Source organism: Taudactylus pleione, unplaced genomic scaffold (genome assembly GCF_031769625.1).
Source record: "Taudactylus pleione unplaced genomic scaffold, aTauple2 ptg002274l, whole genome shotgun sequence".
Classification (NCBI taxonomy): Eukaryota; Metazoa; Chordata; class Amphibia; order Anura; family Myobatrachidae; genus Taudactylus; species Taudactylus pleione.
This window is the reverse complement of record NW_028286665.1, coordinates 1-72,089: the sequence shown is the minus strand read 5'-3', so window position 1 is coordinate 72,089 and position 72,089 is coordinate 1. Positions and strand designations below refer to the sequence as shown.

Sequence of the window (72,089 nt, the reverse complement as noted above, 5' to 3'; positions counted from 1 at the left end):
ATCAGACCGGACAAATGTTAGATGGAGATGGCAGAGGCGTTGTATCTCGGGCACAGGGTTGGTGGAGACCAGATTCGTCCAGAGCCAGCCAAAATTGAGGCCATCTTGATGTGGCCTCACCCCACTAACCAAAAACAGGTACGTGCATTCTTTGGGACGGCAGGGTACTATCGTAAGTTTGTGCCCCAGTACAGCACCATTTCCAAGCCATTAACTGACCTGATGACCAAAAAGTACACCCGATAAATTGACTGGACCCCTGAGTGTGAACGGGCTTTTTCCCAGCTTAAGGAAATTTTGTCCCAGTCCCCAGTATTAGCAACCCCCGACTTTCGCAAGCGGTTCATTGTGCAAACCGATGCCTCAGGTTATGGAATAGGAGCTGTGTTGAGCCAAGTAGGGGAAGATGGATGTGAACACCCAGTGGTCTTTCTCTTGTGGAAGCTTATTGACCGTGAGGTAGCCTACGCCACTATTGAAGAGGAGTTTCTGGCTATAGTCTTGTCCCCATAAGAAGCTGCAGCCATATGTGTATGGGCGCGAGTTCTCGGTGGTCACAGATCGTAACCACCTTAGTTTGCTACAACGTACCGCAGGAGACAATGGACGCTTGCTAAGATGGAGTTTGGCCCTGCAACTGTACAACTTCTCTATTTCCCACAAAAAAAGTAAAGAGATCACAGAAACACGGATGGCTTGTCCTGTCGGCAGGAACCAGACCCAGTTCTACGCAACACAGGAAAACCCATCACCGCCTCGCCCAGTCAGTAATGGTTCCGAATCCGCCCTGGGACAAGGCCTAAAAAGTGAGGGAGGAATGTAAGGACATGAGATATGTGTTAAAAATGTATTTGCAGCATCTCAGCCCCTGCAGCGATTAATGAACTTTTTTAGCCCTTTGTGTTCCCCTAACCGTCTGCTAGTGTATGTACAGAACAAAAGACCTTATGTTTAGCCTTGTCCATATGTCTGTTTTATTCATAACCAGTAGAGCAATGTAACACCTCACAGAACAAAAGACCTCATGAGTTAATTTCCACCTCCACAGGGGTCACTTCGGACGTACACCTCCTTCCATTTGCCTGCCTTTTGTGCCTCACTGGAGTCTGGCAGACAACATGGAGCAAACCCAGCAGGTGTTAGTCAGGGAAGTAATATCTGGTGGAGGTAGGAGATAAGAGACCCACCCCAATCAGGGACCGGTGCAACTCCCCTGAGTGGTCACAAGGACCATGGGAAATTGTAAGCTTTTAAAAGAGGTCACTGAAGGCAGCTCCGGATGTTAAGACCATCGGGCTTGTGACGAGACCCTTGTGGTCTCGTTCATCGCAAGCCCCAGAGAGCTTGGTTAAGGCTTATAGTGCTCTATATCCTACCATTCCTTTGTGTTTGTGTAGTTGATCTACAGTCGATTGTAATTATATTACATATGCATTGTATGTGACTGTAATTATATTACATATGCATTGTATGTGACTAATTATATTACATATGCATTGTACGTGACAGTAATTATATTACATATGCATTGTACGTGACTGTAATTATAATACATATGCATTGTATGTGACTGTAATTATATTACATATGCGTTGTATGTGACTGTAATTATATTACATATGCATTGTATGTGACTGTAATTATATTACATATGCAGTGTATATGACTGTAATTATATTACATATGCAGTGTATGTGACTGTAATTATATTACATATGCATTGTATGTGACTAATTATATTACATATGCATTGTACGTGACAGTAATTATATTACATATGCATTGTATGTGACTGTAATTATATTACATATGCATTGTATGTGACTGTAATTATATTACATATGCGTTGTATGTGACTGTAATTATATTACATATGCGTTGTATGTGACTGTAATTATATTACATATGCATTGTATGTGACTGTTTTCTAGCTGCTGTTTGAGTTTTATTTCTGTCTCTCAATTATAACTATCACCATTTTTCTCTGACTACTTGACATTTATTAAGATTGTGTGAAGGCTGTCACATAACATTGCGATTATTACCTTTATTGAACATGTCAAAAAGATAAAGGGAAACAGGAGGAGGGGCCGTCTGTGCTGGTTCCATGTAAGTCATGTATGACCTGTGTGTCCACGCAGGATGTAACGGATGGTTTGTGTGTTGTCTAATTTAAAGAGCCACCTTACCAGTCCGCTTTACCTGTATCTGGACAAGAACCATTTTGGGTCTCTCTTTTTTTTTTTTTTGTCCCAGGTAATGAAGCAGGTTGTGGATCCATATGGCTGCTCCTATGATGCCTCCTTGGATGGGGTGTACACAGTATGCTATGTTTGCACCTCCTATGCATCCTTCCTGGAAGGATGTTTATGGCCATTCTAGTCAGAGTATGGCCCCATCTAAGGTTTTTAACAGACTGGTAGTTACTAAGGCGCAAGTTATCTTTTTATCAGTTTGCCCAACATATGGATTCAGACGCATCATCAGAGGAATCGGATGATGCACAGGGTTCCTCTCCAGGGTCTACCTCGGGGGAGGAGGATTATTTGTCTACAGTGGATGTTCCTTCTTTGGTGAGAGCAGTTAAATCAATCCTAGATATTCAGGATGATGAACCTGCTCATAGTAAGAAGGCTCCAATGTTTAGTCACCACCGAAAGGTGTCCAAAACAGAGTTTTCTGTATCTGGACAGCTCACCGAGCTTATGGATATGGCATGGGATAACCCGGACAAACTATTTTATGTGAATAAAAGAATAACATCGTTGTACCCTTTTCCTGCTTCTGTATTTACTGAAAGTGAGAGCTACCTCCTACTGTGAATGCTCATGTAACGCATTTAATCAGAAATGCTACATTGCCTATTCTGTCGGCATCTTCCCTGAAGGATTCCACACAGAGAAAAATTGAAGCCTGTTTTAAGGGAATATTTTCATCATCTGGAGCTGTTACTCGTCCAGCTATGGCTGGAGCCTGGGTAGTCAAAACTGTTGAAGAATGGAAGGGGGCATTGGAAGACTCTCTACCAAATGCTACCAGAGAACAGATGATGTATATCTACCACATACAGTAAACCGCTTCCTATCCTGGAGGTGGTGCAGTAGATGCTGGAATCTTAAGGTGCCCACACACATACCGATGTGCTCACAATCCGATTTCTTGCCCAATTTCCTCATGAACTTTCATGGGAGCTCCCTTGCCGTCGTGATCACGATTTTGCCAAAAAATCACCCAATCTGTTTTACGATCTATCGGATCGTACCCATCGTGAGATTGGCCATAACAAATTGTGAGTTAAAAAAAAACAACAAAAAAACAGGCTCTTGACTATTGGTGGGAAATTGAAATAGTCATAACAATGGGAGGGGCTATCTAGGGAGTATAAAACAGGCACCCTAAACTCTGTGTACATTCTGCTCTGCTACTAGATGAGGCTAGGTGTATTCCTGCTGAATCCTGTACATTGTACTGTGCTCTGCTACTAGATGAGGCTAGGTGTATTCCTGCTGCTACTAGATGAGGCTAGGTGTATTCCTGCTGCTACTAGATGAGGCTAGGTGTATTCCTGCTGCTACTAGATGAGGCTAGGTGTATTCCTGCTGCTACTAGATGAGGCTAGGTGTATTCCTGCTGCTACTAGATGAGGCTAGGTGTATTCCTGCTGCTACTAGATGAGGCTAGGTGTATTCCTGCTGCTACTAGATGAGGCTAGGTGTATTCCTGCTGCTACTAGATGAGGCTAGGTGTATTCCTGCTGCTACTAGATGAGGCTAGGTGTATTCCTGCTGCTACTAGATGAGGCTAGGTGTATTCCTGCTGCTACTAGATGAGGCTAGGTGTATTCCTGCTGCTACTAGATGAGGCTAGGTGTATTCCTGCTGAATCCTGTACATTGCTACTGTGGTCTGCTACTAGATGAGGCTAGGTGTATTCCTGCTGCTACTAGATGAGGCTAGGTGTATTCCTGCTGCTACTAGATGAGGCTAGGTGTATTCCTGCTGAATCCTGTACATTGCTATTGTGCTCTTTGTATTTGGCTTGCCTTATACAAAGTTTATTCTACCTGCAAGTGTGTGCTACCTACCTGCATTCTATCCTGTTCCTGAATTCTGTACTGATGCGTCCCTATCCGTATAGAGTGTTGGTCGCTGAAGCTGGGGTCCGGGAGATTAGGAAGAGGGCCCAGCAAAGAAGGAGGAGAGCATGCTGGACTAAGGAGTGTCTTCTACAAAGGGATACCCGCTCTCATGTCCCTGCTGATGGAGATCAAGGAGAACAACCCGGACGACTATCGTAACTACCTGCGCATGGATGATGCCACCTTTCAGGAATTGCTGCATCTGGTGACCCCCCACATCCAGAGACAGGACATAAGGTGGCGGAGGGCAATCCCTGCTGAAGACAGACTGGTGGCTACCCTGAGGTATCTGGCTACAGGAAGGTCACATGAAGACCTGAAGTTTGGGGCCCTCATCTCACCTCAGTGCTTGGGCGTCATCATTCCGGAGACCTGCAAGGCCATCGTTAATGTGCTGCAGTAACAGTATTGCAAGGTAAGAAAAAAACACCACACATTGGTTCCTTGTTTAAAGAAAAAAAAAAATATGTTTTTCTCAAATAGTGTTTTAATTTGAGTTTTTAACTGTGCCAATAAGGCAGAAAACAGTCCTGTATAGCAGCCATTTTGTTTAAACAACACTACATAGTAGTAATGTTTTTTTAAACATTCGAACCATACACAGCCACTGTGGCAAAAAACCACTTGCACACTATGAGAGGTATTCAATATGGGAGCGAAAAGTACGTGCTGGACTTTTCGCTCCACATCGGAGATTTTTCTGGGATAAAATATCGGGCGCGCGCCCGCTTTATCCCCGTATTCAAAATAAAATCTACGAAAACGGGACCTGGCGAAGTGGAATTTGCAATAAACTACGCAATTTTCCTGGAAAAAATTGTAGGACCCCCCTAAAGCTGTAAAAACATGGGGGATCACTATGGGTACCCCCCGTTTTAGCCTTCAAATGAAAGTCGGGGATTTAAATAGCTGTGCCAGGTGCTTTTTTCCCGACATTGAAGAAGTGATGCAGAAGAGCACTAGCTTATTTTTATGTCCCTAAAGTTATTTTTTTTAAATTCTGCAACTGTGCACCTGCCGCTAATAATCTATTCTAGAATACACCTGCTGCTAATAATATATTCTAGAATACACCTGCCGCTAATAATCTATTCTAGAATACACCTGCCGCTAATAATCTATTCTAGAATACACCTGCCGCTAATAATCTATTCTAGAATACACCTGCCGCTAATAATCTATTCTAGAATACACCTGCCGCTAATAATCTATTCTAGAATACACCTGCCGCTAATAATCTATTCTAGAATACACCTGCCGCTAATAATCTATTCTAGAATACACCTGCCGCTAATAATCTATTCTAGAATACACCTGCCGCTAATAATCTATTCTAGAATACACCTGCCGCTAATAATCTATTCTAGAATACACCTGCCGCTATAAATCTATTCTAGAATACATCTGCCGCTATAAATCTATTCTAGAATACACCTGCCGCTAATAATCTATTCTAGAATACACCTGCCGCTAATAATCTATTCTAGAATACACCTGCCGCTAATAATCTATTCTAGAATACACCTGCCGCTATAAATCTATTCTAGAATACACCTGCCGCTATAAATCTATTCTAGAATACACCTGCCGCTATAAATCTATTCTAGAATACACCTGCCGCTAATAATCTATTCTAGAATACACCTGCCGCTAATAATCTATTCTAGAATACACCTGCCGCTATAAATCTATTCTAGAATACACCTGCCGCTATAAATCTATTCTAGAATACACCTGCCGCTATAAATCTATTCTAGAATACACCTGCCGCTAATAATCTATTCTAGAATACACCTGCCGCTAATAGACTATTCTAGAATATACCTGCCGCTAATAATCTATTCTAGAATACACCTGCCGCTAATAATCTATTCTAGAATACACCTGCCGCTAATAATCTATTCTAGAACACACCTGCCGCTAATAATCTATTCTAGAATACACCTGCCGCTAATAGCCTATTCTAGAATACACCTGCCGCTAATAGCCTATTCTAGAATACACCTGCCGCTAATAATCTATTCTAGAATACACCTGCCGCTAATAATCTATTCTAGAATACACCTGCCGCTAATAATCTATTCTAGAATACACCTGCCGCTAATAGCCTATTCTAGAATACACCTGCCGCTAATAGCCTATTCTAGAATACACCTGCCGCTAATAGCCTATTCTAGAATACACCTGCCGCTAATAACCTATTCTAGAATACACCTGCCGCTAATAGCCTATTCTAGAATACACCTGCCGCTAATAATCTATTCTAGAATACACCTGCCGCTAATAGCCTATTCTAGAATACACCTGCCGCTAATAATCTATTCTAGAATACACCTGCCGCTAATAATCTATTCTATAATACACCTGCCGCTAATAGCCTATTCTAGAATACACCTGCCGCTAATAGCCTATTCTAGAATACACCTGCCGCTAATAATCTATTCTAGAATACACCTGCCGCTAATAATCTATTCTAGAATACACCTGCCGCTAATAGCCTATTCTAGAATACACCTGCCGCTAATAGCCTATTCTAGAATACACCTGCCGCTAATAATCTATTCTAGAATACACCTGCCGCTAATAATCTATTCTAGAATACACCTGCCGCTAATAATCTATTCTAGAATACACCTGCCGCTAATAATCTATTCTAGAATACACCTGCCGCTAATAGCCTATTCTAGAATACACCTGCCGCTAATAATCTATTCTAGAATACACCTGCCGCATACTTGCAGAATAGCCCTGAACCTATTTCCCTATTGTTAAACGAATTTTTCCCATTTTTTTTTTCCACCCCAATTTTTCAATTAATTTTTTGGGGTGTCCCTATTTTTTTATTTTTTTTGACACATTTATTCTTAAAATGTCATTCCCAGGGGTGCAGGCTATATTTTTTTAAGCCTGCACCCCTAAACCCCAATTCTGCACTTTTTCGCCACCTAGTCAGTGGTGAAAAGTTATCCCCGTTTTTTTTCAAAGACTTTTGGAACCTGCGAAAAGTCTTTGAAATTGAATATGGTGTAAAACTAAAACCTGCGATAATAACAGCTGAGTTTTTGCTCCCATATTGAATACCCCTATATGTCCTCACAAATTTATTTTTTTTTGGTATACAGCTTTTTTTATTTTATTTTTAGGCAGCAAATAATAGGCTGCAGCCAAAGTGTGCACTAAACTGTAGGCAATTTAGATTGCAATAAAATTTTAAAAAAAAAGCATTATCACCAAATTTTATGAATCCCAATAGGTAGCCGGCTGTATGTGATAAAGTGAGTCAGACACCAGTTTGAACAGGCCAATACACACGTTTCCAGCAATGTGTACTTGTGCCATGTGTGTAGTGACCTTGTCCAAACAGCGTCATCACCACCCTATCCCATGCAGCCAGCACCTATTGGGAGTCATAAAATTTGGTGATTAGTAAAAGCAAGAACAAAAAAAAAATTAGATATCTGTATAACGGCCGATTCATCTGCTGCATCCAGCAGAGCATTAAACACGGCAGTGCTTGGGGTGCTGGGTGGGGGTGTAATCTCTAACTGGGCTGGGGGGGCCTGACATAGGTGTTTGGGGCAGGGGAATATAGCATTGGGCCAGCTATATACGTTGAGTTGTGTATGTTTTTGCTCATACACCTACTCAATAGGTCATAATTTAGCCTGAGGAAATTTTTTTTTGTATCTTCATCCATAATCCTCATAGTGCTGTTTACATGTGCCGTAAAGTCATCGATTGCATCAGGAGGTTTTTGAAGCAGGCGTTCTGCATTCGTGAGAAATATGTCCTCCCGTTCCTTATGGTTCTCCTTTCTCCCCTTTTTTTTTTATTTTTTTTGGGGTTGTTGGGAAGAGGATGAGGGTCCAGGTGCAATGGGTGTTGCCAGTTGTGTGGAATTCTTCACATCACTTTCCCCAATCAGACTGAGGTCCGGTGTGGATCCCAAATCAGGGTCTTGGGTTGGAGTCTATATGGGACACAAAGAAAAAACAAATATTATAGTCATGTTTTAACCCCTTTTTTTTTACTATTTTTACAGTTTCCTAACACCGTGGAGGAGTGGAAGAAGATCGCTGAAGACTTTGAACAACATTGGAATTTCCCTAACTGTGGAGGAGTCATCCATGGGAAACACATCCGCATCAACCCACCTGCCAAAACCGGATCATACAACTACAAAGGATTCTTCAGCATCGTTCTCATGGCAGTGGTGAATGCCAACTACGAATTTTTGTTTGTGGATGTCGGCAAGAATGGCCGTGCTTCGGATGGTGGTTCCTACAAACAAACAACTTTCTACCAGAGACTCACCAACAAAGCCCTCAACTTGCCATCACTGGATGAGACAAAGCACGGCCTAAATTACGTTTTCGTTGCTGACAAGGCTTTTGCATTACATGAACATGTGATGAAGCCATTTGCACAGAGGGGCCTGACCAGAAAGAAGAGGATCTACAACTACTGTCTATCCTGGGCACGTTGCATTGTGCAAAATGCATTTGGAATAATGAGCAACTGCTTCCGCATTTTCAACACCACCATCAACCTACGTGTGGAGAAGATAGACTGGGTCGTGGTGGCGTGCTGTGTGCTGCATAACTATCTGCGAAGAAAATCTACCCAACGAGGACCAGTCCCAGCTAGACCAGAAGGTGTAGGACCTCCGGAGGACATTGCCCAGTTTACATCTGTCTGCACCACCAATTTCTACAACATCGACCGCACATCCCAAAGAAGTGAGGGAGGAGTACATGGCCTATTTCAACGGACCAGGGGCCTGATTCAGAGCCACTCGTAAGTGGCAGCTCGTTCGCTCCGAGCGATGTTTGCCCAACTGCGCATGCGTACGGATCGTTATACGCATGCGCGAACCAGTCAGTGCGGCCGAAATTCATGTGCTCGCAAAATAGCATATGCCTGCTAATTTGAGTGACAGAATGAGGCGTATGTGGGTGGTAACAGGGGAAGATGCTTGAAAATGGGGAGTGGAGATCCGATCGCAGGCGTGCTTAAAGGTCAAAACGGGCGTTTTATGGGTGTGCATATTTAAAACAGCCGCGTCATTGACCACGTCACTGGGATTTTTTTAAGCCAGAACTGCTCGCAAAATTGTGGTAGCAAAAACCAACCACAAGAATAGCGAGCAGTTCATACCCTGTTCGATGTACTCGATTAATCTAATAAATAGCGGACATGACGTAGGATGCGAGTGGCCTGGGGGCGTAGTTTCCCAAAAAACGACCGCAAGTTTTGTACGCTCGTTCAGACCTAGAGGCGTGAACAGACTGCAAACAGCGAACGGATCATTTGAATAGCCACCCCTATTTTCAGGACGAGCGAGTGCTAATTGCGTCCGGCTCTGAATCAGGCCCCAGGTGCGGTGCCATGGCAGCAGGAATGTCTGTGAACTTTCAGACTATATTGGACATTTGGGATTGAACAACAAAAACATTAAGGATTTTGGTGTATTAACTGTGTCACTACTTACCAAGACTTCAGCAGACGGTCCAGGCACTTCTGCAACCTCCTCTTCTTCCTCTCGCTCAGCCATCAACACAATAGATTCCCTTAGTGGCTCTTGATCACTGATGAAGGACATCATATGGTAGTACCAGAGCGTGGGCTCATATATATCATCTGTGCCTGCTCCTGAGTTTTTGGAGTCATCCACCTTTTTTTTCTTTTATGTACAACGTCCCGAGGTTTTGAATTTTGTGCCGGACAGTTCTCAGGTCAGTATCGATAATGAACCGCTTCGTATACTCCAAGAGCAGCTGTAATGCGGCCAACTTGTGCGACTTGTTGTGGTATTTGCGAGAGCTTATCCTCCACAGACACTCTTTAGAGTGCAGGATTTCGATGAATCCTCTAACGAACTCACGTTCACTATCCATGGACATATCTATGAAGAGGGAAAAAAAAGGACATATAAATATTTGTGTATATAGTTTTGTTATATTTAATGTTGTTCTGGTTAAAATTTTTAATGTTTATATTTTTTTTTTACAAGTTTTTAATATTTGGTATGGTATTGTAATCCTGTTTTCTTTTACTGGAATGTCATGTGTTTATTTTGTGGTATTTTAATGATTTTCTTTGTTTTGCAGCATGGGTATTCCACCTTTGGTCCTCCAGCTGTTGTGGAACTACAGATCCCAGGATGCCCGCCACAGTTTTAGCATGCTGATAATTCCAAACCTTGGCAGGGCATGCTGGGATGTATAGTTCCACAACAGCTGGAGGACCAAAGTTTGAAGACCCCTGTTTTGCAGGAATGATGTGTGTTTTTAAATGTAATGTATGGTGTTTTTTTGGTTACAGTAAACACGTGTTTTTTTTTTTTTAAGTTTTAATACTTTTTATTTTAATACTCTCTTTATTTTATCTGTATTGTATTTATTTTTAAACATGTTTTGACAAATATGTTATGTTATTTCAATATGAATAATCTTCCTGTAATGTATTTATCTTGTTTAAATATATTTGTTTATTCATTTTTCAAAAAGTTTGTTTTCTAATTAATTATTAGGTGGGCCCATGACATTGGTGGCCAGTTGGTTAGGTGGGGGGTACACATTGGTGGGTAGTGGGAGCTTAATGCATGACCCAGCTACCGCCCGCCTCATTACGGCGGGCAGTGGCTGGGTCATGCATTTATTACTTGGGGGGGCACACATTGGTGGGTAGTGGGAGCTTAATGCATGACCCAGCCACCGCCCGCCTCATTACGGCGGGCAGTGGCTGGGTCATGCATTTATTACTTGGGGTGGTACACATTGGTGGTCAGTGTGGTTGCATTTATACAGTACAAATACTCACCATACTTCCACAAGAAAAACACTTCAGTGTGCGGGCTCCGGACTGTGCTTCTTTCTTCCTCCATACACAATGCTGCACAAGATGGTGGAGGGGCGTGTACAGGGTTCTGTCAATCAAAATCCATGTTGTGCGATGAATCGTACGATTCGTCGTAAGTAAAAAAAAAAAACCCTCACGATCGGTTCCCATCGCGTTCCAGGTTGGCTAATCTGCCCTACAGCATGGCAGATCAGAGGATGTGAGGTACAACGAGCAGGGACGTGCATCGGCATCGTGCTCATGAGTATAAACTCACGATTTGGACTTATTTTAACCGATTCGTTGTCACGATTTGTCAAAACCGGCCCAATTGAATGAAAAATCGCTATGTGGGTGGGCAGCTTTAGCTTCTAGAGCATCAGTAGTGGCACGCAGGGTCCTTTGGTTAAGATCCTGGAAAGCTAATACAGGATCAAAGAAGGTGCTAGAAGTCTTACCTTTTTTATGGAAATATACTTTTTGGAGCTGTTTTGGATAAAATAATAGCTACTCTGGTGGCTTCAAAATCACCAAGTCTGCCATCCATGGCTACAATGTCTAAGCAGGTTTCTTTTTGATCCTTCCGTCCTCGGGGATGAGCAAGGGAACAGTCTTCCTCTAAACTGACTAGTTTTTGGAAAACCACAAGGCGACAAACTAAGAGGTCTGGCCGGGCAAGACGTCTAGCTTCTAAACTGGATGACAAATACTCAGCCTGATGGGGTGGGCCTCCTCCTGGGAGATCCCAGGGTGGGAGGCCAACTTCTTCAGTTTGCGGATTATTGGCATCAAACACAGATGCCTGGGTCCGAGAAGTGGTATCTCAGGCATCAGGGAGTCAGAATTCTGCCATATCTGGATGACCTTTTGATATTGGCGCAGACTCCAGTGGTTTTAGAGAACCATCTTCAACTGACCATAGCTTGCTTACAAAGGCACAGCTGGATAATCAATTGGAAGAAATCATCAGTTTCTCCAGCACAGCAGATGGTACATCTGGGAGTGTTTCTGCCAGAGGACAAGATTGTGGCCCTAACATTGCGAATATGCAAGCATAGAATATCCATTTTCTTAGCGAATGCAGGTCCTGGGATCAAAGATATCCACCTTCAACATGGTGGGATATACTCAGTTCCATTCCAGGCCTCTGCAAAATTTCATTCTCTCCAGGTGGAATGGACCGTATTATCTAATAAGGTCCCATAGGATCCTTCTCACTCCAGAAGTTCTTCACTCCCTCCTGTGGTGACTGAGAAAGGATCATCTAAATGAAGGGTGTCCATTCTAGGTTCAAATTGGGTGCTTCTAACCACGGACGCCAGTCTTCGCGGATAGGGGCTGTTACAGGTCATCAAACCTTTCTCGGAAGGTGGACAAATCAGGAAAGTCATCTGCCAATTAACATTCTGGAACTAGGACCAGTATACAAAGCACTTGTCATGGCACAGGAACTGCTCCAGGGAAAGCATGTCCAGGTCCAGTCTGATAACGCGACTACAGTAGCCTACCTCATCAAGGAAGCACAATAAGTTATGTACCCATGACAGAGGTGACAAAGGTTCTGGTTTGAGCAGAACGTCATCTTCCGGCCATCTCGGCAATATTCATACCGGGAATACTCAATTGGGAAGCAGACTTCCTAAGTCGCCAGGACATACATGCCGGAGAGTGGTCTCTCCATCTGGGAGAGTTCCAGCTCCTGGTAAACAAGTGGGGTCTACCAGAGATAGTTCTCATGGCGTCACGCCACAACCACAAGGTCCCCAGGTACGGGTTCAGGTCCAAAGATCCATCAGCAGCCTTCGTAGATGCACTGGCAGTAAGATGGGACTTCAAGTTGACATATCTCTTTCCTCCGATTTACCTCCTCCCAAGAGTTCTCAGGAAATTCTAGCAGGAAGGTGGAACGGTAATACTGGTGGCCCAGATGTTATTGGTTCACCAACTTCCAAAATCTGTCAATAGACAATCCATATCGTCTTGCTTTATGGCAGGATCTGTTAACGCAGGGTCCCTGCCGGCATCCGGACTTGCCTCGTCTGACGATGTGGCTCTTGAATCTTCCATCCTAAGAGTGAAAGCTTTTTCTAGTTCTGTAATTCAAACAATGCTTTGGGCACGGAATCCTGCCTCTGCCCGCATCTATTGCAGAGTTTGGCATTGTTGGTTTGGTCAATGGTGTTCCTGTAGGAAATATTTTCCTAAGGTGTTCAGGATTTCCAGGGTACTGTCTTTTCTTCAGGCGGGTTTAGATAGTGGTCTCCGCCTGGCGATTTTGAGAGTGCACTGTCAGTCTGGTTCCAGAGGAAGATTGCTTCATTACCAGATGTTAGAATGTTTTCCAAGGAGTTCTGCGAGTTCAGCCTCCTTTTGTTCCACCGATAGCACCAAGGGATTTGTCTTTGATTCTTAATTCTACAAGCTCCCCCATTTTAACCTCTAGACTCTGTAGATCTGAAGTGGTGGACAGAGAAGACCCTTTTTCTTCTCGTTATCTCTTCTGCTCGTAGAGTCTCTGATTTCGCAGCGCTGTCTTGTCGCTCCCCATTTTTGATTTTTTTTCACCAGGATAAAGCGGTTCTTCGCACAAGGGAGGATTACCTTCCTAAGGTAGTGTCCCGTTTTCATGTGAATGAAGAAATTGTTGTTCCAGCTTTTCAGGCTTCAGACCTCTCTGTAGGTGAAGCCTCCCTGGATGTAGTTTGTGCTCTCTGTATCTATGTGGAGCGTACAAACTCTGTTAGAAAATCAGATGCTAATTTTGGATTGTATTGCTTTCACAAACGAGGATGGCCAGCTAATAAGCAGACTCTTGACGAGATGGTTACGCATGACTATCTCTCAGGTGTACACACCGCTTGAAATCCCTGTACCAAACACTGTGCCAGTACATTGTACTCGGCCTGTAGGGTCATCGTGGGCATTTAGTCATGGTGCCTCTGCTGAGCAATTGTGCAAGGCAGTCACATGGTCTTCTGTCAACACTATTCTTAGGTTCTATGCCTTTGATACTTTTGCTTCTCAGGATGCTTCCTTTGGGCGACGAGTTCTCCTTTCTGCTCAGGAGCTTCCCCCACCCTAGGGGAACTGCTTTAGGACATCCCCATGGGATCCCTATGGACTCAGAAGAAAAAAATCTGAGTTATGGTAGACTTAAAGGTACCAATAAGGTGGTATACAGGCGCTGAAATGGTCTGATTTTCCAAGGAGCCACTAGCAAATAGGGTTAGTCAGACCCTTAAGAAATAAACAAACATACAATATAATAATGCTAAATAGAGTACACAGTTTGTATATAGATAATAAAAAATATATTCACTTTAATAAAATAAATATGCATACAATCTTTAAAATGTAATAAATGAGCAAGATGCCTCACCCTAGTGATTGTCCACATGAACATTGCCTCTTCCTATGTATACTTCTGGTTTCAATAATGATGAATAGAATTTGAAATTCAATATCCCTTTTAGAAGTAGGACTGTCCAATAGGTAAATATAATACCGGTAGTGGGATGGTCCTATTAGCGTTTGAGTTCCATGTGCAGAGCTTGGAGCTCTCAGATGTTCGCGGTGTGCAGATCTGGTCCAGTCCAATAGAGTTTAAATGTTTGCTATCTGCCTATCAAGAGCTGGCCAGCTCCTCTTTTACATTACTGGGGAAACACTACCTTTTGATGGGAGCCTGACAGCTCTCCATGGGGTATTTGGAGGGTGAGTGCCATACAGCAACTCACAACTCTCTTGCACATTTACACAGGGGCTACCTGCTGCAGAGCACAAAGGGGCTTGGGCCTAATGACCAGCGTCCCTTTCCATAATGTGGCCTCAGACCTATGGGCCTGCCTAAAGGTGGGCTCAGGTAGTGGCCTGGGCCTAATGCCCAGGGCCACTTTATACAGGGCTCAGGCCTAACTGTGGGGATTAATGAATTGGGCCTGGTGCCCTCATGTATGTGTACTAAGGCCTGGCTGATGGCCACAGGCCTAGTGCCCGTCTACTTTCTTGATTCGTGACATGGGTCTAATACCCAGGTCACTTGCACCTAATAGGGGCAATTAATTCCTATAGGGCATAATGCCTGCCTACAGTGCTCGGGCCTAGCGCCCGCCTATATATGCCCCCAGGCTTAATGTCTGTCTGTGTTCCATGGACTTAGTGCCTGACAGCCCTGGTGGTCTAGGGAGGTGTTAATTAATACAGGTGGCCCAAGGCCGCCTACTGGTATGTTTGGAGAGGCTTTGTTAGCTCTTTTGCATCCCACCACTGCAGCACTACTCCGGTCCTCAATTTCTTTCTTCTGCTGCTGACCCGTCCAGGCCAGCGGCGCCGCCTCTTCCTCTCTTCATCCAGGCACCGTCGATCTTCCCTCTTGATCACAGCGTCTTCTGGCCTCTTCTGTGGCCAGCGGAACTGTTGCCGTGATGCTCCTCTCTTTGGGAGGTCTTCTCTCTGCCGCCACCGAATTGATCCTTCCTACTCAGCAGCGCCTATTACAAGACGCCACGAGTGGGCGGTGCTTTGACGCGGCAAGCTGCGTTTCGCTTGTCGCATCTGCCTCCTATTGGCTGCTGAACCACAAGCCGTGTTTGGCTCGCAGCCAGAGCCAAACACCCGCCGGACCCGAGCCCGCTTAGCTTGTGCCCAGAGCCAAGCTTCTCTCGCCGACACTTTAACGCCGGCATTGGTGGAAGGGACCTGGCGGTCCTTTCACCAGGTACCCGCTGCGTCTGCTTACCTGGAACTGGGAGCAGAAATGGCATCCCAGCGCCGGGCGCCGATGTGTCCCGCAGAGGACACCTCTCTCCTGGCTGTGCTGGGATGAAACACTTGATCCCAGCACGGCTTTCCACACTTGGGTTGTTAATTCATCAAAATCTCCCCACAGTATGTATCAGTATAATTATGGAGAGCTTGCAGGATTGTTACTGAGATTCTAACCATTTAATCCCATGATAAACTAATTTAATTTCAAATATGGAGAGATATAAATGTTTGTATTGTTGTGGTGTTGGAAATTGTTGCTTTAATCTTACTGGTCATTACACCATATTTAGTTGATAAGTGTATCATATAATTTGTAATTCACCAATTTTTATTTTAATGATTATGTATGAACAGTTTTTATGCGTATCTCAGTGCGAGGCCGGATTAGGATACACTGTTTTACTGCTGAATTACAATCTGGTTATTTTAGGTAAAATAGGAGTGATTGCGTCGTATGCAGTCTCTTCTGTACACACCTGGCCAGCCCAGTGACTGATGTGCTAATTACCAAATGGCTGCTCCATATGTCCTGCCATGGTCATTTACTGTAACTATGCCCACCCATCATTGTCATGTCATTGTCGGCAGTTCCTGTAGGCAGCAGAACGGGTCGGTCGTGTGTACGCAGCAGCAGATGCCCACAATATGGGCCACAAATGTAATAGGGTGAGAGTGTAACAGTAATCTGTCACATAGGCCGAGGTTACTGCCGACACACTATATCTGCCGTGCTGCACTGCCGACACACTATCTGCCGTGCTGCACTGCCGACACACTATATCTGCCGTGCTGCACTGCCGACACACTATATCTGCCGTGCTATATATGATATATAGTTTGTTGGCTGTATGAACGATATATCGCACAGAGTGTACCCAGCGTAAGACATAAAATCAATCTCCGAGATAAATAGTTATTGTTTCTAATTTGTTTTATTATAACTGGGTCTCAATGTTTTCTAGGGCTTGCAGTACTTTTCTCAGAAAATTATAAACTCATTGGCTCGGATCTAAGTGACATTCCTCATTTACAATCTGCATTGGGCAGAGCTGGAATAGAATGGGATTGTCCTACTCTATTACTCGGAGAAGTGGCGCTCTGCTATATGGATCCCGCACGGTATGTAAATCGTGGGCATTACACAAATATCTCTGAAATCTATAAATCTGTTGTAGCATTTGCTAAGCAGGTGGTGATCTGTCTGACGTGGCCATTATTCTGATCCATCAATATGGTAAGTGAGAGTGAATGAAATGGCAGAACATTGAAATGCTTTTATAGCCCAGGGCACTGGTACGGGCACAGTGCCTCATGGAACAGAACTGATCTGCTCTTTATAGCTTCTCTAGTAATGTTGTATCTTGCCATGCTCTAACCCGGCCGCGCTCTAACCCTAACCCGGCCGCGCTCTAACCCTAACCCGGCCGCGCTCTAACCCTAACCCGGCCGCGCTCTAACCCTAACCCGGCCGTGCTCTAACCCTAATCCGGCCGCGCTCTAACCCTGCCATGCTTTAAACCTGACCCTGCTGAGGATTTAGGTCTCTTCTGGTTGCCTGCCCTGACCCAACCCAGGCAGATATCAAAGTAAAAATAACAAATAATTATTTAAAACCAATAGGCATAACAGTCTAATCAACCTGTACAGACATAGTCCAGCACAGTCACATATAGCAATAGGTACACCTGATACTTCCTACATGAGCACTGAGGATAACCATTCCAGTAATGGCTCATTCCAAATGTGGCTGTAAGGCTGGAGAGGCACTGCTGATCTCCTGCTACTGCCAACAAGACAGCCGTCCCACTGTCACCCCGCTTTTGGCAGACACTGGTAGGAATCATCATTAGCTCACTCTCCAACCATCTCTCTCTGCTAGCTCTGAGCTCCACCTGTAAAGCATCCCAGGTGTGACAGGAGCAGCCCCTCCCTCTCCTCCCCCCCACAACACCCCCTCTTCCTCCACTTCTTGAATATCCCCTGCTGGGATTATGCTGCACTGTCTGCATCTGGTTACATAATATCACTGACCTCATAGTCTATAATGTTATTTTGTTCAGGTTCCACAGGGATACCATGCGGATAATATGGTTGGGGTGATCCAGGCACCAAACAGTTAAGCTTTGAGCTCCCAGGATGCCTCAGGTCCTCCTCCACATATACCCCGGCCACGGGCATCCAGCTGTTTGTTTGGGGTGGCAGGACTCTGTTGCACCTTTGTAACAGTGGACTGCTCAGACAGTCCCAGGCTTTTATTTGATGTTCTATTTTATTTCTATGTTTTTGAGTTAGCAGTGCTGAGCATCTGAATTAAGACGCCTGCACTGCGACTCCGTCTACCTCCGCCGGGCCGCAACACCAGTAACATCTCTAGTGATTATGGTGGGTCACGGCTGAGCTTGCTAGCAGCAATGCTGTGGCTTGGACTGCAACCAGACGCATGGAGATGTCAGGTAAGGCGATACCTCACAGGGAATCGAGCACAGCAGTCTTTGCTACCGGCTCTGGAGATGCACCGGAAGCCGCTGCAGTGAGGGCCTGGGGCCATCCGCTCCCTCACTAGATCACCGGGGCCTGATCCCCGGCGTCAGACGCTTCTGCTGCCATGATGTCAGTGTACCTGGCCGGTTGATGCAGCTTGAAGAAATGAAGAAATTGTGGTTCCAGTTTTTCAGTCTTCAGACCTCTCTGTAGGTGAAGCCTCCCTGGATGTAGTTTGTGCTCTCTGTATCTATGTGGAACGTACAAACTCTGGTAGAAAATCAGATCCTCTTTTTGTGCTATTTGGTTTTCACAAACGAGGATAGCCAGCTAATAAGCAGACCCTGGCTCGATGGTTACGTATAACTATCAGGTGTACACTCAGGCTGATCTACCTATCCCAAACATGGCAACAGCCCATTCAGCTCGGTCTGTGGGGCCATCATGGGCATTTAGTCGCGGTGACTCTGCTGAACAATTGTGCAAGGCAGCCACGTGGTCTTCTGTCCACACTTTTCTTAGGTTCTACGCCCGTGATACTTTTGCTTCTCAGGATGCTTCCTTTGGACGACGAGTTCTCCTTTCTGTTCAGGAGCGTTACCCAGCCTTAGGGGAACTGCTTTAGGACATCACCATGGTATCCCTGTGGATCCCTATGGACCCTGAAGAAGAAAATAAGAGTGTAAGATAAACCTCCTGCCACTGTTTGGTGTTATGTAATTGTAAAACCATTACTCTCATTATTTACCTGGGAGGGATTACAATCACATAACACCAAACAGTGACAGGAGGTTTATCTTACACAGGGAGGATCACTGCTTAGCAAGTAACACAGGTGGGTCAGTCTGCTCATTTACTCATCCCTGTATAGTGTTCTAAAGGACCGTTCTTCACATAGGCTGGCAGCAGAAGACAATGTTCCCTGGACATGATATTGGTTACTGAAAGGCTGAATCTGGATGACCAGAACTGTGAGCATCTTACCCAGCATACTAGTGATACCATAACTGTGAGCATCTTACCCAGCATATTAGTGATACCATAACTGTGAGCATCTTACCCAGCATATTAGTGATACCATAACTGTGAGCATTTTACCCAGCATATTAGTGATACCATAACTGTGAGCATCTTACCCAGCATATTAGTGATACCATAACTGTGAGCATCTTACCCAGCATATTAGTGATACCATAACTGTGAGCATCTTACCCAGCATATTAGTGATACCATAACTGTGAGCATCTTACCCAGCATATTAGTGATACCATAACTGTGAGCATCTTACCCAGCATATTAGTGATACCATAACTGTGAGCATCTTACCCAGCATATTAGTGATACCATAACTGTGAGCATCTTACCCAGCATATTAGTGATACCATAACTGTGAGCATCTTACCCAGCATATTAGTGATACCATAACTGTGAGCATCTTACCCAGCATATTAGTGATACCATAACTGTGAGCATCTTACCCAGCATACTAGTGATACCATAACTGTGAGCATCTTACCCAGCATATTAGTGATACCATAACTGTGAGCATCTTACCCAGCATATTAGTGATACCATAACTGTAAGCATTTTACCCAGCATATTAGTGATACCATAACTGTGAGCATCTTACCCAGCATATTAGTGATACCATAACTATGGCTGCTGCAGAGCTTTCTTTCCCGGTATAGTGTATAAAAACAATGGCCTTTACCTTGTGCATATAACATTGAATGCAAAATAAAAACAAAAACTATTCCATATCTAACACTATAACCAGTAATTTACATAATCCAATTATATAAGGCACAGCTTAACCATACAAAATATTAACCCTTCTAACATTTTAAGGTCAGGGATAGGGACATGGGGTAAAAGTTCTATGACTCATCCCTGTGAAAAACGAGGTACCGCATGGCTGTGGGTTAAGGGACCCTCATTTCATCACACCTGCCACGCTCTAACCCTAATCCTGCCACGCTCTAACCCTAATCCTGCCACGCTCTAACCCTAATCCTGACACGCTCTAACCCTAATCCTGACACGCTCTAACCCTAATCCCGCTACGCTCTAACCCTAATCCCGCTACGCTCTAACCCTAATCCCGCTACGCTCTAACCTAATCCTGTCACGCGCTAACCCTAATCCTGCCACGCTCTAAACCTGCCATGCTGTAACCCTAACCCTGCCACGCTGTAACCCTAACCCTGCCACGCTGTAACCCTAACCCTGCCACGCTGTAACCCTAACCCTGCCACGCTCTAACCCTGCCACGCTCTAACCCTGCCACGCTCTAACCCTGCCACGCTCTAACCCTGCCACGCTCTAACCCTAACCCTGCCACGCTCTAATCCTGCCACGCTCTAATCCTGCCACGCTCTAATCCTGCCACGCTCTAATCCTGCCACGCTCTAAACCTGCCACGCTCTAAACCTGCCACGCTCTAACCCTAACCCTGCCACGCTCTAACCCTAACCCTGCCACGCTCTAACCCTAACCCTGCCACGCTCTAACCCTAACTCTGCCACGCTCTAACCCTGCCACGCTCTAACCCTGCCACGCTCTAACCCTGCCACGCTCTAACCCTGCCACGCTCTAACCCTGCCACGCTCTAACCCTAACCCTGCCACGCTCTAACCCTAACCCTGCCACGCTCTAACCCTAACCCTGCCACGCTCTAACCCTAACCCTGCCACGCTCTAACCCTAACCCTGCCACGCTCTAACCCTAACCCTGCCACGCTCTAACCCTAATCCTGCCACGCTCTAAACCTGCCACGCTCTAAACCTGCCACGCTCTAACCCTAACCCTGCCACGTTCTAACCCTAACCCTGCCACGTTCTAACCCTAACCCTGCCACGCTCTAACCCTAACCCTGCCACGCTCTAACCCTAACCCTGGCATACTAAACCTGCCACACTGTAGCCCTAACTCTTCTATACTAAGGGACCTATTCATTATCGTAGTATCCACCTCGCACCACTACTTAAAACTGGAGCACTTTCTGCATGGTTAACGGTCCATTTAACATATGATGAATACTCCCCTAAAACCCTAACCCTGCCAATACTCTAACCCTAATCCTGCCATGACCTAACCGTACCATGATCTAACCCAAAGCTTGTCATACTCTAACCGTAACCTTGCCATGCTCTAACCTGTAACGTTGGGAGGATTCAGCCCTTAGAGATTGTACCTGGTGTCTAGAGCTCATTGAGAATATGTTCCTGTTATTCCTGTGTGACTCCTAATTATGATTAAACAACAGTTGTCGGCAGAATGCCTCACCGTTAGTTCCAATTTTGTTTCTGTAGATCGACAGATGTGATTGGCTGGGCTGCACAGCGTTTTCCCAACTCTCGCTTTGTGTTGTATGAGCAGTTCTCTCCAGATGATCCCTTTGGTCAAGTTATGATAAACCATTTTGTGTCCTTAAACTCTGCTCTGTGCTCAGTGACTGCGTACCCCCAGCTGGAGGACCAGGAGCAAAGGTTTCTACAGAAGGTTTGCACTATGCTTCTATGTATGCTTTGTCTCTTACTATACCATACTGCTGATTGGCTTTTGTGTGATATCTGTCGTGTTGCTTGAGATAAAATTTTATATCTGTGGTTGATTGAATCTTCATGTAACGTCTATGTCAGGGGTGTCAAACTCTAAGCTCCCCAGCTGTTGTGGGACTACATATCCCAGCATGCCCTGCCACAGTTTAAGCATGCCCTAAAAGCAAAACGGTGGCAGTGCATGCTGGGATGTGTACAGATGGGCCCAGCTAGTTTGTTGCTCATAGCGCGCCATTCAGGCCTCCTGTGTTGCGCCATGGAACTTGACGTGATGGATGTACTGTGGCGTACCGTGGTATTCTACAACGAAAGATAAGCCATGACATGTAATTCACTGCTTAACCTCCGGGTGGCGAGTGCTCCACTGATAATATTTGTACTGCGGTGAGATGCTGAGAGAAATGATTTCGGTTCAGTTGAGTTCTTTAAAATAACTGAACGTCAGTAGCTCCATCATTATGTAATGCTTAGTGTGTATCTTCTGGTCAATGTAAGCTACGGCTGCTTTATTGGGACTCGGTACAGTAATATGCATCTACTGTAGGGCCACTTTTGGAGACAGGTATTTTGCAGCACAGTAATAGAGATGTGTCCACAAATATCTATCCGTGCGCTACAAGTTGCTCAAAGCATAGCACAGGAGTGCTATGTGACTCGGTAGCGCAGAGCGTCTTTTATGCTTCTTTTTTACCTTTTAAAATGTGTCTTATTAGCACAAGCAGCTTCTGCTGATTAAAATGATATGCAGCATGCCTATGTTCTGTGAGCCAGTACGGGTGTATCTGCAAGCGAATCACTACCTTACAGTGTTACAGTCGCTGATGTTATAACGTAGCGTTTCGCATGCAGATACACCTGCACTGGCTGACAGAACATAGGCATGCTGCATATGATTTTAATCAGCAGAAGCTGCTTGTGCTAACAAATCACATCACTGTGTGATTCAGATGCATTTGGAGGTAACAAGTTGCATAAAAGATGCTCGCGCTACCGAGTCAAGCCATGGCATGGCGCGACTAGATGGCCTGCTTAACGTGCAAGGAGGCTGGATATGTGAGGCCCCATCTGTATATGTATTTGTAGAAATAACAGTATTCACACATTACACGATATTACTTTTTTTCCACTGCTACGCTACGTTCCGTTAGGAAACATTCTGTGGGGAGCGACTCAAGGCTACTGTGTAATAAGCAAAATGTTATACAACACATATTGTGGACCTTTAGTGGCGGGATTCCTGGGAAGAACATGTATCCTAAAACTTAGTAAATCTCTGGAAATTAAAATAAGAGTAGTTCATGCAGCTGCTGGTACCACTTAGAGAATAGTATGTACTTCTATACTTGTTATGATGGAGATCAATGTCTCGTTTCTGCAGGGCTGGGAACACTGTCGAGCTTTAGATATGAATAAATTCTTCCTGTCTTATGTTCCTGATGCAGAAAGGCTGCGCGTTGATTCATTGGAGCTGTTTGATGAGTTTGAGGTAGGTGGTTATGGTGCATAGCACTAGGACAGAGTATATTTCTGATAACTGTTAATGTATTGTCTGTTTATTATGATATTGTTGCGTGGCCAATCTTATGGTGGGTACACACTGGGCGATATTACTGACCGACTGCACAATTACGACAGCGTAATCGTGCAGTCGCTCAGTAATCGTGCACTTTTATGTCGGAAACGACCAGCGATGCGCACTCCCGCTGGTCGTTTCCAACACTGTCCATCGCCTGAACATGCAGCACAACCTGACGATGTCGTCAGGTTGCTGCATGTTCGGGAATGGGGGTGAGAGCCCGGCGCTGAACGATATCGTTAATGATATCGTTCAGCGGCTGTGCTCAATGTCATGAACGACACTGAGCACAGCCTGCCGGGGACACACTACACGATATCGCTCAGGGAGCATATCTAATAGTCTGTATGCACCTTTAGAGGTTCACAACCAGACATATATCAAATAGTATAATATAACATGGAAGATAGCAAACCACTATTAGCAGTGAGATCAAATAGAACTACTATATTTTAGTGCTGTCAGGAAAGGCATAATAGTATATACTGCAGTCACTGTAGCTGTATTACATAACCCCAATACATGTACAGCATTATACTGGTCTGTCTGTTCCTAGCCTTGGGCTTAGTACCTACTGCAGTCACTGTAGCTGTATTACATAACCCCAATACATGTACAGCATTATACTGGTCTGTCTGTTCCTAGCCTTGGGCTTAGTACATACTGCAGTCACTGTAGCTGTATTACATAACCCCAATACATGTACAGCATTATACTGGTCTGTCTGTTCCTAGCCTTGGGCTTAGTATATACTGCAGTCACTGTAGCTGTATTACATAACCCCAATACATGTACAGCACTATACTGGTCTGTATGTTCCTAGCCTTGGGCTTAGTACATACTGCAGTCACTGTAGCTGTATTACATAACCCCAATACATGTACAGCATTATACTGGTCTGTCTGTTCCTAGCCTTGGGCTTAGTATATACTGCAGTCACTGTAGCTGTATTACATAACCCCAATACATGTACAGCACTATACTGGTCTGTCTGTTCCTAGCCTTGGGCTTAGTACATACTGCAGTCACTGTAGCTGTATTACATAACCCCAATACATGTACAGCATTATACTGGTCTGTCTGTTCCTAGCCTTGGGCTTAGTACATACTGCAGTCACTGTAGCTGTATTACATAACCCCAATACATGTACAGCATTATACTGGTCTGTCTGTTCCTAGCCTTGGGCTTAGTACATACTGCAGTCACTGTAGCTGTATTACATAACCCCAATACATGTACAGCATTATACTGGTCTGTCTGTTCCTAGCCTTGGGCTTAGTACATACTGCAGTCACTGTAGCTGTATTACATAACCCCAATACATGTACAGCATTATACTGGTCTGTCTGTTCCTAGCCTTGGGCTTAGTACATACTGCAGTCACTGTAGCTGTATTACATAACCCCAATACATGTACAGCATTATACTGGTCTGTATGTTCCTAGCCTTGGGCTTAGTACCTACTGCAGTCACTGTAGCTGTATTACATAACCCCAATACATGTACAGCATTATACTGGTCTGTCTGTTCCTAGCCTTGGGCTTAGTACATACTGCAGTCACTGTAGCTGTATTACATAACCCCAATACATGTACAGCACTATACTGGTCTGTCTGTTCCTAGCCTTGGGCTTAGTACATACTGCAGTCACTGTAGCTGTATTACATAACCCCAATACATGTACAGCATTATACTGGTCTGTATGTTCCTAGCCTTGGGCTTAGTACATACTGCAGTCACTGTAGCTGTATTACATAACCCCAATACATGTACAGCATTATACTGGTCTATCTGTTCCTAGCCTTGGGCTTAGTATATACTGCAGTCACTGTAGCTGTATTACATAACCCCAATACATGTACAGCATTATACTGGTCTGTATGTTCCTAGCCTTGGGCTTAGTACATACTGCAGTCACTGTAGCTGTATTACATAACCCCAATACATGTACAGCATTATACTGGTCTGTCTGTTCCTAGCCTTGGGCTTAGTTCATACTGCAGTCACTGTAGCTGTATTACATAACCCCAATACATGTACAGCATTATACTGGTCTGTCTGTTCCTAGCCTTGGGCTTAGTACATACTGCAGTCACTGTAGCTGTATTACATAACCCCAATACATGTACAGCATTATACTGGTCTATCTGTTCCTAGCCTTGGGCTTAGTACATACTGCAGTCACTGTAGCTGTATTACATAACCCCAATACATGTACAGCATTATACTGGTCTGTATGTTCCTAGCCTTGGGCTTAGTACATACTGCAGTCACTGTAGCTGTATTACATAACCCCAATACATGTACAGCATTATACTGGTCTGTCTGTTCCTAGCCTTGGGCTTAGTACATACTGCAGTCACTGTAGCTGTATTACATAACCCCAATACATGTACAGCATTATACTGGTCTGTCTGTTCCTAGCCTTGGGCTTAGTACATACTGCAGTCACTGTAGCTGTATTACATAACCCCAATACATGTACAGCATTATACTGGTCTGTCTGTTCCTAGCCTTGGGCTTAGTACATACTGCAGTCACTGTAGCTGTATTACATAACCCCAATACATGTACAGCATTATACTGGTCTATCTGTTCCTAGCCTTGGGCTTAGTACATACTGCAGTCACTGTAGCTGTATTACATAACCCCAATACATGTACAGCATTATACTGGTCTGTCTGTTATAGGTGACTCTTATCCTCACTATGGTCCTTCTATTATAGGTGACTCTTATCCTCACTATGGTCCTTCTATTATAGGTGACTCTTATCCTCACTATGATCCTTCTATTATAGGTGACTCTTATCCCCGCTATGATCCTTCTATTAGAGGTGACTCTTATCCTCGCTATGATCCATCTATTATAGGTGACTCTAATCCCCACTATGATCCTTCTATTATAGGTGACTCTTATCCCTTCTATTATAGGTGACTCTTATCCCCACTATGATCCTTCTATTATAGGTGACTCTTATCCCCACTATGATCCTTCTGTTATAGGTGACTCTTATCCTCACTATGATCCTTCTATTATAGGTGACTCTTATCCCCACTATGATGCTTCTATTATAGGTGACTCTTATCCCTTCTTTTATAGGTGACTCTTATCCTCACTATGATCCATCTATTATAGGTGACTCTTATCCTCACTATGATCCTTCTATTATAGGTGACTCTTATCCCCACTATGATCCTTCTATTATATGCGACTCTTATCCCTTCTATTATAGGTGACTCTTATCCCCACTATGATCCTTCTATTATAGGTGACTCTTATCCCCACTATGATGCTTCTATTATAGGTGACTCTTATCCCTTCTTTTATAGGTGACTCTTATCCTCACTATGATCCATCTATTATAGGTGACTATTATCCTCAATATGATCCTTCTATTATAGGTGACTCTTATCCCCACTATGATCCTTCTATTATATGCGACTCTAATCCCCACTATGATCCTTCTATTATAGGCGACTCTTATCCCCACTATGATCCTTCTATTATAGGTGACTCTTATTCCCACTATGATCCTTCTATTATAGGTGACTCTTATCCTCACTATGATCCTTCTATTATAGGTGACTCTTATCCTCGCTATGATCCTCCTATTATAGGTTACTCTTATCCTCGCTATGATCCTTCTATTATAGGTGAATCTTATCCCCACTATGATCCTTCTATTATAGGTGACTCTTATCCCTTCTATTATAGGTGACTCTTATCCCCACTATGATCCTTCTATTATAGGTGACTCTTATCCCCAATATGATCCTTCTATTATAGGTGACTCTTATCCCTTCTATTATAGGTGACTCTTATCCCCACTATGATCCTTCTATTATAGGTGACTCTTATCCCCACTATGATCCTTCTATTATAGGTGACTCTTATCCTCACTATGATCCTTCTATTATAGGTGACTCTTATCCCTTCTATTATAGGTGACTCTTATCCCCAATATGATCCTTCTATTATAGGTGACTCTTATCCCTTCTATTATAGGTGACTCTTATCCCCACTATGATCCTTCTTTTATAGGTGACTCTTATTCCCACTATGATCCTTCTATTATAGGTGACTCTTATCCCCACTATGATCCTTCTATTATAGGTGACTCTTATTCCCACTATGATCCTTCTATTATAGGTGACTCTTATCCCCACTATGATCCTTCTATTATAGGTGACTCTTATCCTCACTATGATCCTTCTATTATAGGTGACTCTTATCCCCACTATGATCCTTCTATTATAGGTGACTCTTATCCCCACTATGATCCTTCTATTATAGGTGACTCTTATCCTCACTATGATCCTTCTATTATTGGTGACTCTTCTCCTCACTATGATCCTTCTATTATAGGTGACTCTTATCCTCACTATGATCCTTCTATTATAGGTGACTCTTATCCTCACTATGATCCTTCTATTATAGGTGACTCTTCTCCTCGCTATGATCCTTCTATTATAGGTGACTCTTATCCTCGCTCTGATCCTTCTATTATAGGTGACTCTTATCCCCGCTATGATCCTTCTATTATAGGTGACTCTTTTCCTCACTATGATCCTTCTATTATAGGTGACTCTTATCCTCACTATGATCCTTCTATTATAGGTGACTCTTATCCTCGCTATGATCCTTCTATTATAGGTGACTCTTATCCCCACTATGATCCTTCTATTATAGGTGACTCTTATCCCCACTATGATCCTTCTATTATAGGTGACTCTTATCCCCACTATGATCCTTCTATTATAGGTGACTCTTATCCCTTCTATTATAGGTGACTCTTATCCTCACTATGATCCTTCTATTATAGGTGACTCTTATCCCCACTATGATCCTTCTATTATAGGTGACTCTTATCCTCACTATGATCCTTCTATTATAGGTGACTCTTATCCTCACTATGATCCTTCTATTATAGGTGACTCTTATCCCTTCTATTATAGGTGACTCTTATCCATTCTATTATAGGTGACTATTATCCTCACTATGATCCTTCTATTATAGGTGACTCTTATCCTCACTATGATCCTTCTATTATAGGTGACTCTTATCCCTTCTATTATAGGTGACTCTTATCCTCACTATGATCCTTCTATTATAGGTGACTCTTATCCCTTCTATTATAGGTGACTCTTATCCTCACTATGATCCTTCTATTATAGGTGACTCTTATCCCCACTATGATCCTTATATTATAGGTGACTCTTATCCCCACTATGATCCTTCTATTATAGGTGAATCTTATCCTCACTATGATCCTTCTATTATAGGTGACTCTTATCCTCACTATGATCCTTCTATTATAGGTGACTCTTATCCCTTCTATTATTGGTGACTCTTATCCTCACTATGATCCTTCTATTATAGGTGACTCTTATCCCTTCTATTATAGGTGACTCTTATCCTCACTATGATCCTTCTATTATAGGTGACTCTTATCCTCACTATGATCCTTCTATTATAGGTGACTCTTATCCCCACTATGATCCTTCTATTATAGGTGACTCCTATCCTCACTATGATCCTTCTATTATAGGTGACTCTTATCCCTTCTATTATTGGTGACTCTTATCCTCACTATGATCCTTCTATTATAGGTGACTCTTATCCCCACTATGATCCTTCTATTATAGGTGACTCTTATCCCTTCTATTATAGGTGACTCTTATCCTCACTATGATCCTTCTATTATAGGTGACTCTTATCCCTTCTATTATAGGTGACTCTTATCCTCACTATGATCCTTCTATTATAGGTGACTCTTATCCCTTCTATTATAGGTGACTCTTATCCTCACTATGATCCTTCTATTATAGGTGACTCTTATCCCCACTGTGATCCTTCTATTATAGGTGACTCTTATCCCCACTATGATCCTTCTATTATAGGTGACTCTTATCCTCACTATGATCCTTCTATTATAGGTGACTCTTATCCTCACTATGATCCTTCTATTATAGGTGACTCTTATCCCTTCTATTATTGGTGACTCTTATCCTCACTATGATCCTTCTATTATAGGTGACTCTTATCCCTTCTATTATAGGTGACTCTTATCCTCACTATGATCCTTCTATTATAGGTGACTCTTATCCCTTCTATTATAGGTGACTCTTATCCTCACTATGATCCTTCCATTATAGGTGACTCTTATCCCCACTATGATCCTTCTATTATAGGTGACTCTTATCCCTTCTATTATAGGTGACTCTTATCCTCACTATGATCCTTCTATTAGAGGTGACTCTTATCCTCACTATGATCCTTCTATTATAGGTGACTCTTATCCCCACTGTGATCCTTCTATTATAGGTGACTCTTATCCCCACTATGATCCTTCTATTATAGGTGACTCTTATCCTCACTATGATCCTTCTATTATAGGTGACTCTTATCCTCACTATGATCCTTCTATTATAGGTGACTCTTATCCCTTCTATTATTGGTGACTCTTATCCTCACTATGATCCTTCTATTATAGGTGACTCTTATCCCTTCTATTATAGGTGACTCTTATCCTCACTATGATCCTTCTATTATAGGTGACTCTTATCCCTTCTATTATAGGTGACTCTTATCCTCACTATGATCCTTCCATTATAGGTGACTCTTATCCCCACTATGATCCTTCTATTATAGGTGACTCTTATCCCTTCTATTATAGGTGACTCTTATCCTCACTATGATCCTTCTATTATAGGTGACTCTTATCCTCACTATGATCCTTCTATTATAGGTGACTCTTATCCCCACTATGATCCTTCTATTATAGGTGACTCTTATCCCTTCTATTATAGGTGACTCTTATCCTCACTATGATCCTTCTATTATAGGTGACTCTTATCCCTTCTATTATAGGTGACTCTTATCCTCACTATGATCCTTCCATTATAGGTGACTCTTATCCCCACTATGATCCTTCTATTATAGGTGACTCTTATCCCTTCTATTATAGGTGACTCTTATCCTCACTATGATCCTTCTATTATAGGTGACTCTTATCCTCACTATGATCCTTCTATTATAGGTGACTCTTATCCTCACTATGATCCTTCTATTATAGGTGACTCTTATCCTCACTATGGCCCTCATTCAGAGCCGCTCGTTAGCGGCAGTACGCTCGTTCCGAGCGATGTTCGCACATCTGCGCATGCGTACGGTTTTTAGTACGCATGCGCGAACCAGTCAGTGCGGCCGAAAATCGTTGGTACGCAATATAGCGAGGGCCTGCTATTTTGAGTGACAGAATGAGGCGTATGTGGGTGGTAACAGGAGAAGGTGTTTGAAAATGGGGAGTGGAGATCCGAACGCAGGCGTGCTTAAAGGTCAAAACGGGCGTTTTATGGGTGTGCATATTTAAAACAGCAGCGTCATTGACCACGTCACTGGGTTATTTTATAGCCAGAACTGCTCGCAAATTTGTGGTAGCAAACACCAACCACAAGAATAGCGAGCAGTTCATACGCTGGTCGATGTACTCGATTAATCTAATAAATAGCGGACATGACGTAGGATGCGAGCGGCCAGGGGGCGTTTTTAACAAATAAATGAGCGTATGTTTTGCTCGCTCGTTCAGACTTAGAGGTGTGAACAGACTGCAACGTGCGTACGGATCATTTGAATAGCCACCCCTTGTTTTTAAACGAGCGACCACAAATAGTGAACGGCTCTGAATCAGGCCCTATGATCCTTCTATTATAGGTGACTCTTATCCCCACTATGATCCTTCTATTATAGGTGACTCTTATCCTCACTATGATCCTTCTATTATAGGTGACTCTTATCCCTTCTATTATAGGTGACTCTTATCCTCACTATGATCCTTCTATTATAGGTGACTCTTATCCCCACTATGATCCTTCTATTATAGGGGACTCTTATCCCTTCTATTATAGGTGACTCTTATCCTCACTATGATCCTTCTATTATAGGTGACTCTTATCCCCACTATGATCCTTCTATTATAGGTGACTCTTATCCCCACTATGATCCTTCTATTATAGGTGACTCCTATCCTCACTATGATCCTTCTATTATAGGTGACTCTTATCCTCACTATGATCCTTCTATTATAGGTGACTCTTATCCTTTCTATTATTGGTGACTCTTCTCCTCACTATGATCCTTCTATTATAGGTGACTCTTATCCCTTCTATTATAGGTGACTCTTATCCTCACTATGATCCTTCTGTTATAGGTGACTCTTATCCCCACTATGATCCTTCTATTATAGGTGACTCTTATCCCTTCTATTATAGGTGACTCTTATCCTCACTATGATCCTTCTATTATAGGTGACTCTTATCCCTTCTATTATAGGTGACTCTTATCCTCACTATGATCCTTCTATTATAGGTGACTCTTATCCCCACTATGATCCTTCTATTATAGGTGACTCTTATCCCCACTATGATCCTTCTATTATAGGTGACTCTTATCCTCACTATGATCCTTCTATTATAGGTGACTCTTATCCTCACTATGATCCTTCTATTATAGGTGACTCTTATCCCTTCTATTATTGGTGACTCTTATCCTCACTATGATCCTTCTATTATAGGTGACTCTTATCCCTTCTATTATAGGTGACTCTTATCCTCACTATGATCCTTCTATTATAGGTGACTCTTATCCTCACTATGATCCTTCTATTATAGGTGACTCTTATCCCTTCTATTATAGGTGACTCTTATCCTCACTATGATTCTTCTATTATAGGTGACTCTTATCCCCACTATGATCCTTCTATTATAGGTGACTCTTATCCTCACTATGATCCTTCTATTATAGGTGACTCTTATCCTCACTATGATCCTTCTATTATAGGTGACTCTTATCCTCGCTATGATCCTTCTATTATAGGTGACACTTTATTGTCTCTCTCTTCTTCCATTTGCAGGAGTTTCATCTTATGTGTTCTCATTATTTTGTCCTTGTGGCTTCCAGCGGTATCCTGACAGATGCTCCAGCTTTGCGCCCTATCCCTGGACTTGCAGGTACGAGATATCTATACATTTAATGGAGGCTCAGGATGAGTTGGATGTATTAGTGCCTTGAACATACACAGGACATGCATTTATCCAGTGTTGTGCATGACCTACCTCAGGCATATTTACCTCAGCCTCAGGCATGCTTTCCTCAGAAGGTGACTTACCTCAGACATACTTACCTCAGCCTCAGGCATGCTTTCCTCAGCAGGTGACCTACCTCAGGCATACTTACCTCAGCCTCAGGCATGCTTTCCTCAGCAGGTGACCTACCTCAGGCATACTTACCTCAGCCTCAGGCATGCTTTCCTCAGCAGGTGACTTACAACAGGCATACTTAATTCAGCATGTGACTTACCTCAGACATAATTAATTCAGCAGGTGACTTACCTCTACTAGCTATATGTGTTGTCCTCACTGTGCTATTTACTTGTTTTTTGTGTAGTCACCACTGTAGTATTTACGAGCTGTATGTGTTAGTTATCCCCACTGTTTTATCACTATATGTATTTGTGATCACCACTGGCTGCACCCTCTGTTACTATCTGTATGTGTGATCACCACTGTGTCACTATCTGTTACTATCTGTATATGTGATCACCACTCTCCTACTTACTAGCTGTATGTGTGATCACCACTGTCTGTCACTATTACTATTTGTATGTGTGATCACCACTGTGTCACTATCTGTATGTGTGATCAGCACTGTGTTACTATCTGTATGCGTGATCAGCACTATCTGTTTCTATCTGTATGTGTGATCACCACTGTCTGTCACTATTACTATCTGTATGTGTGATCACCACTGTCTGTCACTATTACTATCTGTATGTGTGATCAGCACTGTCTGTGACTATCTGTATGTGTGATCACCACTGTGTTACTATCTGTATGCGTGATCAGCACTATCTGTTTCTATCTGTATGTGTGATCACCACTGTCTGTCACTATTACTATCTGTATGTGTGATCAGCACTGTCTGTGACTATCTGTATGTGTGATCACCACTGTGTTACTATCTGTATGCGTGATCAGCACTATCTGTATGTCTGATCACTAGTGTGTGTGACCTTCTGTCACTATCTGTATGTGTGATCACCACTGTGTCCCTATCTGTTACTATCTGTATGCGTGATCAGGACTATCTGTTACTATCTGTATGTGTGATCACCACGGTCTGTCACTATCTGTATGTGTGATCACCACTGTGTCCCTATCTGTTACTATCTGTATGCGTGATCAGGACTATCTGTTACTATCTGTATGTGTGATCACCACGGTCTGTCACTATCTGTATGTGTGATCACCACTGTGTCACTATCTGTTACTAGCTGTATGCGTGATCAGTACTATCTGTTACTATCTGTATGTGTGATCACCACGGTCTGTCACTATCTGTATGTCTGATCACTAGTGTGTGTGACCTTCTGTAACTAGCTGTATGTGTGATCACCACTGTCTATCACTATCTGTTACTATCTGTATGTGATATCTACACTGTCTGTCACTATCTGTTACTATCTGTGTGTCTGATCACCACTGTCTGCCACTATCTGTATGTTTGATCACCACTGTCTGCCACTATCTGTATGTTTGATCACCACTGTCTGTGACTATCTGAATGTGTGATCACCAATGTCTGTTACTAACTATATATGTGTTCACCACTATCTGTATGTCTGATCACCACTGTCGGCCACTATCTGTATGTTTGATCACCACTGTCTGCCACTATCTGTATGTGTGTTCACCACTGTCTGTTACTATCTGTATGTGTGATCACCACTGTCTGTGACTATCGGTATGTGTGATTACCACTGTCTTATACTATCTATATGTGTGTTCACCACTGTCTGTTACTAGCTGTATGTGTGATCACCACTGTCCTACTTACTAGCTGTATGTGTGATCATCAGTATCCTACTTACTAGCTGTATGTGTGATCACCACTGTCCTACTTACTAGCTGTATGTGTGATCACCACTCTCCTACTTACTAGCTGTATGTGTGATCATCAGTATCCTACTTACTAGCTGTATGTGTGATCACCACTCTCCTACTTACTAGCTGTATGTGTGATCACCACTCTCCTACTTACTAGCTGTATGTGTGATCACCACTCTCCTACTTACTAGCTGTATGTGTGATCACCACTCTCCTACTTACTAGCTGTATGTGTGATCACCACTCTCCTACTTACTAGCTGTATGTGTGATCACCACTCTCCTACTTACTAGCTGTATGTGTGATCACCACTTTCCTACTTACTAGCTGTATGTGTGATCACCACTGTCCTACTTACTAGCTGTATGTATGATCATCACTGTCCTACTTACTAGCTGTATGTGTGATCACCACTCTCCTACTTACTAGCTGTATGTGTGATCATCACTGTCCTACTTACTAGCTATATGTGTGATCACCACTGTCCTACTTACTAGCTGTATGTGTGATCACCACTCTCCTACTTACTAGCTGTATGTGTGACCATCACTCTCCTACTTACTAGCTGTATGTGTGATCACCACTGTCCTACTTACTAGCTGTATGTGTGATCACCACTGTCCTACTTACTAGCTGTATGTGTGATCACCACTGTCCTATATACTATCTATATGTGTGATCACCACTGTCTGTTACTAGCTGTATGTGTGATCACCACTGTCCTACTTACTAGCTGTATGTGTGATCATCAGTATCCTACTTACTAGCTGTATGTGTGATCACCACTGTCCTACTTACTAGCTGTATGTGTGATCACCACTCTCCTACTTACTAGCTGTATGTGTGATCATCAGTATCCTACTTACTAGCTGTATGTGTGATCACCACTCTCCTACTTACTAGCTGTATGTGTGATCACCACTGTCCTACTTACTAGCTGTATGTGTGATCACCACTCTCCTACTTACTAGCTGTATGTGTGATCACCACTCTCCTACTTACTAGCTGTATGTGTGATCACCACTCTCCTACTTACTAGCTGTATGTGTGATCACCACTCTCCTACTTACTAGCTGTATGTGTGATCACCACTTTCCTACTTACTAGCTGTATGTGTGATCACCACTGTCCTACTTACTAGCTGTATGTATGATCATCACTGTCCTACTTACTAGCTGTATGTGTGATCACCACTCTCCTACTTACTAGCTGTATGTGTGATCATCACTGTCCTACTTACTAGCTATATGTGTGATCACCACTGTCCTACTTACTAGCTGTATGTGTGATCACCACTCTCCTACTTACTAGCTGTATGTGTGATCATCACTCTCCTACTTACTAGCTGTATGTGTGATCACCACTGTCCTACTTACTAGCTGTATGTGTGATCACCACTGTCCTACTTACTAGCTGTATGTGTGATCACCACTGTCCTATATACTATCTATATGTGTGATCACCACTGTCCTAATCACTAGCTGTATATGTGATCTCCACTCTCCTACTTACTAGCTGTATGTGTGATCACCACTGTCCTACTTACTAGCTGTATGTGTGATCACCACTGTCCTACTTACTAGCTGTATGTGTGATCACCACTCTCCTACTTACTAGCTGTATGTGTGATCATCACTGTCCTACTTACTAGCTATATGTGTGATCACCACTGTCCTACTTACTAGCTGTATGTGTGATCACCACTCTCCTACTTACTAGCTGTATGTGTGATCATCACTCTCCTACTTACTAGCTGTATGTGTGATCACCACTGTCCTACTTACTAGCTGTATGTGTGATCACCACTGTCCTACTTACTAGCTGTATGTGTGATCACCACTGTCCTATATACTATCTATATGTGTGATCACCACTGTCCTAATCACTAGCTGTATATGTGATCTCCACTCTCCTACTTACTAGCTGTATGTGTGATCACCACTGTCCTACTTACTAGCTGTATGTGTGATCACCACTCTCCTACTTACTAGCTGTATGTGTGATCTCCACTGTCCTACTTACTAGCTGTATGTGTGATCACCACTGTCCTACTTACTAGCTGTATGTATGATCAGCACTGTCCTACTTACTAGCTGTATGTGTGATCACCACTGTCCTACTTACTAGCTGTATGTGTGATCACCACTGTCCTACTTACTAGCTGTATGTGTGATCACCACTCTCCTACTTACTAGCTGTATGTGTGATCATCAGTATCCTACTTACTAGCTGTATGTGTGATCACCACTCTCCTACTTACTAGCTGTATGTGTGATCATCAGTATCCTACTTACTAACTGTATGTGTGATCACCACTCTCCTACTTACTATCTGTATGTGTGATCACCACTCTCCTACTTACTAACTGTATGTGTGATCACCACTCTCCTACTTACTAGCTGTATGTGTGATCATCACTCTCCTACTTACTAGCTGTATGTGTGATCATCACTGTCCTACTTACTAGCTGTATGTGTGATCACCACTGTCCTACTTACTAGCTGTATGTGTGATCATCACTCTCCTACTTACTAGCTGTATGTGTGATCACCACTCTCCTACTTACTAGCTGTATGTGTGATCACCACTCTCCTACTTACTAGCTGTATGTGTGATCACCACTGTCTGTTACTATCTGTATGTGTGATCACCACTGTCCTACTTACTAGCTGTATGTGTGATCACCACTGTCCTACTTACTAGCTGTATGTGTGATCACCACTCTCCTACTTACTAGCTGTATGTGTGATCACCACTCTCCTAATTACTAGCTGTATGTGTGATCACCACTCTCCTACTTACTAGCTGTATGTGTGATCACCACTGTCCTATATACTATCTATATGTGTGATCACCACTGTCCTAATCACTAGCTGTATATGTGATCTCCACTCTCCTACTTACTAGCTGTATGTGTGATCACCACTCTCCTACTTACTAGCTGTATGTGTGATCACCACTCTCCTACTTACTAGCTGTATGTGTGATCTCCACTGTCCTACTTACTAGCTGTATGTATGATCAGCACTGTCCTACTTACTAGCTGTATGTGTGATCATCACTCTCCTACTTACTAGCTGTATGTGTGATCACCACTGTCCTACTTACTAACTGTATGTGTGATCACCACTCTCCTACTTACTAGCTGTATGTGTGATCTCCACTGTCCTACTTACTAGCTGTATGTGTGATCACCACTGTCCTACTTACTAGCTGTATGTGTGATCACCACTCTCCTACTCACTAGCTGTATGTGTGATCACCACTCTCCTACTTACTAGCTGTATGTGTGATCATCAGTATCCTACTTACTAACTGTATGTGTGATCACCACTCTCCTACTTACTAACTGTATGTGTGATCACCACTCTCCTACTTACTAGCTGTATGTGTGATCACCACTCTCCTACTTACTGGCTGTATGTGTGATCACCACTGTCCTACTTACTAGCTGTATGTGTGATCATCACTGTCCTACTTACTAACTGTATGTGTGATCACCACTCTCCTACTTACTAACTGTATGTGTGATCACCACTCTCCTACTTACTAGCTGTATGTGTGATCATCACTCTCCTACTTACTAGCTGTATGTGTGATCACCACTCTCCTACTTACTAGCTGTATGTGTGATCATCACTGTCCTACTTACTAGCTGTATGTGTGATCTCCACTGTCCTACTTACTAGCTGTATGTGTGATCACCACTGTCCTACTTACTAGCTGTATGTATGATCAGCACTGTCCTACTTACTAGCTGTATGTGTGATCATCACTCTCCTACTTACTAGCTGTATGTGTGATCACCACTGTCCTACTTACTAGCTGTATGTGTGATCATCACTGTCCTACTTACTAGCTGTATGTGTGATCACCACTGTCCTACTTACTAGCTGTATGTATGATCATCACTGTCCTACTTACTAGCTGTATGTGTGATCTCCACTGTCCTACTTACTAGCTGTATGTGTGATCATCACTGTCCTACTTACTAGCTGTATGTGTGATCAGCACTGTCCTACTTACTAGCTGTATGTGTGATCATCACTCTCCTACTTACTAGCTGTATGTGTGATCACCACTGTCTGTTACTATCTGTATGTGTGATCACCACTGTCCTACTTACTAGCTGTATGTGTGATCACCACTGTCCTACTTACTAGCTGTATGTGTGATCACCACTCTCCTACTTACTAGCTGTATGTGTGATCACCACTCTCCTAATTACTAGCTGTATGTGTGATCATCACTGTCCTACTTACTATCTGTATGTGTGATCACCACTCTCCTACTTACTAGCTGTATGTGTGATCATCACTGTCCTACTTACTAGCTGTATGTGTGATCACCATTGTCCTACTTACTAGCTGTAGGTGTGCCACCAGCTGTACAGTATGTGTGGCACCATTGTCTTGTCACTAGCTGTATGTGGGGCACCAGTGTCTTGTCACTAGCTGTACGCGGGGCACCAGTTACTGGCCACTAACTGTATGTGGGGCACCAGTTTCTGGTGATTAGCTGTATGTTGGGCACCAGTGTCTGGTCACTAGCTGTAAGTGGGGAACCAGTGTCTGGTCACTAGCTGTAAGTGGGACACCAGTGTCTGGTCACTAGCTTTATGTGGGACACCAGTGTCTGGTCACTAGCTGTAAGTGGGGCACCAGTGTCTGGTCACTAGCTGTAAGTGGGGCACCAGTGTCTGGTCACTAGCTTTATGTGGGACACCAGTATCTGGTCACTAGCTTTATGTGGGACACCAGTATCTGGTCACTAGCTGCAAGTGGGGCACCAGTGTCTGGTCACTAGCTGTATGTTTTGCACCAGTGTCTGGTCACTAGCTGTATGTGGGGCACCAGTGTCTTGTCACTAGCTGTAACTGGGGCAGCAGTATCTGGTCACTAGCTGTATGTTGGGCACCAGTGTCTGGTCACTAGCTGTAGGTGGGGCACCAGTGTCTGGTCACTAGCTGTACGTGGGGCACCAGTGTGTGGTCACTAGCTGTACGTGGGGCACCAGTGTGTGGTCACTAGCTGTACGTGGGGCACCAGTGTCTGGTCACTAGCTGTACGTGGGGCACCAGTGTCTGGTCACTAGCTGTACGTGGGGCACCAGTGTCTGGTCACTAGCTGTACGCGGGGCACCGGTGTCTGGTCACTAGCTGTACGTGGGGCACCGGTGTCTGGTCACTAGCTGTACGTGGGGCACCAGTGTCTGGTCACTAGCTGTACGTGGGGCACCAGTGTCTGGTCACTAGTCTTACGTGGGGCACCAGTGTCTGGTCACTAGCTGTACGTGGGGCACCAGTGTCTGGTCACTAGCTGTACGTGGGGCACCAGTGTCTGGTCACTAGCTGTACGTGGGGCACCGGTGTCTGGTCACTAGCTGTACGTGGGGCACCGGTGTCTGGTCACTAGCTGTACGTGGGGCACCGGTGTCTGGTCACTAGCTGTACGTGGGGCACCGGTGTCTGGTCACTAGCTGTACGTGGGGCACCGGTGTCTGGTCACTAGCTGTACGTGGGGCACCGGTGTCTGGTCACTAGCTGTACTGTATCTTTTTCTCTATAACATGACAGTGCTTTTCTCTGCATTATCTAATTTTATAGATATTCCTGTGTTTCCCCCTCTGGCTACTTGTGGCTATCTTCATGTGAACCCTTTGTCGCCATCTGTACATGGTTTACGTAGATTTGGTCACCGTTCCTGCGCAGCTTCTTCTCAAGTCATTATCACCACTGGTGGGTTTGGTGAAGGAAAACGAAAGCATCAGAGATTAAATGACATCCATCTTTTACATCAGGATTCAGAGACGAGCACAGAGAAATGGGGTAATTCGTATGATCTAGTTTCTAAACTCCATTTGTATTTATATAATTATATTAGTTTATGCTTTGTGTGTATCATCGTTTTGTAGGAGCTTATATCAGAGATAGCTGTCGTCCGTATGGAAGTGTGTGAAGCAGTGTCCATTGTCATAAATAGGAAAGAAAGTGTATTTTAATTACAAACAGTGTGTGTATAAAAAGAGTGTGTAATATAGTTAGTACAGAAGTACAAGCAGAGTGTGTAATACAGTTAGTACAGAAGTACAAGCAGAGTGTGTAATACAGTTAGTACAGAAGTACAAGCAGAGTGTGTAATACAATTAGTACAGAAGTAGAAGCAGAGTGTGTAATACAGTTAGTACAGAAGTACAAGCAGAGTGTGTAATATAGTTAGTACAGAAGTACAAGCAGAGTGTGTAATACAGTTAGTACAGAAGTACAAGCAGTGTGTAATACAGTTAGTACAGAAGTACAAGCAGAATGTGTAATACAGTTAGTACAGAAGTACAAGCAGAGTGTGTGTAATACAGTTAGTACAGAAGTACAAGCAGAGAGTGTAATACAGTTAGTACAGAAGTACAAGCAGAGTGTGTAATACAGTTAGTACAGAAGTACAAGCAGAGTGTGTGTAATACAGTTAGTACAGAAGTACAAGCAGAGAGTGTAATACAGTTAGTACAGAAGTACAAGCAGAGTGTGTAATATAGTTAGTACAGAAGTACAAGCAGAGTGTGTAATACAGTTAGTACAGAAGTACAAGCAGAGTGTGTAATATAGTTAGTACAGAAGTACAAGCAGAGTGTGTAATACAGTTAGTACAGAAGTACAAGCAGTGTGTAATACAGTTAGTACAGAAGTACAAGCAGAGTGTGTGTAATATAGTTAGTACAGAAGTACAAGCAGAATGTGTAATACAGTTAGTACAGAAGTACAAGCAGAGTGTGTGTAATACAGTTAGTACAGAAGTACAAGCAGAGTGTGTAATACAGTTAGTACAGAAGTACAAGCAGAGTGTGTGTAATATAGTTAGTACAGAAGTACAAGCAGAGTGTGTAATACAGTTAGTACAGAAGTACAAGCAGAGTGTGTAATACAGTTAGTACAGAAGTACAAGCAGAGTGTGTGTAATATAGTTAGTACAGAAGTACAAGCAGTGTGTAATACAGTTAGTACAGAAGTACAAGCAGAGAGTGTAATAGTTAGTACAGAAGTACAAGCAGAGTGTGTGTAATATAGTTAGTACAGAAGTACAAGCAGAGTGTGTAATACAGTTAGTACAGAAGTACAAGCAGAGTGTGTAATACAGTTAGTACAGAAGTACAAGCAGAGTGTGTAATACAGTTAGTACAGAAGTACAAGCAGAGTGTGTAATAGTTAGTACAGAAGTACAAGCAGAGTGTGTAATACAGTTAGTACAGAAGTACAAGCAGAGTGTGTAATACAGTTAGTACAGAAGTACAAGCAGAGTGTGTAATACAGTTAGTACAGAAGTACAAGCAGAGTGTGTAATACAGTTAGTACAGAAGTACAAGCAGAGTGTGTAATAGTTAGTACAGAAGTACAAGCAGAGTGTGTAATACAGTTAGTACAGAAGTAGATGCAGAGTGTGTAATACAGTTAGTACAGAAGTACAAGCAGAGTGTGTAATACAGTTAGTACAGAAGTACAAGCAGAGTGTGTAATATAGTAAGTACAGAAGTACAAGCAGAGTGTGTAATAGTTAGTACAGAAGTACAAGCAGAGTGTGTAATATAGTTAGTACAGAAGTAGAAGCAGAGTATGTAATATAGTTAGTACAGAAGTACAAGCAGAGTGTGTAATACAGTTAGTACAGAAGTACAAGCAGTGTGTAATACAGTTAGTACAGAAGTACAAGCAGAGTGTGTAATAGTACAGAAGTACAAGCAGAGTGTGTGTAATACAGTTAGTACAGAAGTACAAGCAGAGTGTGTAATACAGTTAGTACAGAAGTACAAGCAGAGTGTGTAATACAGTTAATACAGAAGTACAAGCAGAGTGTGTAATAGTTAGTACAAAAGTACAAGCAGAGTGTGTAATATAGTTAATACAGAAGTACAAGCAGAGTGTGTAATACGGTTAGTACAGAAGTACAAGCAGAGTGTGTAATACAGTTAGTACAGAAGTACAAGCAGAGTGTGTAATAGTTAGTACAGAAGTACAAGCAGAGTGTGTAATACAGTTAGTACAGAAGTACAAGCAGTGTGTAATATAGTTAATACAGAAGTACAAGCAGTGTGTGTAATATAGTTAATACAGAAGTACAAGCAGAGTGTGTAATACAGTTAGTACAGAAGTACAAGCAGAGTGTGTAATATAGTTAATACAGAAGTACAAGCAGTGTGTGTAATATAGTTAATACAGAAGTACAAGCAGAGTGTGTAATACAGTTAGTACAGAAGTACAAGCAGAGTGTAATATAGTTAGTACAGAAGTAGATGCAGAGTGTGTAATACGGTTAGTACAGAAGTTCAAGCAGAGTGTGTAATACGGTTAGTACAGAAGTTCAAGCAGAGTGTGTAATACAGTTAGTACAGAAGTACAAGCAGAGTGTGTAATACAGTTTGTACAGAAGTACAAGCAGAGTGTGTAATAGTTAGTACTGAAGTACAAGCAGAGTGTAATACAGTTAGTACAGAAGTACAAGCAGTGTGTGTAATACAGTTAGTACAGAAGTACAAGCAGAGTGTGTAATACAGTTAGTACAGAAGTACAAGCAGAGTGTGTAATACAGTTAGTACAGAAGTACAAGCAGAGTGTGTAATACAGTTAGGACAGAAGTACAAGCAGAGTGTGTAATACAGTTAGTACAGAAGTACAAGCAGAGTGTGTAATAGTTAGTACAGAAGTACAAGCAGAGTGTGTAATACAGTTAGTACAGAAGTACAAGCAGAGTGTGTAATAGTACAGATGTACAAGCAGAGTGTGTAATACAGTTAGTACAGAAGTACAAGCAGAGTGTGTAATATAGTTAGTACAGAAGTAAAAGCAGAGTGTGTAATATAGTTAGTACAGAAGTAAAAGCAGAGTGTGTAATACAGTTAGTACAGAAGTAAAAGCAGAGTGTGTAATAGTTAGTACAGAAGTAAAAGCAGAGTGTGTAATATAGTTAGTACAGAAGTACAAGCAGAGTGTGTAATATAGTTAGTACAGAAGTAGAAGCAGTGTGTAATACAGTTAGTACAGAAGTAGAAGCAGAGTGTGTAATATAGTTAGTACAGAAGTAGAAGCAGAGTGTGTAATACAGTTAGTATAGAAGTAGAAGCAGAGTGTGTAATATAGTTAGTACAGAAGTAAAAGCAGAGTGTGTAATACAGTTAGTACAGAAGTAAAAGCAGAGTGTGTAATAGTTAGTACAGAAGTAAAAGCAGAGTGTGTAATATAGTTAGTACAGAAGTACAAGCAGAGTGTGTAATATAGTTAGTACAGAAGTAGAAGCAGTGTGTAATACAGTTAGTACAGAAGTACAAGCAGAGTGTGTAATACAGTTAGTACAGAAGTAAAAGCAGAGTGTGTAATATAGTTAGTACAGAAGTAGAAGCAGAGTGTGTAATAGTTAGTACAGAAGTAAAAGCAGAGTGTGTAATATAGTTAGTACAGAAGTAGAAGCAGAGTGTGTAATAGTTAGTACAGAAGTAAAAGCAGAGTGTGTAATATAGTTAGTACAGAAGTACAAGCAGAGTGTGTAATAGTTAGTACAGAAGTAAAAGCAGAGTGTGTAATATAGTTAGTACAGAAGTAAAAGCAGAGTGTGTAATACAGTTAGTACAGAAGTAAAAGCAGAGTGTGTAATAGTTAGTACAGAAGTAAAAGCAGAGTGTGTAATATAGTTAGTACAGAAGTACAAGCAGAGTGTGTAATACAGTTAGTACAGAAGTAAAAGCAGAGTGTGTAATATAGTTAGTACAGAAGTACAAGCAGAGTGTGTAATACAGTTAGTACAGAAGTAAAAGCAGAGTGTGTAATATAGTTAGTACAGAAGTACAAGCAGAGTGTGTAATATAGTTAGTACAGAAGTAAAAGCAGAGTGTGTAATACAGTTAGTACAGAAGTAGAAGCAGTGTGTAATACAGTTAGTATAGAAGTAGAAGCAGTGTGTAATACAGTTAGTACAGAAGTACAAGCAGAGTGTGTAATATAGTTAGTACAGAAGTACAAGCAGAGTGTGTAATAGTTAGTATAGAAGTACAAGCAGAGTGTAATATAGTTAGTACAGAAGTAGATGCAGAGTGTGTAATACAGTTAGTACAGAAGTACAAGCAGAGTGTGTAATACAGTTAGTACAGAAGTACAAGCAGAGTGTGTAATACAGTTAGTACAGAAGTACAAGCAGAGTGTGTAATATAGTTAGTACAGAAGTACAAGCAGAGTGTGTAATACAGTTAGTACAGAAGTACAAGCAGAGTGTGTAATACAGTTAGTACAGAAGTACAAGCAGAGTGTGTAATACAGTTAGTACAGAAGTACAAGCAGAGTGTGTAATAGTTAGTACAGAAGTACAAGCAGAGTGTGTAATAGTTAGGACAGAAGTACAAGCAGAGTGTAATATAGTTAGTACAGAAGTAGATGCAGAGTGTGTAATACGGTTAGTACAGAAGTTCAAGCAGAGTGTGTAATACAGTTAGTACAGAAGTACAAGCAGAGTGTGTATAAAGAAAAGAGTGTATTATAAGTACAAGCATTGTGTGTATAAAAAGTGTGTAATAAAGTTAGTACAGAAGTACAAGCAGAGTGTGTATAAAGAAAAGAGTTTATTATAAGTACAAGCAGTGTGTGTATAAAAAGAGTGTGTAATATAGTTAGTACAGAAGTACTAGCAGAGTGTGTAATACAGTTAGTACAGAAGTAGAAGCAGAGTGTGTAATACAGTTAGTACAGAAGTACAAGCAGAGTGTGTAATATAGTTAGTACAGAAGTACAAGCAGAGTGTGTAATACAGTTAGTACAGAAGTACAAGCAGAGTGTGTAATACAGTTAGTACAGAAGTACAAGCACCGTGTGTAATACAGTTAGTACAGAAGTACAAGCAGAGTGTGTAATACAGTTAGTACAGAAGTACAAGCAGAGTGTGTAATATAGTTAGTACAGAAGTACAAGCAGTGTGTGTAATACATTTAGTACAGAAGTACAAGCAGAGTGTGTAATACAGTTAGTACAGAAGTAGAAGCAGAGTGTGTAATACAGTTAGTACAGAAGTACAAGCAGAGTGTGTGTAATACAGTTAGTACAGAAGTACAAGCAGAGTGTGTAATACAGTTAGTACAGAAGTACAAGCAGAGTGTGTAATATAGTAAGTACAGAAGTACAAGCAGAGTGTGTAATAGTTAGTACAGAAGTACAAGCAGAGTGTGTAATATAGTTAGTACAGAAGTACAAGCAGAGTGTGTAATACAGTTAGTACAGAAGTAGAAGCAGAGTATGTAATATAGTTAGTACAGAAGTACAAGCAGAGTGTGTAATACAGTTAGTACAGAAGTACAAGCAGTGTGTAATACAGTTAGTACAGAAGTACAAGCAGAGTGTGTAATAGTACAGACGTACAAGCAGAGTGTGTTATACAGTTAGTAGAGAAGTACAAGCAGAGTGTGTAATACAGTTAGTACAGAAGTAGAAGCAGAGTGTGTAATACAGTTAGTACAGAAGTACAAGCAGAGTGTGTAATACAGTTAGTACAGAAGTACAAGCAGAGTGTGTAATATAGTTAGTACAGAAGTACAAGCAGAGTGTGTAATATAGTTAATACAGAAGTACAAGCAGAGTGTGTAATATAGTTAATACAGAAGTACAAGCAGAGTGTGTAATACAGTTAGTACAGAAGTACAAGCAGAGTGTAATATAGTTAGTACAGAAGTAGATGCAGAGTGTGTAATACGGTTAGTACAGAAGTTCAAGCAGAGTGTGTAATACGGTTAGTACAGAAGTACAAGCAGTGTGTAATATAGTTAATACAGAAGTACAAGCAGTGTGTGTAATATAGTTAATACAGAAGTACAAGCAGAGTGTGTAATACAGTTAGTACAGAAGTACAAGCAGAGTGTGTAATATAGTTAATACAGAAGTACAAGCAGTGTGTGTAATATAGTTAATACAGAAGTACAAGCAGAGTGTGTAATACAGTTAGTACAGAAGTACAAGCAGAGTGTAATATAGTTAGTACAGAAGTAGATGCAGAGTGTGTAATACGGTTAGTACAGAAGTTCAAGCAGAGTGTGTAATACGGTTAGTACAGAAGTTCAAGCAGAGTGTGTAATACAGTTAGTACAGAAGTACAAGCAGAGTGTGTAATACAGTTTGTACAGAAGTACAAGCAGAGTGTGTAATAGTTAGTACTGAAGTACAAGCAGAGTGTAATACAGTTAGTACAGAAGTACAAGCAGTGTGTGTAATACAGTTAGTACAGAAGTACAAGCAGAGTGTGTAATACAGTTAGTACAGAAGTACAAGCAGAGTGTGTAATAGTTAGTACAGAAGTAAAAGCAGAGTGTGTAATATAGTTAGTACAGAAGTAAAAGCAGAGTGTGTAATACAGTTAGTACAGAAGTAAAAGCAGAGTGTGTAATAGTTAGTACAGAAGTAAAAGCAGAGTGTGTAATATAGTTAGTACAGAAGTACAAGCAGAGTGTGTAATATAGTTAGTACAGAAGTAGAAGCAGTGTGTAATACAGTTAGTATAGAAGTAGAAGCAGAGTGTGTAATAGTACAGAAGTAAAAGCAGAGTGTGTAATATAGTTAGTACAGAAGTACAAGCAGAGTGTGTAATATAGTTAGTACAGAAGTAGAAGCAGTGTGTAATACAGTTAGTACAGAAGTACAAGCAGAGTGTGTAATACAGTTAGTACAGAAGTAAAAGCAGAGTGTGTAATATAGTTAGTACAGAAGTAGAAGCAGAGTATGTAATATAGTTAGTACAGAAGTACAAGCAGAGTGTGTAATATAGTTAGTATAGAAGTAGAAGCAGTGTGTAATACAGTTAGTATAGAAGTAGAAGCAGAGTGTGTAATATAGTTAGTACAGAAGTAGAAGCAGTGTGTAATACAGTTAGTACAGAAGTACAAGCAGAGTGTGTAATACAGTTAGTACAGAAGTAAAAGCAGAGTGTGTAATATAGTTAGTACAGAAGTACAAGCAGAGTGTGTAATACAGTTAGTACAGAAGTAGAAGCAGAGTATGTAATACAGTTAGTACAGAAGTAAAAGCAGAGTGTGTAATATAGTTAGTACAGAAGTACAAGCAGAGTGTGTAATATAGTTAGTACAGAAGTAAAAGCAGAGTGTGTAATACAGTTAGTACAGAAGTAGAAGCAGTGTGTAATACAGTTAGTATAGAAGTAGAAGCAGTGTGTAATACAGTTAGTACAGAAGTACAAGCAGAGTGTGTAATATAGTTAGTACAGAAGTACAAGCAGAGTGTGTAATAGTTAGTATAGAAGTACAAGCAGAGTGTAATATAGTTAGTACAGAAGTAGATGCAGAGTGTGTAATACAGTTAGTACAGAAGTACAAGCAGAGTGTGTAATACAGTTAGTACAGAAGTACAAGCAGAGTGTGTAATACAGTTAGTACAGAAGTACAAGCAGAGTGTGTAATATAGTTAGTACAGAAGTACAAGCAGAGTGTGTAATACAGTTAGTACAGAAGTACAAGCAGAGTGTGTAATACAGTTAGTACAGAAGTACAAGCAGAGTGTGTAATACAGTTAGTACAGAAGTACAAGCAGAGTGTGTAATAGTTAGTACAGAAGTACAAGCAGAGTGTGTAATAGTTAGTACAGAAGTACAAGCAGAGTGTAATATAGTTAGTACAGAAGTAGATGCAGAGTGTGTAATACGGTTAGTACAGAAGTTCAAGCAGAGTGTGTAATACGGTTAGTACAGAAGTTCAAGCAGAGTGTGTAATACAGTTAGTACAGAAGTACAAGCAGAGTGTGTATAAAGAAAAGAGTGTATTATAAGTACAAGCATTGTGTGTATAAAAAGTGTGTAATAAAGTTAGTACAGAAGTACAAGCAGAGTGTGTATAAAGAAAAGAGTTTATTATAAGTACAAGCAGTGTGTGTATAAAAAGAGTGTGTAATATAGTTAGTACAGAAGTACTAGCAGAGTGTGTAATACAGTTAGTACAGAAGTAGAAGCAGAGTGTGTAATACAGTTAGTACAGAAGTACAAGCAGAGTGTGTAATATAGTTAGTACAGAAGTACAAGCAGAGTGTGTAATACAGTTAGTACAGAAGTACAAGCAGAGTGTGTAATACAGTTAGTACAGAAGTACAAGCACCGTGTGTAATACAGTTAGTACAGAAGTACAAGCAGAGTGTGTAATACAGTTAGTACAGAAGTACAAGCAGAGTGTGTAATATAGTTAGTACAGAAGTACAAGCAGTGTGTGTAATACATTTAGTACAGAAGTACAAGCAGAGTGTGTAATACAGTTAGTACAGAAGTAGAAGCAGAGTGTGTAATACAGTTAGTACAGAAGTACAAGCAGAGTGTGTGTAATACAGTTAGTACAGAAGTACAAGCAGAGTGTGTAATACAGTTAGTACAGAAGTACAAGCAGAGTGTGTAATATAGTAAGTACAGAAGTACAAGCAGAGTGTGTAATAGTTAGTACAGAAGTACAAGCAGAGTGTGTAATATAGTTAGTACAGAAGTACAAGCAGAGTGTGTAATACAGTTAGTACAGAAGTAGAAGCAGAGTATGTAATATAGTTAGTACAGAAGTACAAGCAGAGTGTGTAATACAGTTAGTACAGAAGTACAAGCAGTGTGTAATACAGTTAGTACAGAAGTACAAGCAGAGTGTGTAATAGTACAGACGTACAAGCAGAGTGTGTTATACAGTTAGTAGAGAAGTACAAGCAGAGTGTGTAATACAGTTAGTACAGAAGTAGAAGCAGAGTGTGTAATACAGTTAGTACAGAAGTACAAGCAGAGTGTGTAATACAGTTAGTACAGAAGTATAAGCAGAGTGTGTAATATAGTTAGTACAGAAGTAGAAGCAGAGTGTGTAATACAGTTAGTACAGAAGTACAAGCAGAGTGTGTAATACAGTTAGTACAGAAGTATAAGCAGAGTGTGTAATACAGTTAGTACAGAAGTACAAGCAGAGTGTGTAATACAGTTAGTACAGAAGTATAAGCAGAGTGTGTAATATAGTTAGTACAGAAGTACAAGCAGAGTGTGTAATACAGTTAGTACAGAAGTACAAGCAGAGTGTGTAATACAGTTAGTACAGAAGTACAAGCAGAGTGTGTAATATAGTTAGTACAGAAGTACAAGCAGAGTGTGTAATACAGTTAGTACAGAAGTACAAGCAGAGTGTGTAATACAGTTAGTACAGAAGTACAAGCGGAGTGTGTAATACAGTTAGTACAGAAGTACAAGCAGAGTGTGTAATACAGTTAGTACAGAAGTACAAGCAGAGTGTGTAATACAGTTAATACAGAAGTACAAGCAGAGTGTGTAATACAGTTAGTACAGAAGTACAAGCAGAGTGTGTAATACAGTTAGTACAGAAGTAGAAGCAGAGTGTGTAATAGTTAGTACAGAAGTACAAGCAGTGTGTGTAATAGTACAGAAGTACAAGCAGAGTGTGTAATACAGTTAGTACAGAAGTACAAGCAGAGTGTGTAATAGTTAGTACAGAAGTACAAGCAGAGTGTGTAATATAGTTAGTACAGAAATACAAGCAGAGTGTGTAATATAGTTAGTACAGAAATACAAGCAGAGTGTGTAATACAGTTAGTACAGAAGTACAAGCAGAGTGTGTAATAGTTAGTACAGAAGTACAAGCAGAGTGTGTAATATAGTTAGTACAGAAATACAAGCAGAGTGTGTAATACAGTTAGTACAGAAATACAAGCAGACTGTGTGTAATACAGTTAGTACAGAAGTAGAAGCAGAGTGTGTAATACAGTTAGTACAGAAATACAAGCAGACTGTGTGTAATACAGTTAGTACAGAAGTAGAAGCAGAGTGTGTAATACAGTTAGTACAGAAGTACAAGCAGAGTGTGTAATATAGTTAGTACAGAAGTACAAGCAGAGTGTGTAATACAGTTAATACAGAAGTACAAGCAGAGTGTGTAATACAGTTAGTACAGAAGTAGAAGCAGAGTGTGTAATACAGTTAGTACAGAAGTACAAGCAGAGTGTGTAATACAGTTAGTACAGAAGTACAAGCAGTGTGTGTAATACAGTTAGTCCAGAAGTAGATGCAGAGTGTGTAATACAGTTAGTACAGAAGTAGAAGCAGAGTGTGTAATACAGTTAGTACAGAAGTAGATGCAGAGTGTGTAATACAGTTAGTACAGAAGTAGAAGCAGAGTGTGTAATACAGTTAGTACAGAAGTAGAAGCAGAGTGTGTAATACAGTTAGTACAGAAGTAGATGCAGAGTGTGTAATACAGTTAGTACAGAAGTAGATGCAGAGTGTGTAATACAGTTAGTCCAGAAGTAGATGCAGAGTGTGTAATACAGTTAGTACAGAAGTAGAAGCAGAGTGTGTAATACAGTTAGTACAGAAGTAGATGCAGAGTGTGTAATACAGTTAGTACAGAAGTAGATGCAGAGTGTGTAATACAGTTAGTACAGAAGTACAAGCAGAGTGTGTAATACAGTTAGTACAGAAGTAGATGCAGAGTGTGTAATACAGTTAGTACAGAAGTAGATGCAGAGTGTGTAATACAGTTAGTACAGAAGTAGAAGCAGAGTGTGTAATACAGTTAGTACAGAAGTAGATGCAGAGTGTGTAATACAGTTAGTACAGAAGTAGATGCAGAGTGTGTAATACAGTTAGTACAGAAGTACAAGCAGAGTGTGTAATACAGTTAGTACAGAAGTATAAGCAGAGTGTGTAATACAGTTAGTACAGAAGTAGATGCAGTGTGTGTAATACAGTTAGTACAGAAGTACAAGCAGAGTGTGTATAATATAGTTAGTACAGAAGTACAAGCAGTGTGTGTAATACAGTTAGTACAGAAGTACAAGCAGAGTGTGTAATATAGTTAGTACAGAAGTATAAGCAGAGTGTGTAATATAGTTAGTACAGAAGTACAAGCAGAGTGTGTAATACAGTTAGTACAGAAGTATAAGCAGAGTGTGTAATATAGTTAGTACAGAAGTATAAGCAGAGTGTATAATATAGTTAGTACAGAAGTACAAGCAGAGTGTGTTTAATACAGTTTGTACAGAAGTACAAGCAGAGTGTGTTTAATACAGTTAGTACAGAAGTACAAGCAGAGTGTGTTTAATACAGTTAGTACAGAAGTACAAGCAGAGTGTGTTTAATACAGTTAGTACAGAAGTACAAGCAGAGTGTGTGTAATACAGTTAGTACAGAAGTACAAGCAGAGTGTGTGTAATACAGTTAGTACAGAAGTACAAGCAGAGTGTGTTTAATACAGTTAGTACAGAAGTACAAGCAGTGTGTGTAATAGTACAGAAGTACAAGCAGAGTGTGTAATACAGTTAGTACAGAAGTACAAGCAGAGTGTGTAATAGTTAGTACAGAAGTACAAGCAGAGTGTGTAATATAGTTAGTACAGAAATACAAGCAGAGTGTGTAATATAGTTAGTACAGAAATACAAGCAGAGTGTGTAATACAGTTAGTACAGAAGTACAAGCAGAGTGTGTAATAGTTAGTACAGAAGTACAAGCAGAGTGTGTAATATAGTTAGTACAGAAATACAAGCAGAGTGTGTAATACAGTTAGTACAGAAATACAAGCAGACTGTGTGTAATACAGTTAGTACAGAAGTAGAAGCAGAGTGTGTAATATAGTTAGTACAGAAGTACAAGCAGAGTGTGTAATATAGTTAGTACAGAAGTACAAGCAGTGTGTGTAATAGTACAGAAGTACAAGCAGAGTGTGTAATACAGTTAGTACAGAAGTACAAGCAGAGTGTGTAATACAGTTAATACAGAAGTACAAGCAGAGTGTGTAATACAGTTAGTACAGAAGTAGATGCAGAGTGTGTAATACAGTTAGTACAGAAGTAGATGCAGAGTGTGTAATACAGTTAGTACAGAAGTACAAGCAGAGTGTGTAATACAGTTAGTACAGAAGTACAAGCAGAGTGTGTAATACAGTTAGTACAGAAGTATAAGCAGAGTGTTTAATATAGTTAGTACAGAAGTACAAGCAGTGTGTGTAATACAGTTAGTACAGAAGTACAAGCAGAGTGTGTAATACAGTTAGTACAGAAGTACAAGCAGAGTGTGTAATACAGTTAGTACAGAAGTACAAGCAGAGTGTGTAATATAGTTAGTACAGAAGTAGAAGCAGAGTGTGTAATACAGTTAGTACAGAAGTACAAGCAGAGTGTGTAATACAGTTAGTACAGAAGTACAAGCAGAGTGTGTAATACAGTTAGTACAGAAGTACAAGCAGAGTGTGTAATATAGTTAGTACAGAAGTACAAGCAGAGTGTGTAATATAGTTAGTACAGAAGTATAAGCAGAGTGTGTAATACAGTTTGTACAGAAGTACAAGCAGAGTGTATAATATAGTTAGTACAGAAGTACAAGCAGTGTGTGTAATACAGTTAGTACAGAAGTACAAGCAGAGTGTGTAATATAGTTAGTACAGAAGGTATAAGCAGAGTGTGTAATATAGTTAGTACAGAAGTATAAGCAGAGTGTGTAATACAGTTTGTACAGAAGTAGATGCAGAGTGTGTAATATAGTTAGTACAGAAGTATAAGCAGAGTGTATAATATAGTTAGTACAGAAGTACAAGCAGAGTGTGTTTAATACAGTTTGTACAGAAGTACAAGCAGAGTGTGTAATACAGTTAGTACAGAAGTAGATGCAGAGTGTGTAATACAGTTAGTACAGAAGTACAAGCAGAGTGTGTAATACAGTTAGTACAGAAGTATAAGCAGAGTGTGTAATACAGTTAGTACAGAAGTACAAGCAGAGTGTGTAATACAGTTAGTACAGAAGTACAAGCAGACTGTGTAATAGTTAGTACAGAAGTACAAGAAGTACAAGCAGAGGGCCTGATTCGGAGCCGGACGCTATTGCGGACGGTCGTTCTGAAGAAGGGGCCAGATATTTAAATTGAGCGCTCGCTCTTTGCGGTCTGTTGACGCCTCTATTTCTGAGCGAGCGTCTTAAAAATGCGCTCGCTATTTTGTAAAGACGCCCCTTTGCCGTTCGCATCATACATCATCTCCTATATATATTAGATTAATCGGGAGCATCGAAAGTCGTCTGAACTGCTCGCAGTGCTTGTGGTAGGATTTACTTCCCGCTCTCACTGAGAGCAGTTTAGGCTAAAAGACAACCAAGTGACGTGGTCGATGACGCGGCTTTACTAATTATGCACTCCCGTAAAACAGCATGCAAATTAGCAGCCCCTCACTGTTTTACGAGCGCACGATTTCCGACCGCAATGACTGGTTGGTGCATGCGCATTACGACCCATACGCATGCGCAGTTGTGCGAACATCGCTCAGAGCGAATGAGCGGCCGCTTACGAGCGGCTCTGATTCAGACCCAGTGTGTGTAATACAGTTAGTACAGAAGTACAAGCAGAGTGTGTAATATAGTTAGTACAAAAGTACAAGCAGAGTGTGTAATACAGTTAGTACAGAAGTACAAGCAGAGTGTGTAATACAGTTAGTACAGAAGTACAAGCAGAGTGTGTGTAATACAGTTAGTACAGAAGTACAAGCAGAGTGTGTAATACAGTTAGTACAGAAGTACAAGCAGAGTGTGTGTAATACAGTTAGTACAGAAGTACAAGCAGAGTGTGTAATTCAGTTAGTACAGAAGTAGATGCAGAGTGTGTAATATAGTTACTACAGAAGTACAAGCAGAGTGTGTAATACAGTTAGTACAGATGTGCAAGCAGTGTGTGTAATATAGTTAGTACAGAAGTACAAGCAGAGTGTGTAATATAGTTAGTACAGAAGTACAAGCAGAGTGTGTGTAATACAGTTAGTACAGAAGTACAAGCAGAGTGTGTAATAGTTAGTACAGAAGTACAAGCAGAGTGTGTAATATAGTTAGTACAGAAGTACAAGCAGTGTGTGTAATATAGTTAGTACAGAAGTACAAGCAGAGTTTGTAATATAGATAGTACAGAAGTACAAGCAGAGTGTGTAATAGTTAGTACAGAAGTACAAGCAGAGTGTGTTATACAGTTAGTACAGAAGTACAAGCAGAGTGTGTAATACAGTTAGTACAGAAGTACAAGCAGAGTGTGTAATACAGTTAGTACAGAGGTACAAGCAGAGTGTGTAATAGTACAGAAGTACAAGCAGAGTGTGTAATATAGTTAGTACAGAAGTACAAGCGGAGTGTGTAATACAGTTAGTACAGAAGTACAAGCGGAGTGTGTAATACAGTTAGTACAGAAGTACAAGCGGAGTGTGTAATACAGTTAGTACAGAAGTACAAGCAGAGTGTGTAATACAGTTAGTACAGAAGTACAAGCGGAGTGTGTAATAGTTAGTACAGAAGTACAAGCAGAGTGTGTAATACAGTTAGTACAGAAGTACAAGCAGAGTGTGTGTGTAATACAGTTAGTACAGAAGTACAAGCAGAGTGTGTAATACAGTTAGTACAGAAGTACAAGCAGTGTGTGTAATACAGTTAGTACAGAAGTAGATGCAGAGTGTGTAATACAGTTAGTACAGAAGTATAAGCAGAGTGTGTAATACAGTTAGTACAGAAGTATAAGCAGAGTGTGTAATACAGTTAGTACAGAAGTACAAGCAGAGTGTGTAATACAGTTAGTACAGAAGTACAAGCAGAGTGTGTAATACAGTTAGTACAGAAGTACAAGCAGAGTGTGTAATACAGTTAGTACAGAAGTACAAGCAGAGTGTGTGTGTAATACAGTTAGTACAGAAGTACAAGCAGAGTGTGTAATACAGTTAGTACAGAAGTACAAGCAGTGTGTGTAATACAGTTAGTACAGAAGTAGATGCAGAGTGTGTAATACAGTTAGTACAGAAGTATAAGCAGAGTGTGTAATACAGTTAGTACAGAAGTATAAGCAGAGTGTGTAATACAGTTAGTACAGAAGTATAAGCAGAGTGTGTAATACAGTTAGTACAGAAGTACAAGCAGAGTGTGTAATACAGTTAGTACAGAAGTATAAGCAGAGTGTGTAATACAGTTAGTACAGAAGTACAAGCAGAGTGTGTAATACAGTTAGTACAGAAGTGCAAGCAGAGTGTGTGTGTAATACAGTTAGTACAGAAGTACAAGCAGAGTGTGTAATACAGTTAGTACAGAAGTACAAGCAGTGTGTGTAATACAGTTAGTACAGAAGTAGATGCAGAGTGTGTAATACAGTTAGTACAGAAGTACAAGCAGAGTGTGTAATACAGTTAGTACAGAAGTACAAGCGGAGTGTGTAATAGTTAGTACAGAAGTACAAGCAGAGTGTGTAATAGTTAGTACAGAAGTACAAGCAGAGTGTGTAATACAGTTAGTACAGAAGTACAAGCAGTGTGTGTAATATAGTTAGTACAGAAGTACAAGCAGAGTGTGTAATAGTTAGTACAGAAGTACAAGCAGAGTGTGTAATAGTTAGTACAGAAGTACAAGCAGAGTGTGTAATACAGTTAGTTCAGAAGTATAAGCAGAGTGTGTAATATAGTTAGTACAGAAGTACAAGCAGAGTGTGTAATACAGTTAGTACAGAAGTACAAGCAGAGTGTGTAATACAGTTAGTACAGAAGTACAAGCAGAGTGTGTAATACAGTTAGTACAGAAGTACAAGCAGAGTGTGTAATACAATTAGTACAGAAGTACAAGCAGTGTGTGTAATACAGTTAGTACAGAAGTAGATGCAGAGTGTGTAATACAGTTAGTACAGAAGTAGATGCAGAGTGTGTAATACAGTTAGTACAGAAGTAGATGCAGAGTGTGTAATACAGTTAGTACAGAAGTATAAGCAGAGTGTGTAATACAGTTAGTACAGAAGTACAAGCAGAGTGTGTAATATAGTTAGTACAGAAGTACAAGCAGAGTGTGTGTAATACAGTTAGTACAGAAGTAGATGCAGAGTGTGTAATATAGTTAGTACAGAAGTACAAGCAGAGTGTGTAATACAGTTAGTACAGAAGTACAAGCAGAGTGTGTGTAATACAGTTAGTACAGAAGTACAAGCAGACTGTGTAATATAGTTAGTACAGAAGTATAAGCAGAGAGTGTGTAATACAGTTAGTACAGAAGTATAAGCAGAGTGTGTAATACAGTTAGTACAGAAGTACAAGCAGAGGGCCTGATTCGGAGCCGGACGCTATTTGCGGACGGTCGTTCTGAAGATGGGGCCAGTTATTTAAATTGAGCGCTCGCTCTTTGCGGTCTGTTGACGCCTCTATGTCTGAGCGAGCGTCTGAAAAATGCGCTCGCTGTTTTGTAAAGACGCCCCTTTGCCGTTCGCATCATACATCATCTCCTGTATATATTAGATTAATCGGGAGCATCGAAAGGCGTCTGAACTGCTCGCAGTGCTTGTGGTAGGATTTACTTCCCGCTCTCACTGCGAGCAGTTCAGGCTAAAAGACAACCAAGTGACGTGGTCGATGACGCGGCTTTACTAATCATGCACTCCCGTAAAACAGCGTTTTGACCGTTAGGCACGCCTGCATTCGGATCTCCACTTTCCCGTTTTCAAGCACCTTCCCCTGTTACCACCCAGAAACGCCTCATTCTGTCATGCAAATTAGTAGCCCCTCACTGTTTTACGAGCGCACGATTTTCGACCGCAATGACTGGTTGGTGCATGCGCATTACGACCCATACGCATACGCAGTTGTGCGAACATCGCTCAGAGCGAATGAGCGGCCGCTTACGAGCGGCTCTGAATCAGACCCAGTGTGTGTAATACAGTTAGTACAGAAGTACAAGCAGAGTGTGTAATACAGTTAGTACAGAAGTACAAGCAGAGTGTGTGTAATACAGTTAGTACAGAAGTACAAGCAGAGTGTGTGTGTAATATAGATAGTACAGAAGTACAAGCAGAGTGTGTAATAGTTAGTACAGAAGTACAAGCAGAGTGTGTAATATAGTTAGTACAGAAGTACAAGCAGAGTGTATAATATAGTTAGTACAGAAGTACAAGCAGAGTGTGTAATATAGTTAGTACAGAAGTACAAGCAGAGTGTGTAATAGTTAGTACAGAAGTACAAGCAGAGTGTGTAATACAGTTAGTACAGAAGTAGAAGCAGAGTGTGTAATAAAGTTAGTACAGAAGTACAAGCAGAGTGTGTAATACGGTTAGTACAGAAGTACAAGCAGAGTGTGAGTAATATAGTTAGTACAGAAGTACAAGCAGAGTGTGTAATACGGTTAGTACAGAAGTACAAGCAGAGTGTGTAATACAGTTAGTACAGAAGTACAAGCAGAGTGTGTAATACAGTTAGTACAGAAGTACAAGCAGAGTGTAATATAGTTAGTACAGAAGTACAAGCAGAGTGTGTAATATAGTTAGTACAGAAGTACAAGCAGAGTGTGTAATATAGTTAGTACAGAAGTACAAGCAGAGTGTGTAATATAGTTAGTACAGAAGTACAAGCAGAGTGTGTAATAGTTAGTACAGAAGTACAAGCAGAGTGTGTGTAATACAGTTAGTACAGAAGTACAAGCAGAGTGTGTGTAATACAGTTAGTACAGAAGTACAAGCAGAGTGTGTGTAATACAGTTAGTACAGAAGTACAAGCGGAGTGTGTAATACAGTTAGTACAGAAGTACAAGCAGAGTGTGTAATATAGTTAGTACAGAAGTACAAGCAGAGTGTGTAATACAGTTAGTACAGAAGTACAAGCGGAGTGTGTAATACAGTTAGTACAGAAGTACAAGCGGAGTGTGTAATACAGTTAGTACAGAAGTACAAGCAGAGTGTGTAATACAGTTAGTACAGAAGTACAAGCAGAGTGTGTGTAATACAGTTAGTACAGAAGTACAAGCAGAGTGTGTAATACAGTTAGTACAGAAGTACAAGCAGAGTGTGTAATACAGTTAGTACAGAAGTACAAGCGGAGTGTGTAATACAGTTAGTACAGAAGTACAAGCGGAGTGTGTAATACAGTTAGTACAGAAGTACAAGCGGAGTGTGTAATACAGTTAGTACAGAAGTACAAGCGGAGTGTGTAATACAGTTAGTACAGAAGTACAAGCGGAGTGTGTAATACAGTTAGTACAGAAGTACAAGCGGAGTGTGTAATACAGTTAGTACAGAAGTAGAAGCAGAGAGTGTGTAATACAGTTAGTACAGAAGTATAAGCAGAGTGTGTAATACAGTTAGTACAGAAGTACAAGCAGAGGGCCTGATTCAGAGCCGGACGCTATTTGCGGACGGTCGTTCTGAAGAAGGGGCCAGATATTTAAATTTTGCGCTCGCTCTTTGCGGTCTGTTGATGCCTCTATGTCTGAGCGAGCGTCTGAAAAATGCGCTCGCTATTTTGTAAAGACGCCCCTTTGCCGTTCGCATCATACATCATCTCCTGTATATATTAGATTAATCGGGAGCATCGAAAGGCGTCTGAACTGCTCGCAGTGCTTGTGGTAGGATTTACTTCCCGCTCTCACTGCGAGCATTTCAGGCTAAAAGACAACCAAGTGACGTGGTCGATGACGCGGCTTTACTAATTATGCACTCCCGTAAAACAACGTTTTGACCGTTAGGCACGCCTGCATTCGGATCTCCACTTTCCCGTTTTCAAGCACCTTCCCCTGTTACCACCCAGAAACGCCTCATTCTGTCATGCAAATTAGTAGCCCCTCACTGTTTTACGAGCGCACGATTTTCGACCGCAATGACTGGTTGGTGCATGTGCATTACGACCCATACGCATGCGCAGTTGTGCGAACATCGCTCAGAGCGAATGAGCGGCCGCTTACGAGCGGCTCTGAATCAGACCCAGTGTGTGTAATACAGTTAGTACAGAAGTACAAGCAGAGTGTGTAATACAGTTAGTACAGAAGTACAAGCAGAGTGTGTGTGTAATATAGTTAGTACAGAAGTACAAGGCAGAGTGTGTAATAGTTAGTACAGAAGTACAAGCAGAGTGTGTAATATAGTTAGTACAGAAGTACAAGCAGAGTGTGTAATAGTTAGTACAGAAGTACAAGCAGAGTGTGTAATATAGTTAGTACAGAAGTACAAGCAGAGTGTGTAATATAGTTAGTACAGAAGTACAAGCAGAGTGTGTAATATAGTTAGTACAGAAGTACAAGCAGAGTGTGTAATAGTTAGTACAGAAGTACAAGCAGAGTGTGTAATACAGTTAGTACAGAAGTAGATGCAGAGTGTGTAATACAGTTAGTACAGAAGTACAAGCAGAGTGTGTAATACAGTTAGTACAGAAGTACAAGCAGAGTGTAATATAGTTAGTACAGAAGTAGATGCAGAGTGTGTAATACAGTTAGTACAGAAGTACAAGCAGAGTGTGTAATACAGTTAGTACAGAAGTACAAGCAGAGTGTGTAATATAGTTAGTACAGAAGTACAAGCAGAGTGTGTAATACGGTTAGTACAGAAGTACAAGCAGAGTGTGTAATACAGTTAGTACAGAAGTACAAGCAGAGTGTGTAATACAGTTAGTACAGAAGTACAAGCAGAGTGTGTAATACAGTTAGTACAGAAGTACAAGCAGAGTGTAATATAGTTAGTACAGAAGTACAAGCAGAGTGTGTAATACAGTTAGTACAGAAGTACAAGCAGAGTGTAATATAGTTAGTACAGAAGTACAAGCAGAGTGTGTAATACAGTTAGTACAGAAGTACAAGCAGAGTGTGTAATACAGTTAGTACAGAAGTACAAGCAGAGTGTAATATAGTTAGTACAGAAGTACAAGCAGAGTGTGTAATACAGTTAGTTCAGAAGTACAAGCAGAGTGTAATATAGTTAGTACAGAAGTACAAGCAGAGTGTGTAATACAGTTAGTACAGAAGTACAAGCAGAGTGTAATATAGTTAGTACAGAAGTACAAGCAGAGTGTGTAATACAGTTAGTACAGAAGTACAAGCAGAGTGTAATATAGTTAGTACAGAAGTACAAGCAGAGTGTGTAATAGTTAGTACAGAAGTACAAGCAGAGTGTAATATAGTTAGTACAGAAGTACAAGCAGAGTGTGTAATACAGTTAGTACAGAAGTACAAGCAGAGTGTAATATAGTTAGTACAGAAGTACAAGCAGAGTGTGTAATAGTTAGTACAGAAGTACAAGCAGAGTGTAATATAGTTAGTACAGAAGTACAAGCAGAGTGTGTAATACTGTTAGTACAGAAGTACAAGCAGAGTGTGTAATACAGTTAGTACAGAAGTAAAAGCAGAGTGTGTAATATAGTTAGTACAGAAGTAAAAGCAGAGTGTGTAATAGTTAGTACAGAAGTACAAGCAGAGAGTGTAATACAGTTAGTACAGAAGTACAAGCAGAGTGTGTAATATAGTTAGTACAGAAGTACAAGCGGAGTGTGTAATAGTTAGTACAGAAGTACAAGCAGAGTGTGTAATACAGTTAGTACAGAAGTACAAGCAGAGTGTGTAATACAGTTAGTACAGAAGTACAAGCAGAGAGTGTAATACAGTTAGTACAGAAGTACAAGCAGAGTGTGTAATATAGTTAGTACAGAAGTACAAGCAGAGTGTGTAATACAGTTAGTACAGAAGTACAAGCAGAGTGTGTAATATAGTTAGTACAGAAATAAAAGCAGAGTGTGTAATATAGTTAGTACAGAATTACAAGCAGAGTGTGTAATACAGTTAGTACAGAAGTACAAGCAGAGTGTGTGTAATATAGTTAGTACAGAAGTAAAAGCAGAGTGTGTAATAGTTAGTACAGAAGTACAAGCAGAGTGTGTAATACAGTTAGTACAGAAGTACAAGCAGAGTGTGTAATACAGTTAGTACAGAAGTACAAGCAGAGTGTGTAATACAGTTAGTACAGAAGTAAAAGCAGAGTGTGCAATACAGTTAGTACAGAAGTAGATGCAGAGTGTGTAATAGTTAGTACAGAAGTAAAAGCAGAGTGTGTAATACAGTTAGTACAGAAGTAGAAGCAGAGTGTGTAATACAGTTAGTACAGAAGTACAAGCAGAGTGTGTAATACAGTTAGTACAGAAGTACAAGCAGAGTGTGTAATACAGTTAGTACAGAAGTACAAGCAGAGTGTGTAATATAGTTAGTACATAAGTACAAGCAGAGTGTGTAATATAGTTAGTACAGAAGTACAAGCAGAGTGTGTAATACAGTTAGTACAGAAGTACAAGCAGAGTGTGTAATACAGTTAGTACAGAAGTACAAGCAGAGTGTGTAATAGTTAGTACAGAAGTACAAGCAGAGAGTGTAATAGTTAGTACAGAAGTACAAGCAGAGTGTGTAATACAGTTAGTACAGAAGTACAAGCAGAGTGTGTAATAGTTAGTTTAGAAGTACAAGCAGTGTGTGTAATATAGTTAGTACAGAAGTACAAGCAGAGTGTGTGTAATACAGTTAGTACAGAAGTACAAGCAGAGTGTGTGTAATACAGTTAGTACAGAAGTACAAGCAGAGTGTGTGTAATACAGTTAGTACAGAAGTACAAGCAGAGTGTGTAATAGTTAGTACAGAAGTACAAGCAGAGTGTGTAATACAGTTAGTACAGAAGTACAAGCAGAGTGTGTAATACAGTTAGTACAGAAGTACAAGCAGTGTGTGTAATATAGTTAGTACAGAAGTACAAGCAGAGTGTGTAATAGTTAGTACAGAAGTACAAGCAGAGTGTGTAATATAGTTAGTACAGAAGTACAAGCAGAGTGTGTAATACAGTTAGTACAGAAGTACAAGCAGAGTATTTTATACAGTTAGTACAGAAGTACAAGCAGAGTGTGTTATAGTTAGTACAGAAGTACAAGCAGAGTGTGTTATAGTTAGTACAGAAGTACAAGCAGAGTGTGTAATACAGTTAGTACAGAAGTACAAGCAGAGTGTGTAATACAGTTAGTTTAGAAGTACAAGCAGAGTGTGTAATACAGTTAGTACAGAAGTACAAGCAGTGTGTATTACAGTTAGTACAGAAGTACAAGCAGAGTGTGTAATACAGTTAGTACAGAAGTACAAGCAGAGTGTGTAATACAGTTAGTACAGAAGTACAAGCAGAGTGTAATATAGTTAGTACAGAAGTACAAGCAGAGTGTGTAATACAGTTAGTACAGAAGTACAAGCAGAGTGTAATATAGTTAGTACAGAAGTACAAGCAGAGTGTGTAATACAGTTAGTACAGAAGTACAAGCAGAGTGTGTAATACAGTTAGTACAGAAGTACAAGCAGAGTGTGTAATACAGTTAGTACAGAAGTACAAGCAGAGTGTGTAATAGTTAGTACAGAAGTACAAGCAGAGTGTGTAATACAGTTAGTACAGAAGTACAAGCAGAGTGTGTGTAATACAGTTAGTACAGAAGTACAAGCAGAGTGTGTAATACAGTTAGTACAGAAGTACAAGCAGAGTGTGTAATACAGTTAGTACAGAAGTACAAGCAGAGTGTGTAATATAGTTAGTACAGAAGTACAAGCAGAGTGTGTAATATAGTTAGTACAGAAGTACAAGCAGAGTGTGTGTAATACAGTTAGTACAGAAGTACAAGCAGTGTGTGTAATACAGTTAGTACAGAAGTAGATGCAGAGTGTGTAATACAGTTAGTACAGAAGTACAAGCAGAGTGTGTAATACAGTTAGTACAGAAGTACAAGCAGAGTGTGTAATACAGTTAGTATAGAAGTACAAGCAGAGTGTAATATAGTTAGTACAGAAGTAGATGCAGAGTGTGTAATACAGTTAGTACAGAAGTACAAGCAGAGTGTGTAATATAGTTAGTACAGAAGTAGATGCAGAGTGTGTAATACAGTTAGTACAGAAGTACAAGCAGAGTGTGTAATATAGTTAGTACAGAAGTATAAGCAGAGTGTGTAATACAGTTAGTACAGAAGTACAAGCAGAGTGTGTAATACAGTTAGTACAGAAGTAGAAGCAGAGTCTCTCCTCCATCACCTTGTGTGCTCTCTCTGACCCACCAAGCCTCCTCATACCTGCAGTCTCTCCTCCATCACTGTGTGCTCTCTCTGACCCAAGTCTCCTCATACCTGCAAGTCTCTCTCTCTGACCCATCAAGCCTCATCATACCTGCTGTCTCTCCTCCATCACTGTGTGCTCTCTCTGACCCACCAAGCCGCCTCATACCTGCAGTCTCTCCTCCATCACTGTGTGCTCTCTCTGACCCACCTAGCCGCCTCATACCTGCAGTCTCTCCTCCATCACTTTGTATGCTCTCTCTGACCCACCAAGCCTCCTCATACCTGCAGTCTCTCCTCCATCCCTTTGTGTGCTCTCTCTGACCCACCAAGCCTCCTCATACCTGCAGTCTCTCCTCCATCCCTTTGTGTGCTCTCTCTGACCCACCAAGCTGCCTCATACCTGCAGTGTCTCCTCCATCCCTTTGTATGCTCTCTCTGACCCACCAAGCCTCCTCATACCTGCAGTCTCTCCTCCATCCCTTTGTGTGCTCTCTCTGACCCACCAAGCCTCCTCATACCTGCAGTCTCTCCTCCATCACTGTGTGCTCTCTCTGACCCATCAAGCCTCCTCATACCTGCAGTCTCTCCTCCATCACTGTGTGCTCTCTCTGACCCATCAAGCCTCCTAATGCCTGCAGTCTCTCCTCCATCACTGTGTGGTCTCTCTGACCCATCAAGCCTCCTAATGCCTGCAATCTTTCCTCCATCCCTTTGTGTGCTCTCTCTGACCCAAGTCTCCTCATACCTGCAGTCTCTCCTCCATCACTGTGTGCTCTCTCTGACCCACCAAGCCTCCTCATACCTGCAGTCTCTCCTCCATCACTGTGTGCTCTCTCTGACCCACCAAGCCTCCTCATACCTGCAGTCTCTCCTCCATCACTTTGTGTGCTCTCTCTGACCCAAGCCTCCTCATACCTGTAGTCTCTCCTCCATCACTGTGTGCTCTCTCTGACCCACCAAGCCTCCTCATACCTGCAGTCTCTCCTCCATCACTTTGTCTCCCTCTGACCCACCAAGCGTCCTCATGCCTGCAGTCTCTCCTCCATTCCCCACTGTCTTACAGCCTTCTTCTCTAGCACTTCTATGACAGCCTTCCCCTTCAGAGCTGTACTGTGTATGGAGAATTGTGTTGCTAATTGTTACTTGTGTTCTGATTATATTTTGGTTACTGTAATGTTCTGTGTACCTATTCTGACCCTCATTACACGTAAGCAGTGTGTAACTATTCAGATAGCTAAACCAAGTTCATCTCTTAATCCACAGACAATGAGTTTTCTGGAACTTTGTATATTTATTAACAAAGCCAGGAATGATTGTCCATATAAAACGCTTGTGGTCCTGCAGAGTAGGTCACTGTACTTCTGATCACAAAATAAGAGAATATACTGCAAATGAGTGTGTGTAAGCGGTAAGAAGATATTAGCCCTGTGGGGTTCAGAAGACTTACACAGCCTGTCAGCATGTAAAACATGGTTGATGCTAGATCCTATGTGGCTAAAGGACCTCTGTGACGTATCCACCACGTGACCGCTCCTGCTTTACCATCCACGAGGGCATAGAGAGGGATTAAATATTTGTAGCGAGGGGACATTTTTGGTCCCCTGTTAGCATCCCCACCCCTCCCTTTTCATGCCGGGTCACGTGGGTGTGATGTCACAGGTCCCCCGCAGCCCCCTACTCTAGTCATAACCGTAAAACACAGATACTGCAGCGCTAAAAGGGAGGATTCAACCCTTTGACCTGTCACATGGTAAAAGGTGGCCAGACGTAGGCAAACTAATGCAGAGTAGACTTAACTAGTATAGTGTAAAACATAAGCTTGTCACATAAATCACTGACTCAAGACTACAGTATATGAAATAATATTAGAAATTATGTGGTTACAGTACAGTACCCTTTACTGTATGTGCGGCGCTGCGGACCACTTGTGGCGCCCTATAAATAAAATGTAATAATAATCAGTGATAGCAGAGTACAGGCTCTCAGCATCAGACAATGATTTATATAGTGGTAACGTATTACACTTGGCTTTACCTATGGTAGAGCACATAAAGGAGACTAGATATAGACAGAGAGAGGTCAGAGGACACACAGGACCTATTGGCATACATGTCTGTGTCAGGACGCTGTTAGTACATACAGTAGTGCAGTGTGTGAGCTATGTAAAGGTGGGACTAAGGTAGAATAGAATGGGGATGTTGATGGGGTAGTTATTGAATGGCGACAATAATTTAGTACAGTGAAGGCTGTATCTCCCTACAGAAATAGTAACATTTAATCAGTAATTTGTGTAAATTCCCAGCAAACAGCAAAGGAGGAAACATGAATAAAGCTTCTTGGTTCACAGGTTATATTTATGTTTAATGCTGAATGATATCTATTTGGTTGTTTCTCCTCAGATGGGCGCCTTTTGCACTCCCTCACGCTGCTGAAGGGTGGCACTATCTTGGCTGTGGGTGGGCGATTCTCTCCCTCCTGTCCTGCTCGTGGAGCTCAGATCCTCAGCTATGATACAGTGACCCACGGTGTAACGGTAACAACGGTAGACTTGCGTCCTGAGCTCTTGCGTTGGAGACACTCTGCAACCGAAGTTTCTCTCTGTGGTAATAATGTTTCATTTATTGTTCACCTTTTGAAGGCATTTTTTAGCCATACTCTGAATAATTGAATAAACCCTTCCAGGGTCTACAGGGTCTACAATTAATGTAATAACATACTTGTGTTATATAATGAATACACTACTCCCATCCTCCCTATTTCACTGCCTTTGTGTCCATCCTGATACATCCATATGTTCTCTCATCTAAGTACGGATGTCCTCGTACAAGTATGAGATGCCTGGTGCTAAGTCAGAGCGATTCCCCTGCTTACATTCTATTTCCTGGCTCTTCTTACGCGCATAGATATCTGCATATACTGTAGTGTACAATGTGCTGCAGATCGCAGAGGCAGCGTAATGATGATACTAAATACTTACCATTAGTATTTTTATTATAAAAGATTGGTATAAAGTCACAGATTAAAATGCATATTTTAACGAAAAGTCACGTGGCGTGGCTACGTCTGTCTGTGGCGCGCAGATCAGGGCTATTTGGTGCACTTTGGGGATAGGATATGTGGCCAAACAGATGTGTCCTCATACACCTATCTCTCTACCACCATGTGGCACAAGAAGCCTGGCGCCATACCCACGCTGTCCTCATACACCTATCTCTCTACCACCGTGTGGCACAAGAAGCCTGGCGCCATACCCACGCTGTCCTCATACACCTATCTCTCTGCCACCATGTGGCACAAGAAGCCTGACGCCATACCCGTGCTGTCCTCATACACCTATCTCTCTACCACCATGTGGCACAAGAAGCCTGGTGCCATACCCACGCTGTCCTCATACACCTATCTCTCTACCACTGTGTGCCACAAGAAGCCTGGCGCCACACCCACGCTGTCCTCATACACCTATCTCTCTACCACCGTGTGACACAAGAAGCATGGAGCCATACCCGCGCTGTCCTCATACACCTATCTCTCTACCACTGTGTGCCACAAGAAGCCTGGCGCCATACCCGTGCTGTCCTCATACACCTATCTCTCTACCACTGTGTGCCACAAGAAGCCTGGCGCCATACCCGTGCTGTCCTCATACACCTATCTCTCTACCACTGTGTGCCACAAGAAGCCTGGCGCCATACCCACGCTGTCCTCATACACCTCTCTCTCTACCACCATGTGGCACAAGAAGCCTGGCACCATACCCGCGCTTTCCTCATACACCTATCTCTCTACCACCATGTGCCACAAGAAGCCTGGCGCCATACCCACGCTGTCCTCATACACCTATCTCTACCACCGTGTGGCACAAGAAGCCTGGTGCCATACCCACGCTGTCCTCATACACCTATCTCTCTACCACCGTTTGGCACAAGAAGCCTGGCGCCATACCCACGCTGTCCTCATACACCTATCTCTACCACCGTGTGGCACAACAAGCCTGGTGCCATACCCACGCTGTCCTCATACACCTCTCTCTACCACCGTGTGCCACAAGAAGCCTGGCGCCATTCCCACGCTGCGCACATTTTTCTTTACTTTGCTACTTTCTCCTGATACTTTTTCCTCCGTCTTTTGTTTCAGTTTGCAAATCGCTTTCTAGGTTTAGTTTTTTGTTGCAGATGAAGCGTAATGTTGCCTGGAGAGGGTCTCTCGTATTGGACCCACCTTGTGTACTATGTACTGCAGATCGCAGAGGAAGTGTGACGCTGCCTGGAGAGGGTCTCTCGTATTGGACCCACCTTGTGTACTATGTACTGCAGATCGCAGAGGAAGCGTGACGCTGCCTGGAGAGGGTCTCTCGTATTGGACCCACCTTGTGTACTATGTACTGCAGATCGCAGAGGAAGCGTGACGCTGCCTGGAGAGGGTCTCTCGTATTGGACCCACCTTGTGTACTATGTACTGCAGATCGCAGAGGAAGCGTGATGCTGCCTGGAGAGGGTCTCTCGTATTGGACCCACCGTGTGTACTATGTACTGCAGATCGCAGAGGAAGCGTAATGTTGCCTGGAGAGGGTCTCTCGTATTGGACCCACCTTGTGTACTATGTACTGCAGATCGCAGAGGAAGCGTGACGCTGCCTGGAGAGGGTCTCTCGTATTGGACCCACCGTGTGTACTATGTACTGCAGATCGCAGAGGAAGCGTAATGTTGCCTGGAGAGGGTCTCTCGTATTGGACCCACCTTGTGTACTATGTACTGCAGATCGCAGATGAAGCGTAATGTTGCCTGGAGAGGGTCTCTCGTATTGGACCCACCTTGTGTACTTTTTCCTGCTACTTTCTACTCAATCCTGCGTCCGCTCACGTAGAGTGTACTAGGGTTTTTTGTTGAAAAGGAATTTATATAAGAGTTATTTATTTAGCGCGGACATATTCCACAGAGTTTTACAGAGAATATTTGTCCATTCATGTCAGTGGATCTTACAATCTATATCCACATACACACACACACACACACACACACACACACACACATACACACATACACACATACACACACACACACACACACACACACACACGTGTATATATATATATATATATATATTTTTTTTTTTTATGGGGCAATTAACCTATCAAAATATTTTGGAGTGTGGAATGAAAATGGAGCACCCGGAGGAAACCCACAGAAGCAGATGGAGAACATACAAACTCTCCAGAGTTAAGGTGCCTACACACATAGCGATGTGCTGACGATCCGACATTGTGTACGATTTCCCCTGAACGCTCCCCGACAGTCGTGAGCACGATTAGGTCAAAAAGGCTTCAATTTGATTCACGATTTCACGATCTATTGTGAATCGTGTCGGAAGTCCAAATCCTGAGATCGTGCCCGATACATCGTGAGTTTACCAAACAACACACGGGAATCCTCACAATTGGTGGGAAATTTAAATAATGGGCATTAGGTCGGTAGGTGGGTGGCACACATAGGTGGGCAGTGGGGTTGCTGCATGACCCATCCACCGCCTGCCTCATTCTGGTGGGCGGTGACTGGGTCATGCATTTATAGGTGGGTGGCACACATTGATGGGCATGGGAGGTTAATGCATGTCCCAGCCACCGGCCGCCTCATTCCGGCAGGCGTATGCTGGGTCGTGCATTTATAGTTGGGTGGCACCCATTGGCGGGTAGGTGGGTGGCACACATTGGTGGGCAGTAGGGTTGATGCATGACCCAGCCACCGCCCGCCTCATTCCGGCAGGCGGTGGCTGGGTCATGCATTTATAGGTGGGTGGCACACTTTGGTGGGTAGGTGGGTGGCACACATTGGTGGGCAGTGGGGTTGCATTAATACGGTACCTATACTCCCCAAAGTGCTGAAATCCAGACTTCAGTGTGGAGGCTCCCAATCGTGCGTCCTTTTCCTTCTATTCACGATGCTGCACAAGATGGAGGATGGGCGTGTACTGGGTCCTGTCTGTCAAATTCCGTGACGTACGATGATCGTGAGATAAAAAGTACTCACGATCGGCACCACATCGTGTCCCATATTGGCAAATCTGCCCTACAGCACGGCAGATCTGAAGATGCGATGTAAGACGAGCGGGGACGCGCATTGGCATCGTGAGTGAAGACATTTTTTACACGATTTGTCGTTGCGATTCGTCGAAATCTGCCAAATCGGGTAAAGAATCGCTGTGTGTAGACACATTAAGAGCCGTGGTGGAATTGAACCCATGACCTCAGTAATGCTGAGCACGGTGTACTAGGAGGTCTGTTGTGAGGATAACGCATGGTTCTGCATGGTGAGGAGCGCACGTATCCGCCCGCCATTGCTACTTTTTTCTGTTCTTTTTCCGCAATTTTGTATCTTAGTTCACAAATACTGTACTAGGTACTAAGTATTTGTATTTTGGTGCGGCTTAGTAGCAAAGTCTGTGGCGCGAGAAGGTTATATTGTATATTATTAATAATAGATGTATACATATAATGAGCATTCTATTCCTCCCTCTTACAGGTACATTCTATGTCTTTATATTTGGAGGTCGCTCTGTAGTTTCAGCAGCTCTACAGGAGCCTCTGTTTCTGCAGCCAGAGCACAAGTCATGGATCCAGGTATGGAAACAACAAGCTTTTAAGATAATAAATAATTGACAAAAGTTGCTTAAGAGTTGGTATTAATGAAGTACTAAAATAAATAAAAGATGTTTGGAACAAGTTCCTTCATAAACTGTGTGCAAGTGTACCTGGAAGAATTGATGCGGTTTGGAAGGCAAAGGGCGGTCACACCAAATGATTTCGATTTTTCTTCTATTCATTCACTTTGCATTTTGTTAATTGATAAAAATAAACTATTAACACTTCTATTTATTTTAAAGCATTTTTATTGTTCCATACACCTGACTAAAACTTTTGCACAATGCTTTGTGTGTATGTGTACATATATACACAACAAGACTTAAATGACACTCCGAAGAAAAGACAGTAAATAATGTAGACCACACGGCGGTGGAAGTCGACGTTTCAGAGGCCGACCCTCTTTTATCAAGACATCATCAAAGTTACAGATACAATAAACACACATATATATTTATATATATATATATATATATATATTGTGATAGGATCACTGGTAAAGTGGTCTGTGGCAGGTACATTTGTCCCAGATTCCTGTCTTATGTGTTTTAAACCCCCAGGAGAAAGTCTGCAGTGTAGCAGGCTTGAGTCTCGGCTTTTTGAAAAGCCGGTTTGGGACCTGGGGGTTGTGGGTGAGAGGAGAGGGAGGGCTCCACCCACGGCCACTCCAGGTTTTGGTTCTCGCAGCCTGGTAACAGGCTTGTTAGGGTTTCCACCTGAGAGTGGCCAATATAAGCCTAGTGTGTTGAGGGCTGATTGTCTCACCTGGGAGAGCAGACAGGGAGTTTGCTCAGAGACACTTGGAAACCTAACTGTGAGTGTTGTGCTGTGCCCTTGTTGCTGGTGAGGGCATTAGGCCCTGCCAGGTTCTGGTAGTGAGGGAACTACCTGTAAAGTTAGAGCCCGGCCAGGGCTAGGATTTATGTTTATGGTTTCTTTGTGTTATTTCTGACATTGTACAATAAAGACTGGCGCCGACCAGCTTGTACTTGCATCCAGTCTGGCGTACTGTTTCCCAGCTGCTGTGTGTGTAAGGAAGGAGTCCCCTACCCAGGAGAGGGACCCCCGAATCTGACTGCGTCACAATAAATATATATATATATATATATATATATATATATAGCTACTCACCATTGTGCACCACTCTTCCACGTGCCTTCTGTTCAGCACCGGTGACGTCATCACTAGCAGCCGGCCTCTAGCGTCTCGGCTGCCTGCAGGGGGCGTGGCTTACCTATCACCATGACCAGCCTACATTACAGGGAAAACATCTCAGTGAGGGAGACGGCTAAATGGGAAAAATGGGTTATACTGGGGATGAAGAAAATGTGTCACCTCCTGTGCTGTGCAGTATATCAGCTTACACCCGCCAATAAAAGCAGAATATATCATAGCCTGTTAACAAACTAGTGCTCTGCGGTAATAAAACTGACTAATACCACAGATATTAGGAAAACTAAAGCAATACAAATAATGGAGTAAATGCAGAAACACCATGTAACTGACCAATGACGAGGCGGCTGGTGTAAGCGTACGGTCACTCTCCTGGATAACACCATGTAACTGACCAATGACGAGGCGGCTGGTGTAAGCGTACGGTCACTCTCCTGGATAACACCATGTAACTGACCAATGACGAGGCGGCTGGTGTAAGCGTACGGTCACTCTCCTGGATAACACCATGTAACTGACCAATGACGAGGCGGCTGGTGTAAGCGTACGGTCACTCTCCTGGATAACACCATGTAACTGACCAATGACGAGGCGGCTGGTGTAAGCGTACGGTCACTCTCCTGGATAACACCATGTAACTGACCAATGACGAGGCGGCTGGTGTAAGCGTACGGTCACTCTCCTGGATAACACCATGTAACTGACCAATGACGAGGCGGCTGGTGTAAGCGTACGGTCACTCTCCTGGATAACACCATGTAACTGACCAATGACGAGGCGGCTGGTGTAAGCGTACGGTCACTCTCCTGGATAACACCATGTAACTGACCAATGACGAGGCGGCTGGTGTAAGCGTACGGTCACTCTCCTGGATAACACCATGTAACTGACCAATGACGAGGCGGCTGGTGTAAGCGTACGGTCACTCTCCTGGATAACACCATGTAACTGACCAATGACGAGGCGGCTGGTGTAAGCGTACGGTCACTCTCCTGGATAACACCATGTAACTGACCAATGACGAGGCGGCTGGTGTAAGCGTACGGTCACTCTCCTGGATAACACCATGTAACTGACCAATGACGAGGCGGCTGGTGTAAGCGTACGGTCACTCTCCTGGATA

General features: G+C 42.0%; 1 protein-coding gene across 1 annotated transcript; it reads left to right on the top strand.

Annotated features, from left to right (window-relative positions):
* Positions 1-16,087: 16,087 nt before the first annotated feature.
* On the top strand, positions 16,088-69,772 carry LOC148431432 (tRNA wybutosine-synthesizing protein 4-like; the record flags this gene model as incomplete). The annotated part of the gene is made up of 8 exons (XM_088466013.1): positions 16,088-16,175; positions 16,708-16,864; positions 21,538-21,727; positions 23,165-23,272; positions 32,276-32,372; positions 39,913-40,134; positions 65,559-65,762; positions 69,675-69,772. Coding segments are annotated over exons 1-8 (1,164 nt in total), but the record flags the coding sequence as incomplete, so codon positions are not given.
* Positions 69,773-72,089: the final 2,317 nt, after the last annotated feature.